Source organism: Colletes latitarsis, unplaced genomic scaffold (assembly GCF_051014445.1).
Source record: "Colletes latitarsis isolate SP2378_abdomen unplaced genomic scaffold, iyColLati1 scaffold0006, whole genome shotgun sequence".
In the NCBI taxonomy this organism is placed as follows: Eukaryota; Metazoa; Arthropoda; class Insecta; order Hymenoptera; family Colletidae; genus Colletes; species Colletes latitarsis.
In genome coordinates this window covers 14,951,313-15,023,401 of record NW_027488366.1, presented here as the reverse complement: position 1 = coordinate 15,023,401, position 72,089 = coordinate 14,951,313, and positions in this window count along the sequence as shown.

Sequence of the window (72,089 nt, the reverse complement as noted above, 5' to 3'; positions counted from 1 at the left end):
GGCCTGGGATTTGCCCTCATCAGGGTCACACTGTCGCAGTTTTAACATACCTGTTGAACGGATCCTGGGTTTTTTCTGGTTTGGTTCATGTAGTAATGTGGTACCACACTGAAACATTCAATTAAACCTGGTCTTGATAAATATTTTAGAGTATAACGCATGTTAGGTTTGGGTTAGGTCTAGGATTTGCCCTCATCAGGCTCATACTATCGCATATTTCTCATACTTCATGGCTAGATCCTGGGCTGTTTCTGGATTGTATCACGTAGTAATGTGGTACCACGCTGACACAGTCGATTAAACCTGGTTTCGATCAATATTTTAGAGGATAACGCAAGTTATGTCTGGGATAGGTCTGGGATTTGACCGCATCAGACTCATACTTAAGCATTCTTCACATACTTGTTGAACGGATCCTGGGTTTTTTCTGGTTTGGATCACGTAGTAATGTGGGACCACACTGAAGCAGTCAAGCATACCTGGTGTCGATCAATATTTTAGAGAATAATTCATGTTAGGTCTAGGTTAGGCCTGGGATTTGCTCTCATCAGGCTCATTCTTTCGCATATTTCTCATACTTGATGGCTAGCTGCTGGGCTTTTTCTGGATTGCATCACGCAGTAATGAAGTACAACACTGAAACAGTCAATTAAACCTGGTTTCCATCAATATCTTAGAGGACAACGCAAGTTAGGTCTGGGATATGTCTGGGATTTGCCCTCATCAGGCTCATACTTTCGCGTTTTTCACACACTTGTTGAACAGATCCTGGGTTTTTTCTGGTTTGGATCACGTAGTAGTGTGGTACCACGCTGAAACAGTCCATTAAACCTGTTTTGGATCAATATTTTAGAGGATAACGCATGTTAGGTCTAGGTTAGGTCTGGGATTTTCACTCATCGGACTCATACTATCGCATTCTTCACATACTTGTTGGACGGATCCTGGGTTTTTTCTGGTTTGGATCACGTAGTAATGTGGTACCATACTGAAACAGTCGATTAAACCTGGTTTCGATCAATATTTTAGAGGATAACGCAAGTTAGGTCTAGGTTAGGCCTGGGATTTTCACCCATCAGACTCATACTTTCGCATTCTTCACATACTTGTTGAACGGATCCTGGGTTTTTTCTGGTTTGGATCAGGTAGTAATGTGGGACCACACTGAAACAGTCAAGTAAACCTGTTTTCGATCAATATTTTAGAGAATAATTCATGTTAGGTCTAGGATAGGTCTGGGCTAAGCTCTCATCAGGCTCATTCTTTCGCATATTTCTCATACATGTTGAACAGATCCTGGGTTTTTTCGGGTTTGGATCACGTAGTAATGAAGTAGAACACTGAAACAGTCAATTAAACCTGGTTTCCATCAATATCTTAGAGGACAACGCAAGTTAGGTCTGGGATAGGTCTGGGATTTGCCCTCATCAGGCTCATACTTTCGCATATTTCTCATATTTCATGGCTAGATCCTGGGCTATTTCTGGATTGGATCACGTAGTAAAGTGGTATCACACTGAAACATTCAATGAAACCTGGTCTGGATAAATATTTTAGAGGATAACGCATCTCAGGTCTGGGTTAGGTCTAAGATTTGCCCTCATCAGGATCACAGTTTAGCGTTTTTCACATACTTGTTGAACAGATCCTGGGATTTTTCTGGGTTGGATCACGAAGTAGTGTGGTACCACACTGAAACAGTCCATTAAACCTGGTTTCGCTCAATATTTTAGAGGATAACGCATGTTAGCTCTAGGTTAGGTCTGGGATTTGCTCTCATCAGGCTCATTCTTTCGCATATTTCTCATACTTGATGGCTAGATCCTGGGCGTTTTCTGGATTGCATCACGTAGTAATGAAGTACAACACTGAAACAGTCAATTAAACCTGGTTTCGATCAATATTTTAGTGGATAACGCAAGTAAGGTCTGGGAGAGGTCTGGGATTTGCCCTCATCAGGCTCATACTTTCGCATATTTCTCATATTTCATGGCTAGATCCTGGGCTATTTCTGGATTGGATCACGTAGTAATGTAGTACCACACTGAAACAGTCAATGAAACCAGGTTTCCATCAATATTTTAGAGGACAACGCAAGTTAGGTCTAGGTAAGGCCTGAGATTTTCACTGAACAGACTCATACTTTCGCATTCTTCACATACTTGTTGAACGGATCCTGGGTTTTTTCTGGTTTTGATCACGTAGTAATGAGGTAGCACAATGAAACATTCAATTAAACCTGGTCTTGGTAAAAATTTTACAGAATAACGCATGTTAGGTCTGGGTTAGGTCTAGGATTTGCCCTCATCAGGCTCATACTTTCGCATATTTCTCATACTTCATGGCTAGATCCTGGGCTTTTTCTGGATTGTATCACGTAGTAATGTGGTACCACGTTGAAGCAGTCGATTAAACCTGGTTTCGATCAATATTTTAGAGGATAACGCAAGTTAAGTCTGGGATAGGTCTGGGATTTGACCTCATCAGACTCATACTTTCGCATTCTTCACATACTTGTTGAACGGATCCTGGGTTTTTTCTGGTTTGGATCACGTAGTAATGTGGGACCACACTGAAACAGTGGATTAAACCTGGTTTCGATCAATATTTTAGAGGATGACGCATGTTAGGTCTAGGTTAGGCCTGGGATTTTCCCTCATCAGACTCATACTTTCGCATTCTTCACATACTTGTTGTACGGATCCTGGGTTTTTTCTGGTTTCGATCAAGTAGTAATGTGGGGCCACACTGAAGCAGTCAAGTAAACCTGGTTTCGATCAATATTTTAGAGAATAATTCATGTTAGGTCTAGGTTAGGCCTGGGATTTTCCCTCATCAGACTCATACTTTCGCATTCTTCACATACTTGTTGTACGGATCCTGGGTTTTTTCTGGTTTCGATCAAGTAGTAATGTGGGGCCACACTGAAGCAGTCAAGTAAACCTGGTTTCGATCAATATTTTAGAGGATAACGCATGTTAGGTCTGGGTTAGGTCTAGGATTTGCTCTCATCAGGCTCATACTTTCGCATATTTCTCATACTTCATGGCTAGATCCTGGGCTGTTTCTGGATTGTATCACGCAGTAATGTGGTACCACGCTGAAACAGTCAATTAAACCTGGTTTCGATCAATATTTTAGAGGATAACGCAAGTTAGGTCTGGGATAGGTCTAGGATTTGCCCTCATCAGGCTCTTACTTTCGCATATTTCTCATACTTCATGGCTAGATCCTGGTCTATTTCTGGATTGGATCACGTAGTAAAGTGGTACCACACTGAAACAGTCCATGAAACCTGGTTTCGATCAATATTTCAGAGGATAACGCATGTTAGGTCTGGGTTAGGTCTAGGATTTGCCCTTATCTGGCTCATATTTTCGCATTTTTCGCATACTCGTTGGCCAGATCCGGGGCTTTTCTGGTTTGGATCACGTAGTAATGTCGTACCACACTGAAACAGTCAATTAAACCTGGTTTCGATCAATATTTTAGAGAATAATTCATGTTAGGTCTAGGTTAGGTCTGGGATTTGCTCTCATCAGGCTCATTCTTTCGCATATTTCTCATACTTGATGGCTAGATCCTGGGCTTTTTCTGGATTGCATCACGTAGTAATGAAGTACAACACTGAAACAGTCAATTAAACCTGGTTTCGATCAATATTTTAGTGGATAACGCAAGTAAGGTCTGGGAGAGGTCTGGGATTTGCCCTCATCAGGCTCATACTTTCGCGTTTTTCACATACTTGTTGAACTGATCCTGGGTTTTTTCTGGTTTGGATCACGTAGTAGTGTGGTACCACACTGAAGCAGTCCATTAAACCTGGTTTGGATCAATATTTTAGAGGATAACGTATGTTAGGTTTGGGTTAGGCCTGGGATTTGCGCTCAACAGGGTCATACTTTCGCAGTTTTAACATGCATGTTGACCTGATCGAGGGTTTTTCCTGCTTTGGATCACGTAGTAAAGTGGTACCACAACGAAAACAGTCAATTAAACCTGGTTTCGATCATTATTTTAGGTGATAACGCAAGTTAGGTCTGGGATTGGTTTGGGATTAGCCCTCATCAGACTCATACTTTCGCACACTTCACATACTCGTTGACAAGATCCTGGGTTTTTTCTGGTTTGGATCACGTATTAATATGGTACCACACTGAAACAGTCGATTAAACCTGGTTTCGATTAATATTTTTGAGGATAACGCATGTTAGGTCTGGGATAGGTCTGGGATTTGCCCTCATCAGGCTCATTGTTTCGCAGTTATAACATGCATGTTGACCTGATCGAGGGTTTTTTCTGCTTTGGATCAGGTAGTAAAGTGGTACCACACTAAAACAGGCAATTAAACCTGGTTTCGATCAATATTTTAGAGGATAACGAAAGTTATGTCTAGTTTAGGTCTGGGATTTGCCCTCATCAGACTCATACTTTCGCATACTTCACATACTTGTTGAACAGATCCTGGGTTTTTTCTGGTTTGGATCACGTAGTAATGTGGTACCACACTGAAACAGTCGATTAAACCTGGTTTCGATCAATATTTTTGAGGATAACGCATGTTAGGTCTAGGTTAGACCGAGGATTTTCACTCATCAGACTCATACTTTCGCATTCTTCACATACTTGTTGAAAGGATCCTGGGTTTTTACAGGTTTGGATCACGTAGTAATGTGGTACCACTCTGAAACAGTCAATTAAACCTGGTTTCGATCAATAGTTTAGAGAATAATTCATGTTAGGTCTAGGTTAGGTCTGGGATTTCCTCTCATCAGGCTCATTCTTTCGCATATTTCTCATAGTTGATGGCTAGATCCTGGGCTTTTTCTGGATTGCATCACGTAGTAATGTAGTACAACACTGAAACAGTCAATTAAACCTGGTTTCCATTAATATTTTAGAGGACAGCGCATGTTAGGTCTAGGTTAGGCCTGGGATATGCCCTCATCAGGGTCATACTTTCGCAGTTTTAACATACATGTTGACCTGATCGAGGGTTTTTTCTGCTTTGGATCACGTAGTAAAGTGGTACCACACTGAAGCAGTCCATTAAACCTGGTTTGGATCAATATTTTAGAGGATAACGCATGTTAGGTTTGGGTTAGGTCAAGGATTTGACCTCATCAGGCTCATACTTTCGCATATTTCTCATACTTCATGGCTAGATCCTGGGCTGTTTCTGGATTGTATCACGTAATAATGCGGTACCACGCTGAAACAGTCAATTAAACCTGGTTTCGATCAATATTTTAGAGAATAATTCATGTTAGGTCTATGTTAGGTCTGGCATTTGCTCTCATCTGGCTCATTCTTTCGCATATTTCTCATACTTGATGGCTAGATCCTGGGTTTTTTCTGGCTTGAATCACGTGGTAATGTGGTATCACACTGAAACAGTCCATGAAACCTGGTTTCGATCAATATTTCAGAGGATAACGCATGTTAGGTCTGGGTTAGGTCTAGGATTTGCCCTTATCTGGCTCATATTTTCGCATTTTTCGCATACTCGTTGACCTGATCGAGGGTTTTTTCTGCTTTGGATCACGTAGTAAAGTGGTACCACACTGAAGCAGTCCATTAAACCTGGTTTGGATCAATATTTTAGAGGATAACGCATGTTAGGTTTGGGTTAGGTCAAGGATTTGCCCTCATCAGGCTCATACTTTCGCATATTTCTCATACTTCATGGCTAGATCCTGGGCTATTTCTGGATTGGATCACGTAGTAATGTGGTACCACACTGAAACAGTCAAATAAACCTGGTTTCGATCAATATTTTAGAGAATAATTCATGTTAGGTCTATGTTAGGTCTGGCATTTGCTCTCATCTGGCTCATTCTTTCGCATATTTCTCATACTTGATGGCTAGATCCTGGGTTTTTTCTGGCTTGAATCACGTGGTAATGTGGTATCACACTGAAACAGTCCATGAAACCTGGTTTCGATCAATATTTCAGAGGATAACGCATGTTAGGTCTGGGTTAGGTCTAGGATTTGCCCTTATCTGGCTCATATTTTCGCATTTTTCGCATACTCGTTGGCCAGATCCGGGGCTTTTTCTGGTTTGGATCACGTAGTAATGTGGGACCACACTGAAACAATCAATTAAACCTGGTCATGATAAATATTTTAGAGGATAACGCATGTTAGGTCTGGGTTAGGTCTAGGATTTGCCCTCGTCAGGCTCATACTTTCGCATATTTCTCATACTTCATGGCTAGATCCTGGGCTATTTCTGGATTGGATCACGTAGTAATGTGGTACCACACTGAAACAGTCAAATAAACCTGGTTTCGATCAATATTTTAGAGGATAACGCAAGTTAGGTCTGGGATAGGTCTGGGATTTGCCCTCGTCAGGCTCATACTTTCGCGTTTCTCACATACTTGTTGAACTGATCCTGGGTTTTTTCTGGTTTGGATCACGTAGTAATGTGGGACCACACTGAAACAGTCGATTAAACCTGGTTTCGATCAATATTTTTGAGGACAACGCATGTTAGGTCTAGGTTAGGCCGGGGATTTTCACTCATCAGACTCATACTTTCGCATTCTTCACATACTTGTTGAACGGAGCCTGTGTTTTTACTGGTTTGGATCACGTAGTAATGTGGTACAACACTGAAACATTCAATTAAACCTGGTCTTGATAAATATTTTAGAGGATAACGCATGTTAGGTCTGAGTTAGGTCTAGGATTTGCCCCCGTCAGGCTCATACTTTCGCATATTTCTCATACTTCATGGCTGGATCCTGGGCTATTTCTGGATTGGATCACCTAGTAATGTGGTACCACACTGAAACAGTCAATTAAACCTGGTTTTGATCAATATTTTAGAGAATAATTCTTGTAAGGTCTAGGTTAGGTCTGGGATTTGCTCTCATCAGGCTCATTCTTTCGCATATTTCTCATACTTGATGGATAGATCCTGGGCTTTTTCTGGATTGCATCACGTAGTAATGAAGTACAACGCTGAAACAGTCGATTAAACCTGGTTTCGATCAATATTTTTGAGGACAACGCATGTTAGGTCTAGGTTAGGCCGGGGATTTTCACTCATCAGACTCATACTTTCGCATTCTTCACATACTTGTTGAACGGGTCTTGGGTTTTTTCTGGTGTGTGTCACGTAGTAATGTGTTACCACACTGAAACAATCAATTAAACCTGGTCTTGATAAATATTTTATAGGATAACGTAGATTTGGTCTGGGTTAGGTCTAGGATTTTCCCTCATCAGGCTCATTCTTTCGCATATTTCTCATACTTGATGGCTAGATCCTGGGCTTTTTCTGGATTGCATCACGTAGTAATGAAGTACAACACTGAAACAGTCAATTAAACCTGGTTTCTATCAATATTTCAAAGGACAAAGCATGTCAGGTCTAGGTTAGGCCTGGGATTTGCCCTCATCAGGGTCATACTTTCGCAGTTTTAACATACATGTTGACCTGATCGAGGGTTTTTTCTGCTTTGAATCACGTAGTAAAGTGGTACCACACTGATGCAGTCCATTAAACTTGGTTTGGATGAATATTTTAGAGGATAACGCATGTTAGGTTTGGGTTTGGTCTAGGATATGCCCTCATCAGGCTCATACTTTCGCATATTTCTCATACTTCATGGCTAGATCCTGGGCTGTTTCTGGATTGTATCGCGTAGTAATGTGGTACCACGCTGAAACAGTAAATTAAACCTGTTTTCGATCAATATTTTAGAGGATAACGCAAGTTAGGTCTGGGATAGGTCTGGGATTCGCCCTCATCAGGCTCATACTTTCGCGTTTTTCACATACTTGTTGAACTGATCCTGGGTTTTTTCTGGTTTGGATCACGTAGCAATGTGGTACCACACCGAAACAGTCGATTAAACCTGGTTTCGATCAATATTTTAGAGGATAACGCAAGTTAGGTCTGGGATAGGTCTGGGATTTGCCCTCATCAGGCTCATACTTTCGCGTTTTTCACATACTTGTTGTACAGATCGTGGGTTTGTTCTGGTTTGGGTCACGTAGTAATGTGGTACCACACTGAAACAGTCGATTAAACCAGGTTTCGATCAATATTTCAGAGGATAACGCATGTTAGGTCTGGGTTAGGTCTAGGATTTGCCCTTATCTGGCTCATATTTTCGCATTTTTCGCATACTCGTTGGCCAGATCCGGGGCTTTTTCTGGTTTGGATCACGTAGTAATGTGGTACCACACTGAAACAGTCAATTAAACCTGGTTTCGATCAATATTTTAGAGAATAATTCATGTTAGGTCTAGGTTAGGTCTGGGATTTGCTCTCATCAGGCTCATTCTTTCGCATATTTCTCATACTTGATGGCTAGATCCTGGGCTTTTTCTGGATTGCATCACGTAGTAATGAAGTACAACACTGAAACAGTCAATTAAACCTGGTTTCGATCAATATTTTAGTGGATAACGCAAGTAAGGTCTGGGAGAGGTCTGGGATTTGCCCTCATCAGGCTCATACTTTCGCACACTTCACATACTCGTTGAACAGATCCTGGGTTATTTTCTGGTTTGGATCACATAGTAATGTGGTACCACACTGAAACAGTCGATTAAACCAGGTTTCGATCAATATTTTTGAGGATAACGCATGTTAGGTCTAGGTTAGGCCTGGGATTTTCACTCATCAGACACATACCTTCGCATTCTTCACATACTTGTTGAACGGATCCTGGGTTTTTTCTGGTATGGATCACGTAGTAATGTGGGAACACACTGAAACATTCAATTAAACCTGGTGTTGATAAATGTTTTAGAGGATAACGCATGTTAGGTTTCGGTTAGGTCTAGGATTTGCCCTCATCAGGCTCATACTTTCGCATATTTCTCATACTTCATGGCTAGATCCTAGGCTTTTTCTGGATTGCATCCCGTAGTAATGAAGTACAACACTGAAACAGTCGATTAAACCAGGTTTCGATCAATATTTTTGAGGATAACGCAAGTTAGGTCTGTGATAGGTCTGGGATTTGCCCTCATCATGCTCATACTTTCGCGTTTTTCACATACCTGTTGAACAGATCCTGGGTTTTTTCCGGTTTGTGTCACGTAGTAGTGTGGTACCACACTGATACAGTCGATTAAACCTGGTTTCGTTCAATATTTTTGGGGATAACGCATGTTAGGTCTAGGTTAGGCCGTGGATTTTCACTCATCAGACTCATACTTTCGCATTCTTCACATACTTGTTGAACGGATCCTGGGTTTTTACTGGTTTGGTTCACGTAGTAATGTGGTACCACACTGAAACATTCAATTAAACCTGGTCTTGATAAATATTTTAGAGGATAACGCATGGTAGGTTTGGGTTAGGTCTAGGATTTGCCCTCATCAGGCTCATACTTTCGCATATTTCTCATTCTTCATGGCTAGATCCTGGGCTTTTTCTGGATTGCATCACGTAGTAATGAAGTACAACACTGAAACAGTCAATTTAACCTGGTTTCCATCAATATCTGAGAGGACAACGCAAGTTAGGTCTGGGATAGGTCTGGGATTTGCCCTCATCAGGCTCACACTTTCGCGTTTTTCACATACTTGTTGAACAGATCCTGGGTTTTTTCAGGTTTGGGTCAGGTAGTAGTGTGGTACCACACTGAAACAGTCGATTAAACCTGGTTTCGATCAATATTTTTGAGGATAACGCATGTTAGGTCTAGGTTAGGACGGGGATTTTCACTCATCAGACTCATACTTTCGCATTCTTCACATACTTGTTGAACGGATCCTGGGTTTTTACTGGTTTGGATCACGTAGTAATGTGGTACAACACTGAAACATTCAATGAAACCTGGTTTCGATCAATATTTTTGGGGATAACGCATGTTATGTCTAGGTTAGGACAGGGATTTTCACTCATCAGACTCATACTCTCGCGTTTTTCACATACTTGTTGAACAGATCCTGGGTTTTTTCAGGTTTGGGTCACGTAGTAGTGTGGTACCACACTGAAACAGTCGATTAAACCTGGTTTCGATCAATATTTTAGAGGATAACGCAAGTTAGGTCTGGGATAGGTCTGGGATTCGCCCTCATCAGGCTCATACTTTCGCGTTTTTCACGTACTTGTTAAACTGATCCTGGGTTTTTTCTGGTTTGTATCACGTAGCAGTGTGGTACCACACTGAGACAGTCGATTAAACCTGGTTTCGATCAATATTTTAGAGGATAACGCAAGTTTGGTCAGGGATAGGTCTGGGATTTGCCCTCATCAGGCTCATACTTTCGCGTTTTTCACATACTTGTTGAACAGATCCTGGGTTTTTTCTGGTTTGGGTCACGTAGTAATGTGGTACCACACTGAAACAGTCGATTAAACCAGGTTTCGATCAATAATTTTGAGGATAACGCATGTTAGGTCTAGGTTAGGCCTGGGATTTTCACTCATCAGACTCATACTTTCGCGTTCTTCACATACTTGTTGAACGGATCCTGAGTTTTTTTGGTTTGGATCACGTAGTAATGTGGGACCACACTGAAACAGTCAATTAAACCTGGTCATGATAAATATTTTAGAGGATAACGCATGTTAGGTCTGGGTTAGGTCTAGGATTTGCCCCCATCAGGCTCATACTTTCGCACATTTCTCATACTTCATGGCTGGATCCTGGGCTATTTCTGGATTGGATCACCTAGTAATGTGGTACCACACTGAAACAGTCAATGAAACCTGGTTTTGATCAATATTTTAGAGAATAATTCTTGAAAGGTCTAGGTTAGGTCTGGGATTTGCTCTCATCAGGCTCATTCTTTCGCATATTTCTCATACTTGATGGATAGATCCTGGGCTTTTTCTGGATTGCATCACGTAGTAATGAAGTACAACACTGAACCAGTCAATTAAGCCTGGTTTGCATCAATGTTTTAGAGGACAACGCATGTTAGGTCTGGGATAGGTCTGGGATTTGCCCTCATCAGGCTCATGCTTTCGCAGTTTTAACATACATGTTGACCTGATCGAGGGTTTTTTCTGCTTTGCATCACGTAGTAAAGTGGTACCACACTGAAGCAGTCCATTAAACCTGGTTTCGATCAATGTTTTAGAGGACAACGCATGTTAGGTCTGGGATAGGTCTGGGATTTGCCCTCATCAGGCTCATACTTTCGCATTCTTCACATACTTGTTGAGCAGATCCTGGGTGTTTTCTGGTTTGCATCACGTAGTAATGTGGGCCCACTCTGAAACAATCAATTAAACCTGGTCTTGATAAATATTTTACAGAATAATTCATGTTAGTTCTAGGTTAGGTCGGGGATTTGCTCTCATCAGGCTCATTCTTTCGCATTTTTCTCATACTTGATGGCTAGATCCTGGACTTTTTCTGGAGTGCACCACGTAGTAATGTGGTACCACACTGAAACAGGCAATTAAACCTGGTTTCCATCAATATTTTAGAGCACAACGCATGTTAGGTCTGGGATAGGCCTGGGATTTGCCCTCATCAGGGTCATGCTTTCGCAGTTTTAACATACATGTTGACCTGATCCAGGGTTTTTTCTGCTTTGCATCACGTAGTAAAGTGGTACCACACTGAAGCAGTCCATTAAACCTGGTTTGGATCAATATTTTAGAGGATAACGCATGTTAGGTTTGGGTTAGGTCTAGGATTTGCCCTCATCAGGCTCATACTTTCGCATATTTCTCACACTTCATGGCTAGATCCTGGGCTGTTTCTGGATTGTATCACGTAGTAATGCGGTACCACGCTGAAACAGTCAATTAAACCTGGTTTCGATCAATATTTTAGAGGATAACGCAGGTTAGGTCTGGGATAGGTCTGGGATTCGCCCTCATCAGGCTCATACCTTCGCGTTTTTCACGTACTTGTTGAACTGATCCTGGGTTTTTTCTGGTTTGGATCACGTAGCAATGTGGTACCACACTGAGACAGTCGATTAAACCTGGTTTCGATCAATATTTTAGAGGATAACGCAAGTTTGGTCAGGGATAGGTCTGGGATTTGCCCTCATCAGGCTCATACTTTCGCGTTTTTCACATACTTGTTGAACAGATCCTGGGTTTTTTCAGGTTTGGGTCACGTAGTAGTGTGGTACCACACCGAAACAGTCGATTAAACCTGGTTTCGATCAATATTTTTGAGGATAACGCATGTTAGGTCTAGGTTAGGCCGGGGATTTTCACTCATCAGACTCATACTTTCGCATTCTTCACATACTTGTTGAACGGATCCTGGGTTTTTACTGGTTTGGGTCACGTAGTAATGTGGTACAACACTGAAACATTCAACGAAACCTGGTTTCGATCAATATTTTTGGGGATAACGCATGTTAGGTCTAGGTTAGGCCGTGGATTTTCACTCATCAGACTCATACTTTCGCATTCTTCATATACTTGTTGAACGGCTCCTGTGTTTTTTCTGGTTTGGTTCACGTAGTAATGTGGTACCACACTGAAACATTCAATTAAACCTGGTTTCCGTCAATATTTTAGAGCACAACGCATGTTAGGTCTGGGATAGGCCTGGGATTTGCCCTCATCAGGGTCATGCTTTCGCAGTTTTAACATACATGTTTACCTGATCGAGGGTTTTTTCTGCTTTGCATCACGTAGTAAAGTGGTACCACACTGAAGCAGTCCATTAAACCTGGTTTGGATCAATATTTTAGAGGATAACGCATGTTAGGTTTGGGTTAGGTCTAGGATTTGCCCTCATCAGGCTCATACTATCGCATATTTCTCATACTTCATGGCTAGATCCTGGGCTGTTTCTGGATTGTATCACGTAGTAATGCGGTACCACGCTGAAACAGTCAATTAAACCCCGTTTCGATCAATATTTTAGAGGATAACGCAAGTTAGGTCTGGGATAGGTCTGGGATTTGCCCTCATCAGGCTCATACTTTCGCGTTTTTCACGTACTTGTTGAACTGATCCTGGGTTTTTTCTCGTTTGCATCACGTAGTAAAGTGGTACCACACTGAAGCAGTCCATTAAACCTGGTTTGGATCAATATTTTAGAGGATAACGCATGTTAGGTTTGGGTTAGGTCTAGGATTTTCCCTCATCGGGCTCATACTTTCGCATATTTCTCATACTTCATGGCTAGATCCTGGGCTGTTTCTGGATTGTATCACGTAGTAATGCGGTACCACACTGAAACAGTCAATTAAACCTGGTTTCGATCAATATTTTAGAGGATAACGCAAGTTAGGTCTGGGATAGGTCTGGGATTTGCCCTCATCAGGCTCATACTTTCGCGTTTTTCACGTACTTGTTGAACTGATCCTGGGTTTTTTCTGGTTTGGATCACGTAGTAATGTGGGACCACACTGAAACAGTCAATTAAACCTGGTCATGATAAATATTTTAGAGGATAACGCATGTTAGGTCTGGGTTAGGTCTAGGCTTTGCCCTCGTCAGGCTCATACTTTCGCATGTTTCTCATACTTCATGGCTAGATCCTGGGCTATTTCTGGATTGGACACGTAGTAATGTGGTACCACGCTGAAATAGTCAATTAAAACTGGTTTCGATCAATATTTTAAAGGATAACGCAAGTTAGGTCTGGGATAGGTCTGGGATTTGCCCTCACCAGGCTCATACTTTCGCGTTTTTCACATACTTGTTGAACAGATCCTGGGTTTTTTCTGGTTTGGTTCATGTAGTAATGTGGTACCACACTGAAACAGTCGATTAAACCAGGTTTCGATCAATATTTTTGAGGATAACGCATGTTAGGTCTAGGTTAGGCCTGGGATTTTCACTCATCAGACACATGCTTTCGTATTCTTCACATACTTGTTGAACGGATCCTGGGTTTTTTCTGGTTTGGATCACGTAGCAATGTGGTGCCACACTGAGACTGTCGATTAAACCTGGTTTCGATCAATATTTTAGAGGATAACGCAAGTTTGGTCTGGGATAGGTCTGGGATTTGCCCTCATCAGGCTCATACTTTCGCGTTTTTCACATACTTGTTGAACAGACCCTGGGTTTTTTCTGGTTTGGGTCACGTAGTAATGTGGTACCACACTGAAACAGTCGATTAAACCAGGTCTCGATCAATAATTTTGAGGATAACGCATGTTAGGTCTAGGTTAGGCCTGGGATTTTCACTCATCAGACTCATACTTTCGCGTTCTTCACATACTTGTTGAACGGATCCTGGGTTTTTTCTGGTTTGGATCACGTAGTAATGTGGGACCACACTGAAACAGTCAATTAAACCTGGTCATGATAAATATTTTAGAGGATAACGCATGTTAGGTCAGGGTTAGGTCGAGGCTTTGCCCTCGTCAGGCTCATACTTTCGCATGTTTCTCATACTTCATGGCTAGATCCTGGGCTATTTCTGGATTGGACACATAGTAATGTGGTACCACACTGAAACAGTCAATTAAACCTGGTTTCGATCAATATTTTAGAGGATAACGCAAGTTAGGTCTGGGATAGGTCTGGGATTTGCCCTCATCAGGCCCATACTTTCGCGTTTTTCACATACTTGTTGAACAGATCCTGGGTTTTTTCTGGTTTGGGTCATGTAGTAATGTGGTACCACACTGAAAGAGTCGATTAAACCAGGTTTCGATCAATATTTTTGAGGATAACGCATGTTAGGTCTAGGTTAGGCCTGGGATTTTCACTCATCAGACACATGCTTTCGTATTCTTCACATACTTGTTGAACGGATCCTGGGTTTTCTCGTGTTTGGATCACATAGTAATGTGGGACCACACTGAAACAGTCAATTAAACCTGGTTTCGACCAATATTTTAGAGAATAATTCATGTCAGTTCTAGGTTAGGTCTGGGATTTGCTCTCATCAGGCTCATTCTTTCGCATATTTCTCATACTTGATGGCTAGTTCCTGGGCTATTTCTGGATTGCATCACGTAGTAATGAAGTGCAACAATGAAACAGTCAATTAAACCTGGTTTCCATCAATATCTTAGAGAACAACGCAAGTTAGGTCTGGGATAGGTCTGGGATTTGCCCTCATCAGGCTCATACTTTCGCGTTTTTCACATACTTGTTGAACAGATCCTGGGTTTTTTCAGGTTTGGGTCACGTAGTAATGTGGTACCACACTGAAACAGTCGATTAAACCAGGTTTCGATGAATATTTTTGAGGATAACGCATGTTAGGTCTAGGTTAGGTCTGGGATTTTCACTCATCAGACTCATACATTCGCATTCTTCACATACTTGTTGAACGGATTCTGGGTTTTTTTCTGGTTTGGATCACGTAGCAATGTGGTACCACACTGAAACAGTCCATTAAACCCGGTTTCGATCAATATTTTAGAGGATAACGCAAGTTAGGTCTGGGATAGGTCTGGGATTCGCCCTCATCAGGCTCATACATTCGCATGTTTCTCATACTTGATGGCTAGATCTTGGGTTTTTTCCGGTTTGGGTCACGTAGTAGTGTGGTACCACACTGATACAGTCGATTAAACCTGGTTTCGAACAATATTTTTTAGGATAACGCATGATAGGTCTAGGTTAGGCCGGGGATTTTCACTCTTCAGACTCATACTTTCGCAATCTTCACATACTTGTTGAACGGATCCTGGGTTTTTACTGGTTTGGATCACGTAGTAATGTGGTACCACACTGAAACATTCAATTAAACCTGGTCTTGATAAATATTTTAGAGGATAACGCATGTTAGGTCTGGGATAGGTCTGGGATTTGCCCTCATCAGGGTCATTCTTTCGCATTATTCTCATACTTCATGGCTAGATCCTGGACTTTTTCTGGATTGCACCACGTAGTAATGTGGTACCACACTGAAACAGTCAATTAAACCTGGTTTCCATCAATATTTTAGAGCACAACGCAAGTTAGGTCTGGGATAGGTCTGGGATTCGCCCTCATCAGGCTCATACTTTCGCGTTTTTCACGTACTTGTTGAACTGATCCTGGGTTTTTTCTGGTTTGCATCATGTAGTATAGTGGTACCACACTGAAGCAGTCCATTAAACCTGGTTTGGATCAATATTTTAGAGGACAACGCATGTTAGGTTTGGGTTAGGTCTAGGATTTTCCCTCATCAGGCTCATACCTTCGCATATTTCTCACACTTCATGGCTAGATCCTGGGCTTTTTCTGGATTGCATCACGTAGTAATGAAGTACAACACTGAAACAGTCAATTTAACCTGGTTTCCATCAATATCTGAGAGGACAACGCAAGTTAGGTCTGGGATAGGTCTGGGATTTGCCCTCATCAGGCTCATACTTTCGCGTTTTTCACATACTTGTTGAACAGATCCTGGGTTTTTTCAGGTTTGGGTCACGTAGTAATGTGGTACCACACTGAAACAGTCGATTAAACCTGGTTTCGATCAATATTTTTCAGGACAACGCATGTTAGGTCTAGGTTAGGCCGGGGATTTTCACTCATCAGACTCATACTTTCGCATTCTTCACATACTTGTTGAACGGATCCTGTGTTTTTACTGGTTTGGATCACGTAGTAATGTGGTACAACACTGAAACATACAATTAAACCTGGTCTTGATAAATATTTTAGAGGATAGCGCATGTTAGGTCTGGGTTAGGTCTAGGATTTGCCCCCATCAGGCTCATACTTTCGCATATTTCTCATACTTCATGGCTGGATCCAGGGCTATTTCTGGATTGGATCACCTAGTAATGTGGTACCACACTGAAACAGTCAATTAAACCTGGTTTCGATCAATATTTTAGAGGATAAGGCAAGTTAGGTCTGGGATAGGTCTGGGATTTGCCCTCATCAGGCTCATACTTTCGCGTTTTTCACATACTTGTTGAACAGATCCTGGGTTTTTTCTGGTTTGTGTCATGTAGTAATGTGGTACCACACTGAAACAGTCGATTAAACCAGGTTTCGATCAATATTTTTGAGGATAACGCATGTTAGGTCTAGGTTAGGCCTGGGATTTTCACTCATCAGACACATGCTTTCGTATTCTTCACATACTTGTAGAACGGATCCTGGGTTTTTTCTGGTTTGGATCACGTAGCAATGTGGTACCACACTGAGACAGTCGATTAAACCTGGTTTCGATCAATATTTTAGAGGATAACGCAAGTTTGGTCTGGGATAGGTCTGGGATTTTCACTCATCAGACACATGCTTTCGTATTCTTCACATACTTGTTGAACGGATCCTGGGTTTTTTCTGGTTTGGATCACGTAGTAATGTGGGACCACACTGAAACAGTCAATTAAACCTGGTTTCGACCAATATTTTAGAGAATAATTCATGTTAGTTCTAGGTTAGGTCTGGGATTTGCTCTCATCAGGCTCATTCTTTCGCATATTTCTCATACTTGATGGCTAGATCCTGGGCTATTTCTGGATTGCTTCACGTAGTAATGAAGTGCAACAATGAAACAGTCAATTAAACCTGGTTTCCATCAATATCTTAGAGGACATCGCAAGTTAGGTCTGGGATAGGTCTGGGATTTGCCCTCATCAGGCTCATACTTTCGCCTTTTTCACATACTTGTTGAACAGATCCTGGGTTTTTTCTGGTTTGAATCACGTAGTAGTGTGGCACCACACGGAAACAGTCCATCAAACCTGATTTGGATCAATATTTTAGAGGATAACGTATGTTAGGTCTAGGTTAGGTCTGGGATTTTCACTCATCAGACTCATACTTTCGCATTCTTCACATACTTGTTGAACGGATCCTGGGTTTTTTTCTGGTTTGGATCACGTAGTAATGTGGAACCACACTGAAACAATCAATTAAACATGGTCTTGATAAATATTTTAGAGGATAACGCATGTTAGGTCTGGGATGGGTCTGGGATTTGCCCCCATCGGACTCATACTTTCGCACACTTCACATACTCGTTGAACAGATCCTGGGTTATTTTCTGGTTTGGATCACATAGTAATGTGGTACCACACTGAAACATTCGATTAAACCAGGTTTCGATGAATATTTTTGAGGATAACGCATGTTAGGTCTAGGTTAGGTGTGGGATTTTCACTCATCAGACTCATACCTTCGCATGCTTCACATACCTGTTGAACGGATCCTGGGTTTTTACTAGTTTGGATGACGTAGTAATGAAGTGCAACACTGAAACAGTCAATTAAACCTGGTTTCCATCAATATTTTAGAGGACAACGCATGTTAGGTCTAGGTTAGGCCTGGGATTTGCCCACATCAGGGTCATACTTTCGCAGTTTTAACATATATGTTGACCTTATCGAGGGTTTTTTCTGCTTTGGATCACGCAGTAAAGTGGTACCAAACTGAAACGGTCCATTAAACCTGGCTTGGATCAATATTTTAGAGGATAACGCATGTTAGGTCTAGGTTAGCCCTGGGATTTTCACTCATCAGACTCATACTTTAGCATTCTTCACATACTTGTTGAACAGATACAGGGTTTTTTCTGGTTTGGTTCACGTAGTAATGTGGTACCACACTGAAACATTCAATTAAACCTAGTCTTGATAAATATTTTAGAGGATAACGCATGGTAGGTTTGGGTTAGGTCTTGGATTTGCCCTCATCAGGCTCATACTTTCGCATATTTCTCATACTTCATGGCTAGACCCTGGGCTGTTTCTGGATTGTATCACGTAGTAATGTGGTACCACGCTGAAACAATCAATTAAACCTGATTTCGATCAATATTTTAGTGGATAACGCAAGTTAGGTCTGGGATAGGTCTGGGATTCGCCCTCATCAGGCTCATACTTTCGCATATTTCTCATACTTGATGGCTAGATCCTGGGTTTTTTCCGGTTTGGGTCACGTAGTAGTGTGGTACCACACTGAAACAGTCGATTAAACCTGGTTTCGAACAATATTTTTTAGGATAACGCATGTTAGGTCTAGGTTAGCCCTGGGATTTTCACTCATACTTTAGCATTCTTCACATACATGTTGAACAGATACAGGGTTTTTTCTGGTTTGGTTCACGTAGTAATGTGGTACCACACTGAAACATTCAATTAAACCTGGTCTTGATAAATATTTTAGAGGATAACGCATGTTAGCTCTGGGATAGTTCTGGGATTTGCCCTCATCAGACTCATACTTTCGCACACTTCACATACTCGTTGAACAGATCCTGGGTTATTTTCTGGTTTGGATCACATAGTAATGTGGTACCACACTGAAACAGACGATTAAACCAGATTTCGATCAATATTTTTGAGGATAACGCATGTTAGGTCTAGGTTAGGCCGGGGTTTTTCACTCATCACACTCATACTTTCGCATTCTTCACATAGTTGTTGAACGGATCCTGGGTTTTTACTGGTTTGGATCACGTAGTAACGAAGTGCAACACTGAAACAGTCAATTAAACCTGGTTTCCATCAATATTTTAGAGAATAATTCATGTTAGGTCTAGGTTAGGTCTGGGATTTGCTCTCATCAGGCTCATTCTTTCGCATATTTCTCATACTTGATGGCTAGATCCTGGGCTTTTTCTGGATTGCATCACGTAGTAATGAAGTACAACACTGAAACAGTCGATTAAACCTGGTTTCCATCAATATCTTAGAGGACAACGCAAGTTAGGTCTTGGGTAGGTCTGGGATTTGCCCTCATCAGGCTCATACTTTCGCGTTTTTCACATACTTGTTGAACAGATCCTGGGTTTTTTCCGGTTTGGGTCACGTAGTAGTGTGGTACCACACTGAAACAGTCCATTAAACCTGGTTTGGATCAATATTTTAGAGGATAACGCATGTTAGGTCTAGGTTAGGTCTGGGATTTTCACTCATCAGACTCATACTTTCGCATTCTTCAGATACTTTTTGAACGGATCCTGGGTTTTTACTGGTTTGGATCACGTAGTAATGTGGTACCACACTGAAACATTCAATTAAACCTGGTCTTGATAAATATTTTAGAGGATGACGCATGTTAGGTCTGGGTTAGGTCTAGGATTTGCCTCCATCAGGCTCATACTTTCGCATATTTCTCATACTTCATGGCTGGATCCTGGGCTATTTCTGGATTGGGTCACGTAGTAATGTGGTACCTCCCTGAAACAATCAATTAAACCTGGTCATGATAAGTATTTTAGAGAATAATTCATGTTAGGTCTAGGTTAGGTCTGGGATTTGCTCTCATCAGACTCATACTTTCGCATTCTTCACATACTTTTTGAACGGATCCTGGGTTTTCTCTGGTTTGGATCACGTAGTAATGTGGGACCACACTGAAACAATCAATTAAACCTGGTATTGATAATTATTTTAGAGGATAACGCATGTTAGGTCTGGGATAGGTCTGGGATTTGCCCTCATCAGACTCATACTTTCGCACACTTCACATACTCGTTGAACAGATCCTGGGTTATTTTCTGGTTTGGATCACATAGTAATGTGGTACCACACTGAAACAGTCGAATAAACCAGGTTTCGAGGATAACGCATGTTAGGTCTAGGTTAGGCCGGGGTTTTTCACACATCAGACTCATACTTTCGCATTCCTCACATACTTGTTGTACGGATCCTGGGTTTTAACTGGTTTGGATTACGTAGTAATGTGGTACCACACTGAAACATTCAATTAAACCTGGTCTTGATAAATATTTTAGAGGATGACGCATGTTAGGTCTGGGTTAGGTCTAGGATTTGCCCCCATCAGGCTAATACTTTCGCATATTTCTCATACTTTATGGCTGGATCCTGGGCTATTTCTGGATTGGATCACGTAGTAATGTGGTACCACACTGAAATTGTCAATTAAACCTGGTTTTGATCAATATTTTAGAGAATAATTCGTGTTATGTCTAGGTTAGGTCTGGGATTTGCTCTCATCAGGCTCATTCTTTCGCATATTTCCCATACTTGATGGCTAGATCCTGGGCTTTTTCTGGATTGCATCACGTAGTAATGAAGTACAAAACTGAAACAGTCAATTAAACCTGGTTTCCATCAATATCATAGAGGACAACGCAAGTTAGGTCAGGGATAGGTCTGGGATTTGCCCTCAACAGGCTCACACTTTCGCGTTTTTCACACACTTGTTGAACAGATCCTGGGTTTTTTCCGGTTTGGGGCACGTAGTAGTGTGGTACCACACTGAAACAGTCGATTAAACCTGGTTTCGATCAATAGTTTTGAGGATAACGCATGTTAGGTCTAGGTTAGGCCGGGGATTTTCACTCATCAGACTCATACTTTCGCATTCTTCACATACTTGTTGAACGGATCCTGGGTTTTTTCTGGTTTGGATCACGTAGTAATGTGGGACCACACTGAAGCAGTCAATTACACCTGGTTTCGATCAATGTTTTGGAGAATATTTCATGTTAGGTCTAGGTTAGGTCTGGGATTTGCTCTCATCAGGCTCATTCTTTCGCATATTTCTCATACTTGATGGCTAGATCCTGGGCTTTTTCTGGATTGCATCACGTAGTAATGAAGTACAACACTGAAACAGTCAATTAAACCTGCTTTCCATCAATATCTTAGAGGACAACGCAAGTTAGGGCTGGGAGAGGTCTGGGACTTGCTCTCATCAGGCTCATACTTTCGCGTTTTTCACATACTTGTTGAACAGATCCTGGGTTTTTTCTGGTTTGGATCACGTAGTAATGTGGGACCACACTGAAACAATCAATTAAACCTGGTCATGATAAATATTTTAGAGGATAACGCATGTTAGGTCTAGGTTAGGTCTGGGATTTTCACTCATCAGACTCATACTTTCGCATTCTTCACATACTTTCTGAACGGATCCTGGGTTTTTTCTGGTTTGGATCACGTAGTAATGTGGGATCACACTGAAACAACCAATTAAACCTGGTATTGATAAATATTTTAGAGGATAACGCATGTTAGGTCTGGGATAGGTCTGGGATTTGCCCTCATCAGACTCATACTTTCGCACACTCCAGATACTCGTTGAACAGATCCTGGGTTATTTTCTGGTTTGGATCACATAGTAATGTGGTACCTCACTGAAGCAGTCGATTAAACCTGGTTTCGATCAATGTTTTGCAGAATATTTCACGTTAGGTCTAGGTTAGGTCTGGGATTTGCTCTCAGCAGGCTCTTTCTTTCGCATATTTCTCATACTTCATGACTAGATCCTGGGCTGTTTCTGGATTGTATCACGTAGTAATGTGGTACCACGCTGAAACAGTCAATTAAAACTGGTTTCGATCAATATTTTAGAGGATAACGCATGTTAGGTCTAGGTTAGGCCTGGGATTTTCACTCATCAGACTCATACTTTCGCGTTCCTCACATGCTTGTTGAACAGATCCTGGGTTTTTTCTGGTTTGGATCACGTAGTAGTGTGGCACCACACGGAAACAGTCCATCAAACCTGGTTTCGATCAATATTTTTGAGGATAACGCATGTTAGGTCTAGGTTAGGCCTGGGATTTTCACTCATCAGACACATGCTTTCGTATTCTTCACATACTTGTTGAACGGATCCTGGGTTTTTTCTGGTTTGGATCACGTAGTAATGTGGGACCACACTGAAACAGTCAATTAAACCTGGTTTCGACCAATATTTTGAAGAATAATTCATGTTAGTTCTAGGTTAGGTCTGGGATTTGCTCTCATCAGGCTCATTCTTTCGCATATTTCTCATACTTGATGGCTAGATCCTGGGCTATTTCTGGATTGCTTCACGTAGTAATGAAGTGCAACAATGAAACAGTCAATTAAACCTGGTTTCCATCAATATCTTAGAGGACAACGCAAGTTAGGTCTGGGATAGGTCTGGGATTTGCCCTCATCAGGCTCATACTTTCGCCTTTTTCACATACTTGTTGAACAGATCCTGGGTTTTTTCTGGTTTGAATCACGTAGTAGTGTGGCACCACACGGAAACAGTCCATCAAACCTGATTTGGATCAATATTTTAGAGGATAACGTATGTTAGGTCTAGGTTAGGTCTGGGATTTTCACTCATCAGACTCATACTTTCGCATTCTTCACATACTTGTTGAACGGATCCTGGGTTTTTTTCTGGTTTGGATCACGTAGTAATGTGGAACCACACTGAAACAATCAATTAAACATGGTCTTGATAAATATTTTAGAGGATAACGCATGTTAGGTCTGGGATGGGTCTGGGATTTGCCCCCATCGGACTCATACTTTCGCACACTTCACATACTCGTTGAACAGATCCTGGGTTATTTTCTGGTTTGGATCACATAGTAATGTGGTACCACACTGAAACATTCGATTAAACCTGGTCTTGATAAATATTTTAGAGGACAACGCATGTTAGGTCTAGGTTAGGCCTGGGATTTGCCCACATCAGGGTCATACTTTCGCAGTTTTAACATATATGTTGACCTGATCGAGGGTTTTTTCTGCTTTGGATCACGCAGTAAAGTGGTACCAAACTGAAACAGTCCATTAAACCTGGCTTGGATCAATATTTTAGAGGATAACGCATGTTAGGTCTAGGTTAGCCCTGGGATTTTCACTCATCAGACTCATACTTTAGCATTCTTCACATACTTGTTGATCAGTTACAGGGTTTTTTCTGGTTTGGTTCACGTAGTAATGTGGTACCACACTGAAACATTCAATTAAACCTGGTCTTGATAAATATTTTAGAGGATAACGCATGTTAGCTCTGGGATAGTTCTGGGATTTGCCCTCATCAGACTCATACTATCGCACACTTCACATACTCGTTGAACAGATCCTGGGTTATTTTCTGGTTTGGATCACATAGTAATGTGGTACCACACTGAAACAGACGATTAAACCAGATTTCGTTCAATATTTTTGAGGATAACGCATGTTAGGTCTAGGTTAGGCCGGGGTTTTTCACTCATCACACTCATACTTTCGCATTCTTCACATAGTTGTTGAACGGATCCTGGGTTTTTAATGGTTTGGATCACGTAGTAACGAAGTGCAACACTGAAACAGTCAATTAAACCTGGTTTCGATCAATATTTTAGAGAATAATTCATGTTAGGTCTAGGTTAGGTCTGGGATTTGCTCTCATCAGGCTCATTCTTTCGCATATTTCTCATACTTGATGGCTAGATCCTGGGCTTTTTCTGGATTGCATCACGTAGTAATGAAGTACAACACTGAAACAGTCGATTAAACCTGGTTTCCATCAATATCTTAGAGGACAACGCAAGTTAGGTCTGGGATAGGTCTGGGATTTGCCCTCATCAGGCTCATACTTTCGCCTTTTTCACATACTTGTTGAACAGATCCTGGGTTTTTTCTGGTTTGAATCACGTAGTAGTGTGGCACCACACGGAAACAGTCCATCAAACCTGATTTGGATCAATATTTTAGAGGATAACGTATGTTAGGTCTAGGTTAGGTCTGGGATTTTCACTCATCAAACTCATACTTTCGCATTCTTCACATACTTGTTGAACGGATCCTGGGTTTTTTTCTGGTTTGGATCACGTAGTAATGTGGAACCACTCTGAAACAATCAATTAAACATGGTCTTGATAAATATTTTAGAGGATAACGCATGTTAGGTCTGGGATGGGTCTGGGATTTGCCCCCATCGGACTCATACTTTCGCACACTTCACATACTCGTTGAACAGATCCTGGGTTATTTTCTGGTTTGGATCACATAGTAATGTGGTACCACACTGAAACATTCGATTAAACCAGGTTTCGATGAATATTTTTGAGGATAACTCATGTTAGGTCTAGGTTAGGTCTGGGATTTTCACTCATCAGACTCATACTTTCGCATGCTTCACATACCTGTTGAACGGATCCTGGGTTTTTACTAGTTTGGATGACGTAGTAATGAAGTGCAACACTGAAACAGTCAATTAAACCTGGTCTTGATAAATATTTTAGAGGACAACGCATGTTAGGTCTAGGTTAGGCCTGGGATTTGCCCACATCAGGGTCATACTTTCGCAGTTTTAACATATATGTTGACCTGATCGAGGGTTTTTTCTGCTTTGGATCACGCAGTAAAGTGGTACCAAACTGAAACAGTCCATTAAACCTGGCTTGGATCAATATTTTAGAGGATAACGCATGTTAGGTCTAGGTTAGCCCTGGGATTTTCACTCATCAGACTCATACTTTAGCATTCTTCACATACTTGTTGATCAGATACAGGGTTTTTTCTGGTTTGGTTCACGTAGTAATGTGGTACCACACTGAAACATTCAATTAAACCTGGTCTTGATGAATATTTTAGAGGATAACGCATGTTAGCTCTGGGATAGTTCTGGGATTTGCCCTCATCAGACTCATACTTTCGCACACTTCACATACTCGTTGAACAGATCCTGGGTTATTTTCTGGTTTGGATCACATAGTAATGTGGTACCACACTGAAACAGACGATTAAACCAGATTTCATTCAATATTTTTGAGGATAACGCATGTTAGGTCTAGGTTAGGCCGGGGTTTTTCACTCATCACACTCATACTTTCGCATTCTTCACATAGTTGTTGAACGGATCCTGGGTTTTTACTGGTTTGGATCACGTAGTAACGAAGTGCAACACTGAAACAGTCAATTAAACCTGGTTTCGATCAATATTTTAGAGAATAATTCATGTTAGGTCTAGGTTAGGTCTGGGATTTGCTCTCATCAGGCTCATACTTTCGCGTTTTTCACATACTTGTTGAACAGATCCTGGGTTTTTTCCGGTTTGGGTCACGTAGTAGTGTGGTACCACACTGAAACAGTCCACTAAACCTGGTTTGGATCAATATTTTAGAGGATAACGCAAGTTAGGTCTGGGATAGGTCTGGGATTCGCCCTCATCAGGCACATACATTCGCATATTTCTCATACTTGATGGCTAGATCCTGGGTTTTTTCCGGTTTGGGTCACGTAGTAGTGTGGTACCACACTGATACAATCAATTAAACCTGGTTTTGATAAATATTTTAGAGAACAACGCATGTTAGGTCAGGCTTAGGTCTAGGATTTGTCCTCATCAGGCTCATACTTTCGCATATTTCCCATACTTCATGGCTAGATCCTGGGCTGTTTCTGGATTGCATCACGTAGTAATGAAGTACAACACTGAAACAGTCAATTAAACCTGGTCTTGATAAATATTTTAGAGGATAACGCATGTTAGGTCTGGGATAGGTCTGGGATTTGCCCTCATCAGACTCATACTCTCGCACACTTCACATACTCGTTGAACAGATCCTGGGTTATTTTCTGGTTTGGATCACATAGTAATGTGGTACCACACTGAAACAGTCCACTAAACCTGGTTTGGATCAATATTCTAGAGGATAACGCATGTTAGGTCTAGGTTAGGCCTCGGATTTGGCCTCATCAGGGTCATACTTTCGCAGTTTTAACATACATGTTGACCTAATCGAGGGTTTTTTCTACTTTGGATCACGTAGTAAAGTGGTACCACACTAAAACAGTCAATTCAACCTGGTTTCGATTAATATTTTAGAGGATAACGCAATTTATGTCTGGGATAGGTCTGGGATTTGCCCTCATCAGGCTCATACTTTCGCGTTTTTCACATACTTGTTGAACGGGTCTTGGGTTTTTTTCTGGTGTGGATCACGTAGTAATGTGGTACCACACTGAAACAATCAATTAAACCTGGTCTTGATAAATATTTTAGAGGCTAACGCATAGTAGGTTTGGGTTAGGTCTAGGATTTGCCCACATCAGGCTCATACTTTCGCATATTTCTCATACTTCATGGCTAGATCCTGGGCTTTTTCTGGATTGGATCACGTAGTAATGAAGTACAACACTGGAACAGTCAATTTAACCTGGTTTCCATCAATATCTGAGAGGACAACGCAAGTTAGGTCTGGGATAGGTCTGGGATTTGCCCTCATCAAGCTCACACTTTCGCGTTTTTCACATACTTGTTGAACAGATCCTGGGTTTTTTCAGGTTTGGGTCACGTAGTAGTGTGGTACCACACTGAAACAGTCGATTAAACCTGGTTTCGATCAATATTTTTGAGGATAACGCATGTTAGGTCTAGGTTAAGCCGGGGATTTTCACTCATCAGACTCATACTTTCGCATTCTTCACATACTTGTTGAACGGATCCTGGGTTTTTACTGGTTTGGATCACGTAGTAATGTGGTACAACACTGAAACATTCAATTAAACCTGATTTCGATCAATATTTTTAGGGATAACGCATGTTAGGTCTGAGTTAGGTCTAGGATTTGCCCCCGTCAGGCTCATACTTTCGCATATTTCTCATACTTCATGGCTGGATCCTGGGCTATTTCTGGATTGGATCACCTAGTAATGTGGTACCACACTGAAACAGTCAATTAAACCTGGTTTTGATCAATATTTTAGAGAATAATTCTTGTAAGGTCTAGGTTAGGTCTGGGATTTGCTCTCATCAGGCTCATTCTTTCGCATATTTCTCATACTTGATGGATAGATCCTGGGCTTTTTCTGGATTGCATCACGTAGCAATGAAGTACAACGCTGAAACAGTCAATTAAACCTGGTTTCCATCAATGTCTTAGAGGACAACGCATGTTAGGTCTGGGATAGGTCTGGGATTCGCCCTTATCAGGCTCATACTTTCGCGTTTCTCACATACTTGTTGAACGGGTCTTGGGTTTTTTCTGGTGTGTATCACGTAGTAATGTGTTACCACACTGAAACAATCAATTAAACCTGGTCTTGATAAATATTTTATAGGATAACGTAGATTTGGTCTGGGTTAGGTCTAGGATTTGCCCTCATCAGGCTCATACTTTCGCATATTTCTCATACTTCATGGCTGGATCCTGGGCTATTTCTGGATTGGATCACGTAGTAATGTGGTACCACACTGAAACAGTCAATTAAACCTGGTTTCGATCAATATTTTAGAGAATAATTCATGTTAGGTCTAGGTTAGGTCTGGGATTTGCTCTCATCGGGCTCATTCTTTCGCATATTTCTCATACTTGATGACTTGATCCTGGGCTTTTTCTGGATTGCATCACGTAGTAATGAAGTACAACACTGAAACAGTCAATTAAACCTGGTTTCTATCAATATTTCAAAGGACAAAGCATGTCAGGTCTAGGTTAGGCCTGGGATTTGCCCTCATCAGGGTCATACTTTCGCAGTTTTAACATACATGTTGACCTGACCGAGGGTTTTTTCTGCTTTGAATCACGTAGTAAAGTGGTACCACACTGAAGCAGTCCATTAAACTTGGTTTGGATGAATATTTTAGAGGATAACGCATGTTAGGTTTGGGTTTGGTCTAGGATATGCCCTCATCAGGCTCATACTTTCGCATATTTCTCATACTTCATGGCTTGATCCTGGGCTGTTTCTGGATTGTATCGCGTAGTAATGTGGTACCACGCTGAAACAGTAAATTAAACCTGGTCTTGATAAATATTTTAGAGGACACCGCATGTTAGGTCTAGGTTAGGCCTGGGATTTGCCCACATCAGGGTCATACTTTCGCAGTTTTAACATATATGTTGACCTGATCGAGGGTTTTTTCTGCTTTGGATCACGCAGTAAAGTGGTACCAAACTGAAACAGTCCATTAAACCTGGCTTGGATCAATATTTTAGAGGATAACGCATGTTAGGTCTAGGTTAGCCCTGGGATTTTCACTCATCAGACTCATACTTTAGCATTCTTCACATACTTGTTGATCAGATACAGGGTTTTTTCTGGTTTGGTTCACGTAGTAATGTGGTACCACACTGAAACATTCAATTAAACCTGGTCTTGATAAATATTTTAGAGGATAACGCATGTTAGCTCTGGGATAGTTCTGGGATTTGCCCTCATCAGACTCATACTTTCGCACACTTCACATACTCGTTGAACAGATCCTGGGTTATTTTCTGGTTTGGATCACATAGTAATGTGGTACCACACTGAAACAGACGATTAAACCAGATTTCATTCAATATTTTTGAGGATAACGCATGTTAGGTCTAGGTTAGGCCGGGGTTTTTCACTCATCACACTCATACTTTCGCATTCTTCACATAGTTGTTGAACGGATCCTGGGTTTTTACTGGTTTGGATCACGTAGTAACGAAGTGCAACACTGAAACAGTCAATTAAACCTGGTTTCGATCAATATTTTAGAGAATAATTCATGTTAGGTCTAGGTTAGGTCTGGGATTTGCTCTCATCAGGCTCATACTTTCGCGTTTTTCACATACTTGTTGAACAGATCCTGGGTTTTTTCCGGTTTGGGTCACGTAGTAGTGTGGTACCACACTGAAACAGTCCACTAAACCTGTTTTGGATCAATATTTTAGAGGATAACGCAAGTTAGGTCTGGGATAGGTCTGGGATTCGCCCTCATCAGGCTCATACATTCGCATATTTCTCATACTTGATGGCTAGATCCTGGGCTTTTTCTGGATTGCATCACGTAGTAATGAAGTACAACACTGAAACAGTCGATTAAACCTGGTTTCCATCAATATCTTAGAGGACAACGCAAGTTAGGTCTTGGATAGGTCTGGGATTTGCCCTCATCAGGCTCATACTTTCGCGTTTTTCACATACTTGTTGAACAGATCCTGGGTTTTTTCCGGTTTGGGTCACGTAGTAGTGTGGTACCACACTGAAACAGTCCACTAAACCTGGTTTGGATCAATATTTTAGAGGATAACGCAAGTTAGGTCTGGGATAGGTCTGGGATTCGCCCTCATCAGGCACATACATTCGCATATTTCTCATACTTGATGGCTAGATCCTGGGTTTTTTCCGGTTTGGGTCACGTAGTAGTGTGGTACCACACTGATACAATCAATTAAACCTGGTTTTGATAAATATTTTAGAGAACAACGCATGTTAGGTCAGGCTTAGGTCTAGGATTTGTCCTCATCAGGCTCATACTTTCGCATATTTCCCATACTTCATGGCTAGATCCTGGGCTGTTTCTGGATTGCATCACGTAGTAATGAAGTACAACACTGAAACAGTCAATTAAACCTGGTCTTGATAAATATTTTAGAGGATAACGCATGTTAGGTCTGGGATAGGTCTGGGATTTGCCCTCATCAGACTCATACTCTCGCACACTTCACATACTCGTTGAACAGATCCTGGGTTATTTTCTGGTTTGGATCACATAGTAATGTGGTACCACACTGAAACAGTCCACTAAACCTGGTTTGGATCAATATTCTAGAGGATAACGCATGTTAGGTCTAGGTTAGGCCTCGGATTTGGCCTCATCAGGGTCATACTTTCGCAGTTTTAACATACATGTTGACCTAATCGAGGGTTTTTTCTACTTTGGATCACGTAGTAAAGTGGTACCACACTAAAACAGTCAATTCAACCTGGTTTCGATTAATATTTTAGAGGATAACGCAATTTATGTCTGGGATAGGTCTGGGATTTGCCCTCATCAGGCTCATACTTTCGCGTTTTTCACATACTTGTTGAACGGGTCTTGGGTTTTTTTCTGGTGTGGATCACGTAGTAATGTGGTACCACACTGAAACAATCAATTAAACCTGGTCTTGATAAATATTTTAGAGGCTAACGCATGGTAGGTTTGGGTTAGGTCTAGGATTTGCCCACATCAGGCTCATACTTTCGCATATTTCTCATACTTCATGGCTAGATCCTGGGCTTTTTCTGGATTGGATCACGTAGTAATGAAGTACAACACTGGAACAGTCAATTTAACCTGGTTTCCATCAATATCTGAGAGGACAACGCAAGTTAGGTCTGGGATAGGTCTGGGATTTGCCCTCATCAAGCTCACACTTTCGCGTTTTTCACATACTTGTTGAACAGATCCTGGGTTTTTTCAGGTTTGGGTCACGTAGTAGTGTGGTACCACACTGAAACAGTCGATTAAACCTGGTTTCGATCAATATTTTTGAGGATAACGCATGTTAGGTCTAGGTTAAGCCGGGGATTTTCACTCATCAGACTCATACTTTCGCATTCTTCACATACTTGTTGAACGGATCCTGGGTTTTTACTGGTTTGGATCACGTAGTAATGTGGTACAACACTGAAACATTCAATTAAACCTGGTTTCGATCAATATTTTTGGGGATAACGCATGTTAGGTCTGAGTTAGGTCTAGGATTTGCCCCCGTCAGGCTCATACTTTCGCATATTTCTCATACTTCATGGCTGGATCCTGGGCTATTTCTGGATTGGATGACCTAGTAATGTGGTACCACACTGAAACAGTCAATTAAACCTGGTTTTGATCAATATTTTAGAGAATAATTCTTGTAAGGTCTAGGTTAGGTCTGGGATTTGCTCTCATCAGGCTCATTCTTTCGCATATTTCTCATACTTGATGGATAGATCCTGGGCTTTTTCTGGATTGCATCACGTAGCAATGAAGTACAACGCTGAAACAGTCAATTAAACCTGGTTTCCATCAATGTCTTAGAGGACAACGCATGTTAGGTCTGGGATAGGTCTGGGATTCGCCCTTATCAGGCTCATACTTTCGCGTTTCTCACATACTTGTTGAACGGGTCTTGGGTTTTTTCTGGTGTGTATCACGTAGTAATGTGTTACCACACTGAAACAATCAATTAAACCTGGTCTTGATAAATATTTTATAGGATAACGTAGATTTGGTCTGGGTTAGGTCTAGGATTTGCCCTCATCAGGCTCATACTTTCGCATATTTCTCATACTTCATGGCTGGATCCTGGGCTATTTCTGGATTGGATCACGTAGTAATGTGGTACCACACTGAAACAGTCAATTAAACCTGGTTTCGATCAATATTTTAGAGAATAATTCATGTTAGGTCTAGGTTAGGTCTGGGATTTGCTCTCATCGGGCTCATTCTTTCGCATATTTCTCATACTTGATGACTTGATCCTGGGCTTTTTCTGGATTGCATCACGTAGTAATGAAGTACAACACTGAAACAGTCAATTAAACCTGGTTTCTATCAATATTTCAAAGGACAAAGCATGTCAGGTCTAGGTTAGGCCTGGGATTTGCCCTCATCAGGGTCATACTTTCGCAGTTTTAACATACATGTTGACCTGACCGAGGGTTTTTTCTGCTTTGAATCACGTAGTAAAGTGGTACCACACTGAAGCAGTCCATTAAACTTGGTTTGGATGAATATTTTAGAGGATAACGCATGTTAGGTTTGGGTTTGGTCTAGGATATGCCCTCATCAGGCTCATACTTTCGCATATTTCTCATACTTCATGGCTTGATCCTGGGCTGTTTCTGGATTGTATCGCGTAGTAATGTGGTACCACGCTGAAACAGTAAATTAAACCTGGTCTTGATAAATATTTTAGAGGACAACGCATGTTAGGTCTAGGTTAGGCCTGGGATTTGCCCACATCAGGGTCATACTTTCGCAGTTTTAACATATATGTTGACCTGATCGAGGGTTTTTTCTGCTTTGGATCACGCAGTAAAGTGGTACCAAACTGAAACAGTCCATTAAACCTGGCTTGGATCAATATTTTAGAGGATAACGCATGTTAGGTCTAGGTTAGCCCTGGGATTTTCACTCATCAGACTCATACTTTAGCATTCTTCACATACTTGTTGATCAGATACAGGGTTTTTTCTGGTTTGGTTCACGTAGTAATGTGGTACCACACTGAAACATTCAATTAAACCTGGTCTTGATAAATATTTTAGAGGATAACGCATGTTAGCTCTGGGATAGTTCTGGGATTTGCCCTCATCAGACTCATACTTTCGCACACTTCACATACTCGTTGAACAGATCCTGGGTTATTTTCTGGTTTGGATCACATAGTAATGTGGTACCACACTGAAACAGACGATTAAACCAGATTTCATTCAATATTTTAAAGGATAACGCATGTTAGGTCTAGGTTAGGCCGGGGTTTTTCACTCATCACACTCATACTTTCGCATTCTTCACATAGTTGTTGAACGGATCCTGGGTTTTTACTGGTTTGGATCACGTAGTAACGAAGTGCAACACTGAAACAGTCAATTAAACCTGGTTTCGATCAATATTTTAGAGAATAATTCATGTTAGGTCTAGGTTAGGTCTGGGATTTGCTCTCATCAGGCTCATACTTTCGCGTTTTTCACATACTTGTTGAACAGATCCTGGGTTTTTTCCGGTTTGGGTCACGTAGTAGTGTGGTACCACACTGAAACAGTCCACTAAACCTGTTTTGGATCAATATTTTAGAGGATAACGCAAGTTAGGTCTGGGATAGGTCTGGGATTCGCCCTCATCAGGCTCATACATTCGCATATTTCTCATACTTGATGGCTAGATCCTGGGCTTTTTCTGGATTGCATCACGTAGTAATGAAGTACAACACTGAAACAGTCGATTAAACCTGGTTTCCATCAATATCTTAGAGGACAACGCAAGTTAGGTCTTGGATAGGTCTGGGATTTGCCCTCATCAGGCTCATACTTTCGCGTTTTTCACATACTTGTTGAACAGATCCTGGGTTTTTTCCGGTTTGGGTCACGTAGTAGTGTGGTACCACACTGAAACAGTCCACTAAACCTGGTTTGGATCAATATTTTAGAGGATAACGCAAGTTAGGTCTGGGATAGGTCTGGGATTCGCCCTCATCAGGCACATACATTCGCATATTTCTCATACTTGATGGCAAGATCCTGGGTTTTTTCCGGTTTGGGTCACGTAGTAGTGTGGTACCACACTGATACAATCAATTAAACCTGGTTTTGATAAATATTTTAGAGAACAACGCATATTAGGTCAGGCTTAGGTCTAGGATTTGTCCTCATCAGGCTCATACTTTCGCATATTTCCCATACTTCATGGCTAGATCCTGGGCTGTTTCTGGATTGCATCACGTAGTAATGAAGTACAACACTGAAACAGTCAATTAAACCTGGTCTTGATAAATATTTTAGAGGATAACGCATGTTAGGTCTGGGATAGGTCTGGGATTTGCCCTCATCAGACTCATACTTTCGCACACTTCACATACTCGTTGAACAGATCCTGGGTTATTTTCTGGTTTGGATCACATAGTAATGTGGTACCACACTGAAACAGTCCACTAAACCTGGTTTGGATCAATATTCTAGAGGATAACGCATGTTAGGTCTAGGTTAGGCCTCGGATTTGGCCTCATCAGGGTCATACTTTCGCAGTTTTAACATACATGTTGACCTAATCGAGGGTTTTTTCTACTTTGGATCACGTAGTAAAGTGGTACCACACTAAAACAGTCAATTCAACCTGGTTTCGATTAATATTTTAGAGGATAACGCAATTTATGTCTGGGATAGGTCTGGGATTTGCCCTCATCAGGCTCATACTTTCGCGTTTTTCACATACTTGTTGAACGGGTCTTGGGTTTTTTTCTGGTGTGGATCACGTAGTAATGTGGTACCACACTGAAACAATCAATTAAACCTGGTCTTGATAAATATTTTATAGGATAACGCATGTTAGGTCTGGGTTAGGTCTAGGATTTGCCCTCATCAGGCTCATACTTTCGCATATCTCTCATACTTCATGGTTGGATCCTGGGCAATATCTGGATTGGATCACGTAGTAATGTGGTACCACACTGAAACAGTCAATTAAACCTGGTTTCGATCAATATTTTAGAGAATAATTCATGTTAGGTCTAGGTTAGGTCTGGGATTTGCTCTCATCAGGCTCATTCTTTCGCATATTTCTCATACTTGATGGCTAGATCCTGGGCTTTTTCTGGATTGCATCACGTAGTAATGAAGTACAACACTGAAACAGTCAATTAAACCTGGTTGCGATCAATATTTTAGAGGATAACGCAAGTTAGGTCTGGGACAGGTCTGGGATTTGCCCTCATCAGGCTCATACTTTCGCGTTTTTCACATACTTGTTGAACTGATCCTGGGTTTTTTCTGGTTTGGATCACGTAGTAGTGTGGTACCACACTGAAAAAGTCCATTAAACCTGGTTTGGATCAATATTTTAGAGGATAACGTATGTTAGGTTTGGGTTAGGCCTGGGATTTGCGCTCATCAGGGTCATACTTTCGCAGTTTTAACATGCATGTTGACCTGATCGAGGGTTTTTCCTGCTTTGGATCACGTAGTAAAGTGGTACCACAACGAAAACAGTCAATTAAACCTGGTTTCGATCATTATTTTAGAGGATAACGCAAGTTAGGTCTGGGATTGGTTTGGGATTAGCCCTCATCAGACTCATACTTTCGCACACTTCACATACTCGTTGACAAGATCCTGGGTTTTTTCTGGTTTGGATCACGTATTAATATGGTACCACACTGAAACAGTCGATTAAACCTGGTTCCGATTAATATTTTTGAGGATAGCGCATGTTAGGTCTGGGATAGGTCTGGGATTTGCCCTCATCAGGCTCATTCTTTCGCAGTTATAACATGCATGTTGACCTGATCGAGGGTTTTTTCTGCTTTGGATCACGTAGTAAAGTGGTACCACACTAAAACAGTCAATTAAACCTGGTTTCGATCAATATTTTAGAGGATAACGAAAGTTATGTCTAGTTTAGGTCTGGGATTAGCCCTTATCAGACTCATACTTTCGCATACTTCACATACTTGTTGAACAGATCCTGGGTTTTTTTCTGGTTTGGATCACGTAGTAATGTGGTACCACACTGAAACTGTCCATTAAACCTGGTTTCGATTAATATTTTTGAGGATAACGCATGTTAGGTCTAGGTTAGGCCGAGGATTTTCACTCATCAGACTCATACTTTCGCATTCTTCACATACTTGTTGAAAGGATCCTGGGTTTTTACTGGTTTGGATCACGTAGTAATGTGGTACCACACTGAAACAGTCAATTAAACCTGGTTTCGATCAATAGTTTAGAGAATAATTCATGTTAGGTCTAGGTTACGTCTGGGATTTGCTCTCATCAGGCTCATTCTTTCGCATATTTCTCATAGTTGATGGCTAGATCCTGGGCTTTTTCTGGATTGCATCACGTAGTAATGTAGTACAACACTGAAACAGACAATTAAACCTGGTTTCCATCAATATTTTAGAGGACAACGCATGTTAGATCTAGGTTAGGCCTGGGATATGCCCTCATCAGGGTCATACTTTCGCAGTTTTAACATACATGTTGACCTGATCGAGGGTTTTTACTGCTTTGGATCACGTAGTAAAGTGGTACCACACTGAAGCAGTCCATTAAACCTGGTTTGGATCAATATTTTAGAGGATAACGCATGTTAGGTTTGGGTTAGGTCAAGGATTTGCCCTCATCAGGCTCATACTTTCGCATATTTCTCATACTTCATGGCTAGATCCTGGGCTGTTTCTGGATTGTATCACGTAGTAATGCGGTACCACGCTGAAACAGTCAATTAAACCTGGTTTCGATCAATATTTTAGAGGATAACGCAAGTTAGGTCTGGGATAGGTCTGGGATTCGTCCTCATCAGGCTCATTCATTCGCGTTTTTCACATACTCGTTGAACTGATCCTGGGTTTTTTCTGGTTTGGATCACGTTGCAATGTGGTACCACACTGAAACAGTCGATTAAACCTGGTTTCGATCAATATTTTAGAGGATAACGCATGTTAGGTCTAGGTTAGGCCTGGGATTTTCACTCATCAGACTCATACTTTCGCATTATTCACATACTTGTTGAACGGCTCCTGTGTTTTTTCTGGTTTGGTTCACGTAGTAATGTGGTACCACACTGAAACATTAAATTAAACCTGGTCTTGATAAATATTTTAGAGGCTAACGCATGGTAGGTTTGGGTTAGGTCTAGGATTTGCCCACATCAGGCTCATACTTTCGCATATTTCTCATACTTCATGGCTAGATCCTGGGCTTTTTCTGGATTGGATCACGTAGTAATGAAGTACAACACTGGAACAGTCAATTTAACCTGGTTTCCATCAATATCTGAGAGGACAACGCAAGTTAGGTCTGGGATAGGTCTGGGATTTGCCCTCATCAAGCTCACACTTTCGCGTTTTTCACATACTTGTTGAACAGATCCTGGGTTTTTTCAGGTTTGGGTCACGTAGTAGTGTGGTACCACACTGAAACAGTCGATTAAACCTGGTTTCGATCCATATTTTTGAGGATAACGCATGTTAGGTCTAGGTTAAGCCGGGGATTTTCACTCATCAGACTCATACTTTCGCATTCTTCACATACTTGTTGAACGGATCCTGGGTTTTTACTGGTTTGGATCACGTAGTAACGAAGTGCAACACTGAAACAGTCAATTAAACCTGGTTTCGATCAATATTTTAGAGAATAATTCATGTTAGGTCTAGGTTAGGTCTGGGATTTGCTCTCATCAGGCTCATACTTTCGCGTTTTTCACATACTTGTTGAACAGATCCTGGGTTTTTTCCGGTTTGGGTCACGTAGTAGTGTGGTACCACACTGAAACAGTCCACTAAACCTGTTTTGGATCAATATTTTAGAGGATAACGCAAGTTAGGTCTGGGATAGGTCTGGGATTCGCCCTCATCAGGCTCATACATTCGCATATTTCTCATACTTGATGGCTAGATCCTGGGCTTTTTCTGGATTGCATCACGTAGTAATGAAGTACAACACTGAAACAGTCAATTAAACCTGGTTTCTATCAATATTTCAAAGGACAAAGCATGTCAGGTCTAGGTTAGGCCTGGGATTTGCCCTCATCAGGGTCATACTTTCGCAGTTTTAACATACATGTTGACCTGACCGAGGGTTTTTTCTGCTTTGAATCACGTAGTAAAGTGGTACCACACTGAAGCAGTCCATTAAACTTGGTTTGGATGAATATTTTAGAGGATAACGCATGTTAGGTTTGGGTTTGGTCTAGGATATGCCCTCATCAGGCTCATACTTTCGCATATTTCTCATACTTCATGGCTTGATCCTGGGCTGTTTCTGGATTGTATCGCGTAGTAATGTGGTACCACGCTGAAACAGTAAATTAAACCTGGTCTTGATAAATATTTTAGAGGACAACGCATGTTAGGTCTAGGTTAGGCCTGGGATTTGCCCACATCAGGGTCATACTTTCGCAGTTTTAACATATATGTTGACCTGATCGAGGGTTTTTTCTGCTTTGGATCACGCAGTAAAGTGGTACCAAACTGAAACAGTCCATTAAACCTGGCTTGGATCAATATTTTAGAGGATAACGCATGTTAGGTCTAGGTTAGCCCTGGGATTTTCACTCATCAGACTCATACTTTAGCATTCTTCACATACTTGTTGATCAGATACAGGGTTTTTTCTGGTTTGGTTCACGTAGTAATGTGGTACCACACTGAAACATTCAATTAAACCTGGTCTTGATAAATATTTTAGAGGATAACGCATGTTAGCTCTGGGATAGTTCTGGGATTTGCCCTCATCAGACTCATACTTTCGCACACTTCACATACTCGTTGAACAGATCCTGGGTTATTTTCTGGTTTGGATCACATAGTAATGTGGTACCACACTGAAACAGACGATTAAACCAGATTTCATTCAATATTTTTGAGGATAACGCATGTTAGGTCTAGGTTAGGCCGGGGTTTTTCACTCATCACACTCATACTTTCGCATTCTTCACATAGTTGTTGAACGGATCCTGGGTTTTTACTGGTTTGGATCACGTAGTAACGAAGTGCAACACTGAAACAGTCAATTAAACCTGGTTTCGATCAATATTTTAGAGAATAATTCATGTTAGGTCTAGGTTAGGTCTGGGATTTGCTCTCATCAGGCTCATACTTTCGCGTTTTTCACATACTTGTTGAACAGATCCTGGGTTTTTTCCGGTTTGGGTCACGTAGTAGTGTGGTACCACACTGAAACAGTCCACTAAACCTGTTTTGGATCAATATTTTAGAGGATAACGCAAGTTAGGTCTGGGATAGGTCTGGGATTCGCCCTCATCAGGCTCATACATTCGCATATTTCTCATACTTGATGGCTAGATCCTGGGCTTTTTCTGGATTGCATCACGTAGTAATGAAGTACAACACTGAAACAGTCGATTAAACCTGGTTTCCATCAATATCTTAGAGGACAACGCAAGTTAGGTCTTGGATAGGTCTGGGATTTGCCCTCATCAGGCTCATACTTTCGCGTTTTTCACATACTTGTTGAACAGATCCTGGGTTTTTTCCGGTTTGGGTCACGTAGTAGTGTGGTACCACACTGAAACAGTCCACTAAACCTGGTTTGGATCAATATTTTAGAGGATAACGCAAGTTAGGTCTGGGATAGGTCTGGGATTCGCCCTCATCAGGCACATACATTCGCATATTTCTCATACTTGATGGCTAGATCCTGGGTTTTTTCCGGTTTGGGTCACGTAGTAGTGTGGTACCACACTGATACAATCAATTAAACCTGGTTTTGATAAATATTTTAGAGAACAACGCATGTTAGGTCAGGCTTAGGTCTAGGATTTGTCCTCATCAGGCTCATACTTTCGCATATTTCCCATACTTCATGGCTAGATCCTGGGCTGTTTCTGGATTGCATCACGTAGTAATGAAGTACAACACTGAAACAGTCAATTAAACCTGGTCTTGATAAATATTTTAGAGGATAACGCATGTTAGGTCTGGGATAGGTCTGGGATTTGCCCTCATCAGACTCATACTCTCGCACACTTCACATACTCGTTGAACAGATCCTGGGTTATTTTCTGGTTTGGATCACATAGTAATGTGGTACCACACTGAAACAGTCCACTAAACCTGGTTTGGATCAATATTCTAGAGGATAACGCATGTTAGGTCTAGGTTAGGCCTCGGATTTGGCCTCATCAGGGTCATACTTTCGCAGTTTTAACATACATGTTGACCTAATCGAGGGTTTTTTCTACTTTGGATCACGTAGTAAAGTGGTACCACACTAAAACAGTCAATTCAACCTGGTTTCGATTAATATTTTAGAGGATAACGCAATTTATGTCTGGGATAGGTCTGGGATTTGCCCTCATCAGGCTCATACTTTCGCGTTTTTCACATACTTGTTGAACGGGTCTTGGGTTTTTTTCTGGTGTGGATCACGTAGTAATGTGGTACCACACTGAAACAATCAATTAAACCTGGTCTTGATAAATATTTTAGAGGCTAACGCATGGTAGGTTTGGGTTAGGTCTAGGATTTGCCCACATCAGGCTCATACTTTCGCATATTTCTCATACTTCATGGCTAGATCCTGGGCTTTTTCTGGATTGGATCACGTAGTAATGAAGTACAACACTGGAACAGTCAATTTAACCTGGTTTCCATCAATATCTGAGAGGACAACGCAAGTTAGGTCTGGGATAGGTCTGGGATTTGCCCTCATCAAGCTCACACTTTCGCGTTTTTCACATACTTGTTGAACAGATCCTGGGTTTTTTCAGGTTTGGGTCACGTAGTAGTGTGGTACCACACTGAAACAGTCGATTAAACCTGGTTTCGATCAATATTTTTGAGGATAACGCATGTTAGGTCTAGGTTAAGCCGGGGATTTTCACTCATCAGACTCATACTTTCGCATTCTTCACATACTTGTTGAACGGATCCTGGGTTTTTACTGGTTTGGATCACGTAGTAATGTGGTACAACACTGAAACATTCAATTAAACCTGGTTTCGATCAATATTTTTGGGGATAACGCATGTTAGGTCTGAGTTAGGTCTAGGATTTGCCCCCGTCAGGCTCATACTTTCGCATATTTCTCATACTTCATGGCTGGATCCTGGGCTATTTCTGGATTGGATCACCTAGTAATGTGGTACCACACTGAAACAGTCAATTAAACCTGGTTTTGATCAATATTTTAGAGAATAATTCTTGTAAGGTCTAGGTTAGGTCTGGGATTTGCTCTCATCAGGCTCATTCTTTCGCATATTTCTCATACTTGATGGATAGATCCTGGGCTTTTTCTGGATTGCATCACGTAGCAATGAAGTACAACGCTGAAACAGTCAATTAAACCTGGTTTCCATCAATGTCTTAGAGGACAACGCATGTTAGGTCTGGGATAGGTCTGGGATTCGCCCTTATCAGGCTCATACTTTCGCGTTTCTCACATACTTGTTGAACGGGTCTTGGGTTTTTTCTGGTGTGTATCACGTAGTAATGTGTTACCACACTGAAACAATCAATTAAACCTGGTCTTGATAAATATTTTATAGGATAACGTAGATTTGGTCTGGGTTAGGTCTAGGATTTGCCCTCATCAGGCTCATACTTTCGCATATTTCTCATACTTCATGGCTGGATCCTGGGCTATTTCTGGATTGGATCACGTAGTAATGTGGTACCACACTGAAACAGTCAATTAAACCTGGTTTCGATCAATATTTTAGAGAATAATTCATGTTAGGTCTAGGTTAGGTCTGGGATTTGCTCTCATCGGGCTCATTCTTTCGCATATTTCTCATACTTGATGACTTGATCCTGGGCTTTTTCTGGATTGCATCACGTAGTAATGAAGTACAACACTGAAACAGTCAATTAAACCTGGTTTCTATCAATATTTCAAAGGACAAAGCATGTCAGGTCTAGGTTAGGCCTGGGATTTGCCCTCATCAGGGTCATACTTTCGCAGTTTTAACATACATGTTGACCTGACCGAGGGTTTTTTCTGCTTTGAATCACGTAGTAAAGTGGTACCACACTGAAGCAGTCCATTAAACTTGGTTTGGATGAATATTTTAGAGGATAACGCATGTTAGGTTTGGGTTTGGTCTAGGATATGCCCTCATCAGGCTCATACTTTCGCATATTTCTCATACTTCATGGCTTGATCCTGGGCTGTTTCTGGATTGTATCGCGTAGTAATGTGGTACCACGCTGAAACAGTAAATTAAACCTGGTCTTGATAAATATTTTAGAGGACAACGCATGTTAGGTCTAGGTTAGGCCTGGGATTTGCCCACATCAGGGTCATACTTTCGCAGTTTTAACATATATGTTGACCTGATCGAGGGTTTTTTCTGCTTTGGATCACGCAGTAAAGTGGTACCAAACTGAAACAGTCCATTAAACCTGGCTTGGATCAATATTTTAGAGGATAACGCATGTTAGGTCTAGGTTAGCCCTGGGATTTTCACTCATCAGACTCATACTTTAGCATTCTTCACATACTTGTTGATCAGATACAGGGTTTTTTCTGGTTTGGTTCACGTAGTAATGTGGTACCACACTGAAACATTCAATTAAACCTGGTCTTGATAAATATTTTAGAGGATAACGCATGTTAGCTCTGGGATAGTTCTGGGATTTGCCCTCATCAGACTCATACTTTCGCACACTTCACATACTCGTTGAACAGATCCTGGGTTATTTTCTGGTTTGGATCACATAGTAATGTGGTACCACACTGAAACAGACGATTAAACCAGATTTCATTCAATATTTTTGAGGATAACGCATGTTAGGTCTAGGTTAGGCCGGGGTTTTTCACTCATCACACTCATACTTTCGCATTCTTCACATAGTTGTTGAACGGATCCTGGGTTTTTACTGGTTTGGATCACGTAGTAACGAAGTGCAACACTGAAACAGTCAATTAAACCTGGTTTCGATCAATATTTTAGAGAATAATTCATGTTAGGTCTAGGTTAGGTCTGGGATTTGCTCTCATCAGGCTCATACTTTCGCGTTTTTCACATACTTGTTGAACAGATCCTGGGTTTTTTCCGGTTTGGGTCACGTAGTAGTGTGGTACCACACTGAAACAGTCCACTAAACCTGTTTTGGATCAATATTTTAGAGGATAACGCAAGTTAGGTCTGGGATAGGTCTGGGATTCGCCCTCATCAGGCTCATACATTCGCATATTTCTCATACTTGATGGCTAGATCCTGGGCTTTTTCTGGATTGCATCACGTAGTAATGAAGTACAACACTGAAACAGTCGATTAAACCTGGTTTCCATCAATATCTTAGAGGACAACGCAAGTTAGGTCTTGGATAGGTCTGGGATTTGCCCTCATCAGGCTCATACTTTCGCGTTTTTCACATACTTGTTGAACAGATCCTGGGTTTTTTCCGGTTTGGGTCACGTAGTAGTGTGGTACCACACTGAAACAGTCCACTAAACCTGGTTTGGATCAATATTTTAGAGGATAACGCAAGTTAGGTCTGGGATAGGTCTGGGATTCGCCCTCATCAGGCACATACATTCGCATATTTCTCATACTTGATGGCTAGATCCTGGGTTTTTTCCGGTTTGGGTCACGTAGTAGTGTGGTACCACACTGATACAATCAATTAAACCTGGTTTTGATAAATATTTTAGAGAACAACGCATGTTAGGTCAGGCTTAGGTCTAGGATTTGTCCTCATCAGGCTCATACTTTCGCATATTTCCCATACTTCATGGCTAGATCCTGGGCTGTTTCTGGATTGCATCACGTAGTAATGAAGTACAACACTGAAACAGTCAATTAAACCTGGTCTTGATAAATATTTTAGAGGATAACGCATGTTAGGTCTGGGATAGGTCTGGGATTTGCCCTCATCAGACTCATACTTTCGCACACTTCACATACTCGTTGAACAGATCCTGGGTTATTTTCTGGTTTGGATCACATAGTAATGTGGTACCACACTGAAACAGTCCACTAAACCTGGTTTGGATCAATATTCTAGAGGATAACGCATGTTAGGTCTAGGTTAGGCCTCGGATTTGGCCTCATCAGGGTCATACTTTCGCAGTTTTAACATACATGTTGACCTAATCGAGGGTTTTTTCTACTTTGGATCACGTAGTAAAGTGGTACCACACTAAAACAGTCAATTCAACCTGGTTTCGATTAATATTTTAGAGGATAACGCAATTTATGTCTGGGATAGGTCTGGGATTTGCCCTCATCAGGCTCATACTTTCGCGTTTTTCACATACTTGTTGAACGGGTCTTGGGTTTTTTTCTGGTGTGGATCACGTAGTAATGTGGTACCACACTGAAACAATCAATTAAACCTGGTCTTGATAAATATTTTATAGGATAACGCATGTTAGGTCTGGGTTAGGTCTAGGATTTGCCCTCATCAGGCTCATACTTTCGCATATCTCTCATACTTCATGGTTGGATCCTGGGCAATATCTGGATTGGATCACGTAGTAATGTGGTACCACACTGAAACAGTCAATTAAACCTGGTTTCGATCAATATTTTAGAGAATAATTCATGTTAGGTCTAGGTTAGGTCTGGGATTTGCTCTCATCAGGCTCATTCTTTCGCATATTTCTCATACTTGATGGCTAGATCCTGGGCTTTTTCTGGATTGCATCACGTAGTAATGAAGTACAACACTGAAACAGTCAATTAAACCTGGTTGCGATCAATATTTTAGAGGATAACGCAAGTTAGGTCTGGGACAGGTCTGGGATTTGCCCTCATCAGGCTCATACTTTCGCGTTTTTCACATACTTGTTGAACTGATCCTGGGTTTTTTCTGGTTTGGATCACGTAGTAGTGTGGTACCACACTGAAAAAGTCCATTAAACCTGGTTTGGATCAATATTTTAGAGGATAACGTATGTTAGGTTTGGGTTAGGCCTGGGATTTGCGCTCATCAGGGTCATACTTTCGCAGTTTTAACATGCATGTTGACCTGATCGAGGGTTTTTCCTGCTTTGGATCACGTAGTAAAGTGGTACCACAACGAAAACAGTCAATTAAACCTGGTTTCGATCATTATTTTAGAGGATAACGCAAGTTAGGTCTGGGATTGGTTTGGGATTAGCCCTCATCAGACTCATACTTTCGCACACTTCACATACTCGTTGACAAGATCCTGGGTTTTTTCTGGTTTGGATCACGTATTAATATGGTACCACACTGAAACAGTCGATTAAACCTGGTTCCGATTAATATTTTTGAGGATAGCGCATGTTAGGTCTGGGATAGGTCTGGGATTTGCCCTCATCAGGCTCATTCTTTCGCAGTTTTAACATACATGTTGACCTAATCGAGGGTTTTTTCTACTTTGGATCACGTAGTAAAGTGGTACCACACTAAAACAGTCAATTCAACCTGGTTTCGATTAATATTTTAGAGGATAACGCAATTTATGTCTGGGATAGGTCTGGGATTTGCCCTCATCAGGCTCATACTTTCGCGTTTTTCACATACTTGTTGAACGGGTCTTGGGTTTTTTTCTGGTGTGGATCACGTAGTAATGTGGTACCACACTGAAACAATCAATTAAACCTGGTCTTGATAAATATTTTAGAGGCTAACGCATGGTAGGTTTGGGTTAGGTCTAGGATTTGCCCACATCAGGCTCATACTTTCGCATATTTCTCATACTTCATGGCTAGATCCTGGGCTTTTTCTGGATTGGATCACGTAGTAATGAAGTACAACACTGGAACAGTCAATTTAACCTGGTTTCCATCAATATCTGAGAGGACAACGCAAGTTAGGTCTGGGATAGGTCTGGGATTTGCCCTCATCAAGCTCACACTTTCGCGTTTTTCACATACTTGTTGAACAGATCCTGGGTTTTTTCAGGTTTGGGTCACGTAGTAGTGTGGTACCACACTGAAACAGTCGATTAAACCTGGTTTCGATCAATATTTTTGAGGATAACGCATGTTAGGTCTAGGTTAAGCCGGGGATTTTCACTCATCAGACTCATACTTTCGCATTCTTCACATACTTGTTGAACGGATCCTGGGTTTTTACTGGTTTGGATCACGTAGTAATGTGGTACAACACTGAAACATTCAATTAAACCTGGTTTCGATCAATATTTTTGGGGATAACGCATGTTAGGTCTGAGTTAGGTCTAGGATTTGCCCCCGTCAGGCTCATACTTTCGCATATTTCTCATACTTCATGGCTGGATCCTGGGCTATTTCTGGATTGGATCACCTAGTAATGTGGTACCACACTGAAACAGTCAATTAAACCTGGTTTTGATCAATATTTTAGAGAATAATTCTTGTAAGGTCTAGGTTAGGTCTGGGATTTGCTCTCATCAGGCTCATTCTTTCGCATATTTCTCATACTTGATGGATAGATCCTGGGCTTTTTCTGGATTGCATCACGTAGCAATGAAGTACAACGCTGAAACAGTCAATTAAACCTGGTTTCCATCAATGTCTTAGAGGACAACGCATGTTAGGTCTGGGATAGGTCTGGGATTCGCCCTTATCAGGCTCATACTTTCGCGTTTCTCACATACTTGTTGAACGGGTCTTGGGTTTTTTCTGGTGTGTATCACGTAGTAATGTGTTACCACACTGAAACAATCAATTAAACCTGGTCTTGATAAATATTTTATAGGATAACGTAGATTTGGTCTGGGTTAGGTCTAGGATTTGCCCTCATCAGGCTCATACTTTCGCATATTTCTCATACTTCATGGCTGGATCCTGGGCTATTTCTGGATTGGATCACGTAGTAATGTGGTACCACACTGAAACAGTCAATTAAACCTGGTTTCGATCAATATTTTAGAGAATAATTCATGTTAGGTCTAGGTTAGGTCTGGGATTTGCTCTCATCGGGCTCATTCTTTCGCATATTTCTCATACTTGATGACTTGATCCTGGGCTTTTTCTGGATTGCATCACGTAGTAATGAAGTACAACACTGAAACAGTCAATTAAACCTGGTTTCTATCAATATTTCAAAGGACAAAGCATGTCAGGTCTAGGTTAGGCCTGGGATTTGCCCTCATCAGGGTCATACTTTCGCAGTTTTAACATACATGTTGACCTGACCGAGGGTTTTTTCTGCTTTGAATCACGTAGTAAAGTGGTACCACACTGAAGCAGTCCATTAAACTTGGTTTGGATGAATATTTTAGAGGATAACGCATGTTAGGTTTGGGTTTGGTCTAGGATATGCCCTCATCAGGCTCATACTTTCGCATATTTCTCATACTTCATGGCTTGATCCTGGGCTGTTTCTGGATTGTATCGCGTAGTAATGTGGTACCACGCTGAAACAGTAAATTAAACCTGGTCTTGATAAATATTTTAGAGGACAACGCATGTTAGGTCTAGGTTAGGCCTGGGATTTGCCCACATCAGGGTCATACTTTCGCAGTTTTAACATATATGTTGACCTGATCGAGGGTTTTTTCTGCTTTGGATCACGCAGTAAAGTGGTACCAAACTGAAACAGTCCATTAAACCTGGCTTGGATCAATATTTTAGAGGATAACGCATGTTAGGTCTAGGTTAGCCCTGGGATTTTCACTCATCAGACTCATACTTTAGCATTCTTCACATACTTGTTGATCAGATACAGGGTTTTTTCTGGTTTGGTTCACGTAGTAATGTGGTACCACACTGAAACATTCAATTAAACCTGGTCTTGATAAATATTTTAGAGGATAACGCATGTTAGCTCTGGGATAGTTCTGGGATTTGCCCTCATCAGACTCATACTTTCGCACACTTCACATACTCGTTGAACAGATCCTGGGTTATTTTCTGGTTTGGATCACATAGTAATGTGGTACCACACTGAAACAGACGATTAAACCAGATTTCATTCAATATTTTTGAGGATAACGCATGTTAGGTCTAGGTTAGGCCGGGGTTTTTCACTCATCACACTCATACTTTCGCATTCTTCACATAGTTGTTGAACGGATCCTGGGTTTTTACTGGTTTGGATCACGTAGTAACGAAGTGCAACACTGAAACAGTCAATTAAACCTGGTTTCGATCAATATTTTAGAGAATAATTCATGTTAGGTCTAGGTTAGGTCTGGGATTTGCTCTCATCAGGCTCATACTTTCGCGTTTTTCACATACTTGTTGAACAGATCCTGGGTTTTTTCCGGTTTGGGTCACGTAGTAGTGTGCTACCACACTGAAACAGTCCACTAAACCTGTTTTGGATCAATATTTTAGAGGATAACGCAAGTTAGGTCTGGGATAGGTCTGGGATTCGCCCTCATCAGGCTCATACATTCGCATATTTCTCATACTTGATGGCTAGATCCTGGGCTTTTTCTGGATTGCATCACGTAGTAATGAAGTACAACACTGAAACAGTCGATTAAACCTGGTTTCCATCAATATCTTAGAGGACAACGCAAGTTAGGTCTTGGATAGGTCTGGGATTTGCCCTCATCAGGCTCATACTTTCGCGTTTTTCACATACTTGTTGAACAGATCCTGGGTTTTTTCCGGTTTGGGTCACGTAGTAGTGTGGTACCACACTGAAACAGTCCACTAAACCTGGTTTGGATCAATATTTTAGAGGATAACGCAAGTTAGGTCTGGGATAGGTCTGGGATTCGCCCTCATCAGGCACATACATTCGCATATTTCTCATACTTGATGGCTAGATCCTGGGTTTTTTCCGGTTTGGGTCACGTAGTAGTGTGGTACCACACTGATACAATCAATTAAACCTGGTTTTGATAAATATTTTAGAGAACAACGCATGTTAGGTCAGGCTTAGGTCTAGGATTTGTCCTCATCAGGCTCATACTTTCGCATATTTCCCATACTTCATGGCTAGATCCTGGGCTGTTTCTGGATTGCATCACGTAGTAATGAAGTACAACACTGAAACAGTCAATTAAACCTGGTCTTGATAAATATTTTAGAGGATAACGCATGTTAGGTCTGGGATAGGTCTGGGATTTGCCCTCATCAGACTCATACTTTCGCACACTTCACATACTCGTTGAACAGATCCTGGGTTATTTTCTGGTTTGGATCACATAGTAATGTGGTACCACACTGAAACAGTCCACTAAACCTGGTTTGGATCAATATTCTAGAGGATAACGCATGTTAGGTCTAGGTTAGGCCTCGGATTTGGCCTCATCAGGGTCATACTTTCGCAGTTTTAACATACATGTTGACCTAATCGAGGGTTTTTTCTACTTTGGATCACGTAGTAAAGTGGTACCACACTAAAACAGTCAATTCAACCTGGTTTCGATTAATATTTTAGAGGATAACGCAATTTATGTCTGGGATAGGTCTGGGATTTGCCCTCATCAGGCTCATACTTTCGCGTTTTTCACATACTTGTTGAACGGGTCTTGGGTTTTTTTCTGGTGTGGATCACGTAGTAATGTGGTACCACACTGAAACAATCAATTAAACCTGGTCTTGATAAATATTTTATAGGATAACGCATGTTAGGTCTGGGTTAGGTCTAGGATTTGCCCTCATCAGGCTCATACTTTCGCATATCTCTCATACTTCATGGTTGGATCCTGGGCAATATCTGGATTGGATCACGTAGTAATGTGGTACCACACTGAAACAGTCAATTAAACCTGGTTTCGATCAATATTTTAGAGAATAATTCATGTTAGGTCTAGGTTAGGTCTGGGATTTGCTCTCATCAGGCTCATTCTTTCGCATATTTCTCATACTTGATGGCTAGATCCTGGGCTTTTTCTGGATTGCATCACGTAGTAATGAAGTACAACACTGAAACAGTCAATTAAACCTGGTTGCGATCAATATTTTAGAGGATAACGCAAGTTAGGTCTGGGACAGGTCTGGGATTTGCCCTCATCAGGCTCATACTTTCGCGTTTTTCACATACTTGTTGAACTGATCCTGGGTTTTTTCTGGTTTGGATCACGTAGTAGTGTGGTACCACACTGAAAAAGTCCATTAAACCTGGTTTGGATCAATATTTTAGAGGATAACGTATGTTAGGTTTGGGTTAGGCCTGGGATTTGCGCTCATCAGGGTCATACTTTCGCAGTTTTAACATGCATGTTGACCTGATCGAGGGTTTTTCCTGCTTTGGATCACGTAGTAAAGTGGTACCACAACGAAAACAGTCAATTAAACCTGGTTTCGATCATTATTTTAGAGGATAACGCAAGTTAGGTCTGGGATTGGTTTGGGATTAGCCCTCATCAGACTCATACTTTCGCACACTTCACATACTCGTTGACAAGATCCTGGGTTTTTTCTGGTTTGGATCACGTATTAATATGGTACCACACTGAAACAGTCGATTAAACCTGGTTCCGATTAATATTTTTGAGGATAGCGCATGTTAGGTCTGGGATAGGTCTGGGATTTGCCCTCATCAGGCTCATTCTTTCGCAGTTATAACATGCATGTTGACCTGATCGAGGGTTTTTTCTGCTTTGGATCACGTAGTAAAGTGGTACCACACTAAAACAGTCAATTAAACCTGGTTTCGATCAATATTTTAGAGGATAACGAAAGTTATGTCTAGTTTAGGTCTGGGATTAGCCCTTATCAGACTCATACTTTCGCATACTTCACATACTTGTTGAACAGATCCTGGGTTTTTTTCTGGTTTGGATCACGTAGTAATGTGGTACCACACTGAAACTGTCCATTAAACCTGGTTTCGATTAATATTTTTGAGGATAACGCATGTTAGGTCTAGGTTAGGCCGAGGATTTTCACTCATCAGACTCATACTTTCGCATTCTTCACATACTTGTTGAAAGGATCCTGGGTTTTTACTGGTTTGGATCACGTAGTAATGTGGTACCACACTGAAACAGTCAATTAAACCTGGTTTCGATCAATAGTTTAGAGAATAATTCATGTTAGGTCTAGGTTACGTCTGGGATTTGCTCTCATCAGGCTCATTCTTTCGCATATTTCTCATAGTTGATGGCTAGATCCTGGGCTTTTTCTGGATTGCATCACGTAGTAATGTAGTACAACACTGAAACAGACAATTAAACCTGGTTTCCATCAATATTTTAGAGGACAACGCATGTTAGATCTAGGTTAGGCCTGGGATATGCCCTCATCAGGGTCATACTTTCGCAGTTTTAACATACATGTTGACCTGATCGAGGGTTTTTACTGCTTTGGATCACGTAGTAAAGTGGTACCACACTGAAGCAGTCCATTAAACCTGGTTTGGATCAATATTTTAGAGGATAAAGCATGTTAGGTTTGGGTTAGGTCAAGGATTTGCCCTCATCAGGCTCATACTTTCGCATATTTCTCATACTTCATGGCTAGATCCTGGGCTGTTTCTGGATTGTATCACGTAGTAATGCGGTACCACGCTGAAACAGTCAATTAAACCTGGTTTCGATCAATATTTTAGAGGATAACGCAAGTTAGGTCTGGGATAGGTCTGGGATTCGTCCTCATCAGGCTCATTCATTCGCGTTTTTCACATACTCGTTGAACTGATCCTGGGTTTTTTCTGGTTTGGATCACGTTGCAATGTGGTACCACACTGAAACAGTCGATTAAACCTGGTTTCGATCAATATTTTAGAGGATAACGCATGTTAGGTCTAGGTTAGGCCTGGGATTTTCACTCATCAGACTCATACTTTCGCATTATTCACATACTTGTTGAACGGCTCCTGTGTTTTTTCTGGTTTGGTTCACGTAGTAATGTGGTACCACACTGAAACATTAAATTAAACCTGGTCTTGATAAATATTTTAGAGGCTAACGCATGGTAGGTTTGGGTTAGGTCTAGGATTTGCCCACATCAGGCTCATACTTTCGCATATTTCTCATACTTCATGGCTAGATCCTGGGCTTTTTCTGGATTGGATCACGTAGTAATGAAGTACAACACTGGAACAGTCAATTTAACCTGGTTTCCATCAATATCTGAGAGGACAACGCAAGTTAGGTCTGGGATAGGTCTGGGATTTGCCCTCATCAAGCTCACACTTTCGCGTTTTTCACATACTTGTTGAACAGATCCTGGGTTTTTTCAGGTTTGGGTCACGTAGTAGTGTGGTACCACACTGAAACAGTCGATTAAACCTGGTTTCGATCAATATTTTTGAGGATAACGCATGTTAGGTCTAGGTTAAGCCGGGGATTTTCACTCATCAGACTCATACTTTCGCATTCTTCACATACTTGTTGAACGGATCCTGGGTTTTTACTGGTTTGGATCACGTAGTAATGTGGTACAACACTGAAACATTCAATTAAACCTGGTTTCGATCAATATTTTTGGGGATAACGCATGTTAGGTCTGAGTTAGGTCTAGGATTTGCCCCCGTCAGGCTCATACTTTCGCATATTTCTCATACTTCATGGCTGGATCCTGGGCTATTTCTGGATTGGATCACCTAGTAATGTGGTACCACACTGAAACAGTCAATTAAACCTGGTTTTGATCAATATTTTAGAGAATAATTCTTGTAAGGTCTAGGTTAGGTCTGGGATTTGCTCTCATCAGGCTCATTCTTTCGCATATTTCTCATACTTGATGGATAGATCCTGGGCTTTTTCTGGATTGCATCACGTAGCAATGAAGTACAACGCTGAAACAGTCAATTAAACCTGGTTTCCATCAATGTCTTAGAGGACAACGCATGTTAGGTCTGGGATAGGTCTGGGATTCGCCCTTATCAGGCTCATACTTTCGCGTTTCTCACATACTTGTTGAACGGGTCTTGGGTTTTTTCTGGTGTGTATCACGTAGTAATGTGTTACCACACTGAAACAATCAATTAAACCTGGTCTTGATAAATATTTTATAGGATAACGTAGATTTGGTCTGGGTTAGGTCTAGGATTTGCCCTCATCAGGCTCATACTTTCGCATATTTCTCATACTTCATGGCTGGATCCTGGGCTATTTCTGGATTGGATCACGTAGTAATGTGGTACCACACTGAAACAGTCAATTAAACCTGGTTTCGATCAATATTTTAGAGAATAATTCATGTTAGGTCTAGGTTAGGTCTGGGATTTGCTCTCATCGGGCTCATTCTTTCGCATATTTCTCATACTTGATGACTTGATCCTGGGCTTTTTCTGGATTGCATCACGTAGTAATGAAGTACAACACTGAAACAGTCAATTAAACCTGGTTTCTATCAATATTTCAAAGGACAAAGCATGTCAGGTCTAGGTTAGGCCTGGGATTTGCCCTCATCAGGGTCATACTTTCGCAGTTTTAACATACATGTTGACCTGACCGAGGGTTTTTTCTGCTTTGAATCACGTAGTAAAGTGGTACCACACTGAAGCAGTCCATTAAACTTGGTTTGGATGAATATTTTAGAGGATAACGCATGTTAGGTTTGGGTTTGGTCTAGGATATGCCCTCATCAGGCTCATACTTTCGCATATTTCTCATACTTCATGGCTTGATCCTGGGCTGTTTCTGGATTGTATCGCGTAGTAATGTGGTACCACGCTGAAACAGTAAATTAAACCTGGTTTCGATCAATATTTTAGAGGATAACGCAAGTTAGGTCTGGGATAGGTCTGGGATTCGCCCTCATCAGGCTCATACTTTCGCGTTTTTCACATACTTGTTGAACTGATCCTGCGTTATTTTCTGGTTTGGATCACATAGTAATGTGGTACCACACTGAAACAGTCGATTAAACCAGGTTTCGATCAATATTTTTGAGGATAACGCATGTTAGGTCTAGGTTAGGCCTGGGATTATCACTCATCAGACACATACCTTCGCATTCTTCACATACATGTTGAACGGATCCTGGGTTTTTTCTGGTATGGATCACGTAGTAATGTGGGAACACACTGAAACATTCAATTAAACCTGGTCTTGATAAATATTTTAGAGGATAACGCATGTTAGGTTTCGGTTAGGTCTAGGATTTGCCCTCATCAGGCTCATACTTTCGCATATTTCTCATACTTCATGGCTAGATCCTAGGCTTTTTCTGGATTGCATCACGTAGTAATGAAGTACAACACTGAAACAGTCGATTAAACCAGGTTTCGATGAATATTTTTGAGGATAACGCAAGTTAGGTCTGTGATTGGTCTGGGATTTGCCCTCATCATGCTCATACTTTCGCGTTTTTCACATACCTGTTGAACAGATCCTGGGTTTTTTCCGGTTTGTGTCACGTAGTAGTGTGGTACCACACTGATACAGTCGATTAAACCTGGTCTCGATCAATATTTTTGGGGATAACGCATGTTAGGTCTAGGTTAGGCCGTGGATTTTCACTCATCAGACTCATACTTTCGCATTCTTCACATACTTGTTGAACGGCTCCTGTTTTTTTTCTGGCTTGGTTCACGTAGTAATGTGGTACCACACTGAAACATTCAATTAAACCTGGTCTTGATAAATATTTTAGAGGATAACGCATGGTAGGTTTGGGTTAGGTCTAGGATTTGCCCTCATCAGGCTCATACTTTCGCATATTTCTCATACTTCATGGCTAGATCCTGGGCTTTTTCTGGATTGCATCACGTAGTAATGAAGTACAACACTGAAACAGTCAATTTAACCTGGTTTCCATCAATATCTGAGAGGACAACGCAAGTTAGGTCAAGGATAGGTCTGGGATTAGCCCTCATCAGGCTCACACTTTCGCAGTTTTAACATACATGTTGACCTGATCGAGGGTTTTTTCTACTTTGGATACGTAGTAAAGTGGTACCACACTAAAACAGTCAATTCAACCTGGTTTCGATTAATATTTTAGAGGATAACGCAATTTATGTCTGGGATAGGTCTGGGATTTGCCCTCATCAGGCTCATACTTTCGCGTTTTTCACATACTTGTTGAACGGGTCTTGGGTTTTTTTCTGGTGTGGATCACGTAGTAATGTGGTACCACACTGAAACAATCAATTAAACCTGGTCTTGATAAATATTTTATAGGATAACGCATGTTAGGTCTGGGTTGGGTCTAGGATTTGCCCTCATCAGGCTCATACTTTCGCATATCTCTCATACTTCATGGTTGGATCCTGGGCAATTTCTGGATTGGATCACGTAGTAATGTGGTACCACACTGAAACAGTCGATTAAACCTGGTTTCGATCAATATTTTAGAGAATAATTCATGTTAGGTCTGGGATTTGCTCTCATCTGGCTCATTCTTTCGCATATTTCTCATACTTGATGGCTAGATCCTGGGTTTTTTCTGGCTTGAATCACGTGGTAATGTGGTATCACACTGAAACAGTCGATTAAACCAGGTTTCGATCAATATTTTTGAGGATAACGCATGTTAGGTCTAGGTTAGGCCTGGGATTTTCACTCATCAGACTCATACTTTCGCATTCTTCACATACTTGTTGAACTGATCCTGGGTTTTTTCTGGTTTGGATCACGTAGTAGTGTGGTACCACACTGAAACAGTCCATTAAACCTGGTTTGGATCAATATATTAGAGGATAACGTGTGTTAGGTTTGGGTTAGGCCTGGGATTTGCGCTCATCAGGGTCATACTTTCGCAGTTTTAAGATGCATGTTGACCTGATCGAGGGTTTTTCTGCTTTGGATCACGTAGTAAAGTGGTACCACAACGAAAACAGTCAATTAAACCTGGTTTCGATCATTATTTTAGAGGATAACGCAAGTTAGGTCTAGGATTGGTTTGGAATTAGCCCTCATCAGACTCATACTTTCGCACACTTCACATACTCGTTGACAAGATCCTGGGTTTTTTCTGGTTTGGATCACGTATTAATATGGTACCACACTGAAACAGTCGATTAAACCTGGTTTCGATTAATATTTTTGAGGATAACGCATGTTAGGTCTGGGATAGGTCAAGGATTTGACCTCATCAGGCTCATACTTTCGCATATTTCTCATACTTCATGGCTAGATCCTGGGCTGTTTCTGGATTGTATCACGTAATAATGCGGTACCACGCTGAAACAGTCAATTAAACCTGGTTTCGATCAATATTTTAGAGAATAATTCATGTTAGGTCTAGGTTAGGTCTGGGATTTGCTCTCATCTGGCTCATTCTTTCGCATATTTCTCATACTTGATGGCTAGATCCTGGGTTTTTTCTGGCTTGAATCACGTGGTAATGTGGTATCACACTGAAACAGTCCATGAAACCTGGTTTCGATCAATATTTCAGAGGATAACGCATGTTAGGTCTGGGTTAGGTCTAGGATTTGCCCTTATCTGGCTCATATTTTCGCATTTCTCGCATACTCGTTGGCCAGATCCGGGGCTTTTTCTGGTTTGGATCACGTAGTAATGTGGGACCACACTGAAACAGTCGATTAAACCTGGTTTCGATCAATATTTTTGAGGACAACGCATGTTAGGTCTAGGTTAGGCCGGGGATTTTCACTCATCAGACTCATACTTTCGCATTCTTCACATACTTGTTGAACGGAGCCTGTGTTTTTACTGGTTTGGATCACGTAGTAATGTGGTACAACACTGAAACATTCAATTAAACCTGGTCTTGATAAATATTTTAGAGGATAACGCATGTTAGGTCTGAGTTAGGTCTAGGATTTGCCCCCGTCAGGCTCATACTTTCGCATATTTCTCATACTTCATGGCTGGATCCTGGGCTATTTCTGGATTGGATCACCTAGTAATGTGGTACCACACTGAAACAGTCAATTAAACCTGGTTTTGATCAATATTTTAGAGAATAATTCTTGTAAGGTCTAGGTTAGGTCTGGGATTTGCTCTCATCAGGCTCATTCTTTCGCATATTTCTCATACTTGATGGATAGATCCTGGGCTTTTTCTGGATTGCATCACGTAGTAATGAAGTACAACGCTGAAACAGTCGATTAAACCTGGTTTCGATCAATATTTTTGAGGACAACGCATGTTAGGTCTAGGTTAGGCCGGGGATTTTCACTCATTAGACTCATACTTTCGCATTCTTCACATACTTGTTGAACGGGTCTTGGGTTTTTTCTGGTGTGCATCACGTAGTAATGAAGTACAACACTGAAACAGTCAATTAAACCTGGTTTCTATCAATATTTCAAAGGACAAACAATGTCAGGTCTAGGTTAGGCCTGGGATTTGCCCTCATCAGGGACATACTTTCGCAGTTTTAACATACATGTTGACCTGATCGAGGGTTTTTTCTGCTTTGAATCACGTAGTAAAGTGGTACCACACTGATGCAGTCCATTAAACTTGGTTTGGATGAATATTTTAGAGGATAACGCATGTTAGGTTTGGGTTTGGTCTAGGATATGCCCTCATCAGGCTCAAACTTTCGCATATTTCTCATACTTCATGGCTAGATCCTGGGCTGTTTCTGGATTGTATCGCGTAGTAATGTGGTACCACGCTGAAACAGTAAATTAAACCTGTTTTCGATCAATATTTTAGAGGATAACGCAAGTTAGGTCTGGGATAGGTCTGGGATTCGCCCTCATCAGGCTCATACTTTCGCGTTTTTCACATACTTGTTGAACTGATCCTGGGTTTTTTCTGGTTTGGATCACGTAGCAATGTGGTACCACACCGAAACAGTCGATTAAACCTGGTTTCGATCAATATTTTAGAGGATAACGCAAGTTAGGTCTGGGATAGGTCTGGGATTTGCCCTCATCAGGCTCATACTTTCGCGTTTTTCACATACTTGTTGTACAGATCGTGGGCTTTTTCTGGTTTGGATCACGTAGTAATGTGGTACCACACTGAAACAGTCAATTAAACCTGGTTTCGATCAATATTTTAGAGAATAATTCATGTTAGGTCTAGGCTAGGTCTGGGATTTGCTCTCATCAGGCTCATTCTTTCGCATATTTCTCATACTTGATGGCTAGATCCTGGGCTTTTTCTGGATTGCATCACGTAGTAATGAAGTACAACAGTGAAACAGTCAATTAATCCTGGTTTCCATCAATATCTTAGAGGACAACGCAAGTTAGGTCTGGGATAGGTCTGTGATTTGCCCTCATCAGGCTCATACTTTCGCACACTTCACATACTCGTTGAACAGATCCTGGGTTATTTTCTGGTTTGGATCACATAGTAATGTGGTACCACACTGAAACAGTCGATTAAACCAGGTTTCGATCAATATTTTTGAGGATAACGCATGTTAGGTCTAGGTTAGGCCTGGGATTTTCACTCATCAGACACATACCTTCGCATTCTTCACATACTTGTTGAACGGATCCTGGGTTTTTTCTGGTATGGATCACGTAGTAATGTGGGAACACACTGAAACATTCAATTAAACCTGGTCTTGATAAATGTTTTAGAGGATAACGCATGTTAGGTTTCGGTTAGGTCTAGGATTTGCCCTCATCAGGCTCATACTTTCGCATATTTCTCATACTTCATGGCTAGATCCTGGGCTTTTTCTGGATTGCATCACGTAGTAATGAAGTACAACACTGAAACAGTCAATTTAACCTGGTTTCCATCAATATCTGAGAGGACAACGCAAGTTAGGTCTGGGATAGGTCTGGGATTTGCCCTCATCATGCTCATACTTTCGCGTTTTTCACATACTTGTTGAACAGATCCTGGGTTTTTTCAGGTTTGGGTCACGTAGTAGTGTGGTACCACACTGAAACAGTCGATTAAACCTGGTTTCGATCAATATTTTAGAGGATAACGCAAGTTAGGTCTGGGATAGGTCTGGGATTCGCCCTCATCAGGCTCATACTTTCGCGTTTTTCACGTACTTGTTGAACTGATCCTGGGTTTTTTCTGGTTTGTATCACGTAGCAATGTGGTACCACACTGAGACAGTCGATTAAACCTGGTTTCGATCAATATTTTAGAGGATAACGCAAGTTTAGTCAGGGATAGGTCTGGGATTTGCCCTCATCAGGCTCATACTTTCGCGTTTTTCACATACTTGTTGAACAGATCCTGGGTTTTTTCTGGTTTGGGTCACGTAGTAATGTGGTACCACACTGAAACAGTCGATTAAACCAGGTTTCGATCAATAATTTTGAGGATAACGCATGTTAGGTCTAGGTTAGGCCTGGGATTTTCACTCATCAGACTCATACTTTCGCGTTCTTCACATACTTGTTGAACGGATCCTGAGTTTTTTTGGTTCGGATCACGTAGTAATGTGGGACCACACTGAAACAGTCAATTAAACCTGGTCATGATAAATATTTTAGAGGATAACGCATGTTAGGTCTGGGTTAGGTCTAGGATTTGCCCCCATCAGGCTCATACTTTCGCACATTTCTCATACTTCATGGCTGGATCCTGGGCTATTTCTGGATTGGATCACCTAGTAATGTGGTACCACACTGAAACAGTCAATGAAACCTGGCTTTAATCAATATTTTAGAGAATAATTCTTGAAAGGTCTAGGTTAGGTCTGGGATTTGCTCTCATCAGGCTCATTCTTTCGCATATTTCTCATACTTGATGGATAGATCCTGGGCTTTTTCTGGATTGCATCACGTAGTAATGAAGTACAACACTGAACCAGTCAATTAAACCTGGTTTGCATCAATGTTTTAGAGGACAACGCATGTTAGGTCTGGGATAGGTCTGGGATTTGCCCTCATCAGGCTCATACTTTCGCGTTTTTCACATACTTGTTGAGCAGATCCTGGGTTTTTTCTGCTTTGCATCACGTAGTAAAGTGGAACCACACTGAAGCAGTCCATTAAACCTGGTTTGGATCAATATTTTAGAGGATAACGCATGTTAGGTTTGGGTTAGGTCTAGGATTTGCCCTCATCAGGCTCATACTTTCGCATATTTCTCATACTTCATGGCTAGATCCTGGGCTGTTTCTGGATTGTATCACGTAGTAATGCGGTACCACGCTGAAACAATCAATTAAACCTGGTTTCGATCAATGTTTTAGAGGACAACGCATGTTAGGTCTGGGATAGGTCTGGGATTTGCCCTCATCAGGCTCATACTTTCGCATTCTTCACATACTTGTTGAGCAGATCCTGGGTGTTTTCTGGTTTGCATCACGTAGTAATGTGGTACCACGCTGAAACAGTCAATTAAACCTCGTTTCGATCAATATTTTAGAGGATAACGCAAGTTAGGTCTGGGATAGTTCTGGGATTCGCCCACATCAGGCTCATACTTTCGCGTTTTTCACGTACTTGTTGAACAGATCCTGGGTTTTTTCTGGTTTGGGTCATGTAGTAATGTGGTACCACACTGAAGCAGTCCATTAAACCTGGTTTGGATCAATATTTTAGAGGATAACGCATGTTAGGTTTGGGTTAGGTCTAGGATTTGCCCTCATCAGGCTCATACTTTCGCATATTTCTCATACTTCATGGCTAGATCCTGGGCTGTTTCTGGATTGTATCACGTAGTAATGCTGTACCACGCTGAAACAGTCAATTAAACCTGGTTTCGATCAATATTTTAGAGGATAACGCAAGTTAGGTCTGGGATTCGCCCTCATCAGGCTCATACTTTCGCGTTTTTCACGTACTTGTTGAACTGATCCTGGGTTTTTTCTGGTTTGTATCACGTAGCAATGTGGTACCACACTGAGACAGTCGATTAAACCTGGTTTCGATCAATATTTTAGAGGATAACGCAAGTTTGGTCAGGGATAGGTCTGGGATTTGCCCTCATCAGGCTCATACTTTCGCGTTCTTCACGTACTTGTTGAACTGATCCTGGGTTTTTTCTGGTTTGTATCACGTTGCAATGTGGTACCACGCTGAAACAGTCAATTAAACCTCGTTTCGATCAATATTTTAGAGGATAACGCAAGTTAGGTCTGGGATAGGTCTGGGATTCGCCCACATCAGGCTCATACTTTCGCGTTCTTCACATACTTGTTGAACGAATCCTGGGTTATTACTGGTTTGGATCACGTAGTAATCTGGTACAACACTGAAACATTCAACGAAACCTGGTTTCGATCAATATTTTTGGGGATAACGCATGTTAGGTCTAGGTTAGGCCGTGGATTTTCACTCATCAGACTCATACTTTCGCATTCTTCATATACTTGTTGAACGGCTCCTGTGTTTTTTCTGGTTTGGTTCACGTAGTAATGTGGTACCACACTGAAACATTCAATTAAACCTGGTTTCCGTCAATATTTTAGAGCACAACGCATGTTAGGTCTGGGATAGGCCTGGGATTTGCCCTCATCAGGGTCATGCTTTCGCAGTTTTAACATACATGTTGACCTGATCGAGGGTTTTTTCTGCTTTGCATCACGTAGTAAAGTGGTACCACACTGAAGCAGTCCATTAAACCTGGTTTGGATCAATATTTTAGAGGATAACGCATGTTAGGTTTGGGTTAGGTCTAGGATTTGCCCTCATCAGGCTCATACTTTCGCATATTTCTCATACTTCATGGCTAGATCCTGGGCTGTTTCTGGATTGTATCACGTAGTAATGCGGTACCACGCTGAAACAGTCAATTAAACCTCGTTTCGATCAATATTTTAGAGGATAACGCAAGTTTGGTCAGGGATAGGCCTGGGATTTGCCCTCATCAGGGTCATACTTTCGCGTTTTTCACGTACTTGTTAAACTGATCCTGGGTTTTTTCTCGTTTGCATCACGTAGTAAAGTGGTACCACACTGAAGCAGTCCATTAAACCTGGTTTGGATCAATATTTTAGAGGATAACGCATGTTAGGTTTGGGTTAGGTCTAGGATTTTCCCTCATCAGGCTCATACTTTCGCATATTTCTCATACTTCATGGCTAGATCCTGGGCTGTTTCTGGATTGTATCACGTAGTAATGCGGTACCACACTGAAACAGTCAATTAAACCTGGTTTCGGTCAATATTTTAGAGGATAACGCAAGTTAGGTCTGGGATAGGTCTGGGATTTGCCCTCATCAGGCTCATACTTTCGCGTTTTTCACGTACTTGTTGAACTGATCCTGGGTTTTTTCTGGTTTGGATCACGTAGTAATGTGGGACCACAACGAAACAGTCAATTAAACCTGGTCATGATAAATATTTTAGAGGATAACGCATGTTAGGTCTGGGTTAGGTCTAGGCTTTGCCCTCGTCAGGCTCATACTTTCGCATGTTTCTCATACTTCATGGCTAGATCCTGGGCTATTTCTGGATTGGACACGTAGTAATGTGGTACCACGCTGAAATAGTCAATTAAAACTGGTTTCGATCAATATTTTAAAGGATAACGCAAGTTAGGTCTGGGATAGGTCTGGGATTTGCCCTCACCAGGCTCATACTTTCGCGTTTTTCACATACTTGTTGAACAGATCCTGGGTTTTTTCTGGTTTGGGTCATGTAGTAATGTGGTACCACACTGAAACAGTCGATTAAACCAGGTTTCGATCAATATTTTTGAGGATAACGCATGTTAGGTCTAGGTTAGGCCTGGGATTTTCACTCATCAGACACATGCTTTCGTATTCTTCACATACTTGTTGAACGGATCCTGGGTTTTTTCTGGTTTGGATCACGTAGCAATGTGGTGCCACACTGAGACAGTCGATTAAACCTGGTTTCGATCAATATTTTAGAGGATAACGCAAGTTTGGTCTGGGATAGGTCTGGGATTTGCCCTCATCAGGCTCATACTTTCGCGTTTTTCATATACTTGTTGAACAGATCCTGGGTTTTTTCTGGTTTGGGTCACGTAGTAATGTGGTAGCACACTGAAACAGTCGATTAAACCAGGTCTCGATCAATAATTTTGAGGATAACGCATGTTAGGTCTAGGTTAGGCCTGGGATTTTCACTCATCAGACTCATACTTTCGCGTTCTTCACATACTTGTTGAACGGATCCTGGGTTTTTTCTGGTTTGGATCACGTAGTAATGTGGGACCACACTGAAACAGTCAATTAAACCTGGTTTCGACCAATATTTTAGAGAATAATTCATGTTAGTTCTAGGTTAGGTCTGGGATTTGCTCTCATCAGGCTCATTCTTTCGCATATTTCTCATACTTGATGGCTAGATCCTGGGCTATTTCTGGATTGCTTCACGTAGTAATGAAGTGCAACAATGAAACAGTCAATTAAACCTGGTTTCCATCAATATCTTAGAGGACATCGCAAGTTAGGTCTGGGATAGGTCTGGGATTTGCCCTCATCAGGCTCATACTTTCGCCTTTTTCACATACTTGTTGAACAGATCCTGGGTTTTTTCTGGTTTGAATCACGTAGTAGTGTGGCACCACACGGAAACAGTCCATCAAACCTGATTTGGATCAATATTTTAGAAGATAACGTATGTTAGGTCTAGGTTAGGTCTGGGATTTTCACTCATCAGACTCATACTTTCGCATTCTTCACATACTTGTTGAACGGATCCTGGGTTTTTTTCTGGTTTGGATCACGTAGTAATGTGGAACCACACTGAAACAATCAATTAAACATGGTCTTGATAAATATTTTAGAGGATAACGCATGTTAGGTCTGGGATGGGTCTGGGATTTGCCCCCATCGGACTCATACTTTCGCACACTTCACATACTCGTTGAACAGATCCTGGGTTATTTTCTGGTTTGGATCACATAATAATGTGGTACCACACTGAAACATTCGATTAAACCAGGTTTCGATGAATATTTTTGAGGATAACGCATGTTAGGTCTAGGTTAGGTCTGGGATTTTCACTCATCAGACTCATACCTTCGCATGCTTCACATACCTGTTGAACGGATCCTGGGTTTTTACTAGTTTGGATGACGTAGTAATGAAGTGCAACACTGAAACAGTCAATTAAACCTGGTTTCCATCAATATTTTAGAGGACAACGCATGTTAGGTCTCGGTTAGGCCTGGGATTTGCCCACATCAGGGTCATACTTTCGCAGTTATAACATATATGTTGACCTTGTCGAGGGTTTTTTCTGCTTTGGATCACGCAGTAAAGTGGTACCAAACTGAAACAGTCCATTAAACCTGGCTTGGATCAATATTTTAGAGGATAACGCATGTTAGGTCTAGGTTAGCCCTGGGATTTTCACTCATCAGACTCATACTTTAGCATTCTTCACATACTTGTTGAACAGATACAGGGTTTTTTCTGGTTTGGTTCACGTAGTAATGTGGTACCACACTGAAACATTCAATTAAACCTGGTCTTATAAATATTTTAGAGGATAACGCATGGTAGGTTTGGGTTAGGTCTTGGATTTGCCCTCATCAGGCTCATACTTTCGCATATTTCTCATACTTCATGGCTAGACCCTGGGCTGTTTCTGGATTGTATCACGTAGTAATGTGGTACCACGCTGAAACAATCAATTAAACCTGATTTCGATCAGTATTTTAGTGGATAACGCAAGTTAGGTCTGGGATAGGTCTGGGATTCGCCCTCATCAGGCTCATACTTTCGCATATTTCTCATACTTGATGGCTAGATCCTGGGTTTTTTCCGGTTTGGGTCACGTAGTAGTGTGGTACCACACTGAAACAGTCGATTAAACCTGGTTTCGAACAATATTTTTTAGGATAACGTATGTTAGGTCTAGGTTAGCCCTGGGATTTTCACTCATACTTTAGCATTCTTCACATACTTGTTGAACAGATACAGGGTTTTTTCTGGTTTGGTTCACGTAGTAATGTGGTACCACACAGAAACATTCAATTAAACCTGGTCTTGATAAATATTTTAGAGGATAACGCATGTTAGCTCTGGGATAGTTCTGGGATTTGCCCTCATCAGACTCATACTTTCGCACACTTCACATACTCGTTGAAGAGATCCTGGGTTATTTTCTGGTTTGGATCACATAGTAATGTGGTACCACACTGAAACGGACGATTAAACCAGATTTCGATCAATATTTTTGAGGATAACGCATGTTAGGTCTAGGTTAGGCCGGGGTATTTCACTCATCACACTCATACTTTCGCATTCTTCACATAGTTGTTGAACGGATCCTGGGTTTTTACTGGTTTGGATCACGTAGTAACGAAGTGCAACACTGAAACAGTCAATTAAACCTGGTTTCCATCAATATTTTAGAGAATAATTCATGTTAGGTCTAGGTTAGGTCTGGGATTTGCTCTCATCAGGCTCATTCTTTCGCATATTTCTCATACTTGATGGCTAGATCCTGGGCTTTTTCTGGATTGCATCACGTAGTAATGAAGTACAACACTGAAACAGTCGATTAAACCTGGTTTCCATCAATATCTTAGAGGACAACGCAAGTTAGGTCTTGGATAGGTCTGGGATTTGCCCTCATCAGGCTCATACTTTCGCGTTTTTCACATACTTGTTGAACAGATCCTGGGTTTTTTCCGGTTTGGGTCACGTAGTAGTGTGGTACCACACTGAAACAGTCCACTAAACCTGGTTTGGATCAATATTTTAGAGGATAACGCAAGTTAGGTCTGGGATAGGTCTGGGATTCGCCCTCATCAGGCTCATACATTCGCATATTTCTCATACTTGATGGCTAGATCCTGGGTTTTTTCCGGTTTGGGTCACGTAGTAGTGTGGTACCACACTGATACAATCAATTAAACCTGGTTTTGATAAATATTTTAGAGAACAACGCATGTTAGGTCAGGCTTAGGTCTAGGATTTGTCCTCATCAGGCTCATACTTTCGCATATTTCTCATACTTCATGGCTAGATCCTGGGCTGTTTCTGGATTGCATCACGTAGTAATGAAGTACAACACTGAAACAGTCAATTAAACCTGGTCTTGATAAATATTTTAGAGGATAACGCATGTTAGGTCTGGGATAGGTCTGGGATTTGCCCTCATCAGACTCATACTTTCGCGTTCTTCACATACTTGTTGAACGAATCCTGGGTTATTACTGGTTTGGATCACGTAGTAATCTGGTACAACACTGAAACATTCAACGAAACCTGGTTTCGATCAATATTTTAGAGGATAACGCATGTTAGGTTTGGGTTAGGTCTAGGATTTGCCCTCATCAGGCTCATACTTTCGCATATTTCTCATACTTCATGGCTAGATCCTGGGCTGTTTCTGGATTGTATCACGTAGTAATGCGGTACCACGCTGAAACAGTCAATTAAACCTCGTTTCGATCAATATTTTAGAGGATAACGCAAGTTTGGTCAGGGATAGGCCTGGGATTTGCCCTCATCAGGGTCATACTTTCGCGTTTTTCACGTACTTGTTAAACTGATCCTGGGTTTTTTCTCGTTTGCATCACGTAGTAAAGTGGTACCACACTGAAGCAGTCCATTAAACCTGGTTTGGATCAATATTTTAGAGGATAACGCATGTTAGGTTTGGGTTAGGTCTAGGATTTTCCCTCATCAGGCTCATACTTTCGCATATTTCTCATACTTCATGGCTAGATCCTGGGCTGTTTCTGGATTGTATCACGTAGTAATGCGGTACCACACTGAAACAGTCAATTAAACCTGGTTTCGGTCAATATTTTAGAGGATAACGCAAGTTAGGTCTGGGATAGGTCTGGGATTTGCCCTCATCAGGCTCATACTTTCGCGTTTTTCACGTACTTGTTGAACTGATCCTGGGTTTTTTCTGGTTTGGATCACGTAGTAATGTGGGACCACAACGAAACAGTCAATTAAACCTGGTCATGATAAATATTTTAGAGGATAACGCATGTTAGGTCTGGGTTAGGTCTAGGCTTTGCCCTCGTCAGGCTCATACTTTCGCATGTTTCTCATACTTCATGGCTAGATCCTGGGCTATTTCTGGATTGGACACGTAGTAATGTGGTACCACGCTGAAATAGTCAATTAAAACTGGTTTCGATCAATATTTTAAAGGATAACGCAAGTTAGGTCTGGGATAGGTCTGGGATTTGCCCTCACCAGGCTCATACTTTCGCGTTTTTCACATACTTGTTGAACAGATCCTGGGTTTTTTCTGGTTTGGGTCATGTAGTAATGTGGTACCACACTGAAACAGTCGATTAAACCAGGTTTCGATCAATATTTTTGAGGATAACGCATGTTAGGTCTAGGTTAGGCCTGGGATTTTCACTCATCAGACACATGCTTTCGTATTCTTCACATACTTGTTGAACGGATCCTGGGTTTTTTCTGGTTTGGATCACGTAGCAATGTGGTGCCACACTGAGACAGTCGATTAAACCTGGTTTCGATCAATATTTTAGAGGATAACGCAAGTTTGGTCTGGGATAGGTCTGGGATTTGCCCTCATCAGGCTCATACTTTCGCGTTTTTCACATACTTGTTGAACAGATCCTGGGTTTTTTCTGGTTTGGGTCACGTAGTAATGTGGTAGCACACTGAAACAGTCGATTAAACCAGGTCTCGATCAATAATTTTGAGGATAACGCATGTTAGGTCTAGGTTAGGCCTGGGATTTTCACTCATCAGACTCATACTTTCGCGTTCTTCACATACTTGTTGAACGGATCCTGGGTTTTTTCTGGTTTGGATCACGTAGTAATGTGGGACCACACTGAAACAGTCAATTAAACCTGGTTTCGATCAATATTTTAGAGGATAACGCAAGTTAGGTCTGGGATAGGTCTGGGATTTGCCCTCATCAGGCCCATACTTTCGCGTTTTTCACATACTTGTTGAACAGATCCTGGGTTTTTTCCGGTTTGGGTCACGTAGTAATGTGGTACCACACGGAAACAGTCCATCAAACCTGGTTTCGATCAATATTTTTGAGGATAACGCATGTTAGGTCTAGGTTAGGCCTGGGATTTTCACTCATCAGACACATGCTTTCGTATTCTTCACATACTTGTTGAACGGATCCTGGGTTTTTTCTGGTTTGGATCACGTAGTAATGTGGGACCACACTGAAACAGTCAATTAAACCTGGTTTCGACCAATATTTTAGAGAATAATTCATGTTAGTTCTAGGTTAGGTCTGGGATTTGCTCTCATCAGGCTCATTCTTTCGCATATTTCTCATACTTGATGGCTAGATCCTGGGCTATTTCTGGATTGCTTCACGTAGTAATGAAGTGCAACAATGAAACAGTCAATTAAACCTGGTTTCCATCAATATCTTAGAGGACATCGCAAGTTAGGTCTGGGATAGGTCTGGGATTTGCCCTCATCAGGCTCATACTTTCGCCTTTTTCACATACTTGTTGAACAGATCCTGGGTTTTTTCTGGTTTGAATCACGTAGTAGTGTGGCACCACACGGAAACAGTCCATCAAACCTGATTTGGATCAATATTTTAGAAGATAACGTATGTTAGGTCTAGGTTAGGTCTGGGATTTTCACTCATCAGACTCATACTTTCGCATTCTTCACATACTTGTTGAACGGATCCTGGGTTTTTTTCTGGTTTGGATCACGTAGTAATGTGGAACCACACTGAAACAATCAATTAAACATGGTCTTGATAAATATTTTAGAGGATAACGCATGTTAGGTCTGGGATGGGTCTGGGATTTGCCCCCATCGGACTCATACTTTCGCACACTTCACATACTCGTTGAACAGATCCTGGGTTATTTTCTGGTTTGGATCACATAATAATGTGGTACCACACTGAAACATTCGATTAAACCAGGTTTCGATGAATATTTTTGAGGATAACGCATGTTAGGTCTAGGTTAGGTCTGGGATTTTCACTCATCAGACTCATACCTTCGCATGCTTCACATACCTGTTGAACGGATCCTGGGTTTTTACTAGTTTGGATGACGTAGTAATGAAGTGCAACACTGAAACAGTCAATTAAACCTGGTTTCCATCAATATTTTAGAGGACAACGCATGTTAGGTCTAGGTTAGGCCTGGGATTTGCCCACATCAGGGTCATACTTTCGCAGTTATAACATATATGTTGACCTTGTCGAGGGTTTTTTCTGCTTTGGATCACGCAGTAAAGTGGTACCAAACTGAAACAGTCCATTAAACCTGGCTTGGATCAATATTTTAGAGGATAACGCATGTTAGGTCTAGGTTAGCCCTGGGATTTTCACTCATCAGACTCATACTTTAGCATTCTTCACATACTTGTTGAACAGATACAGGGTTTTTTCTGGTTTGGTTCACGTAGTAATGTGGTACCACACTGAAACATTCAATTAAACCTGGTCTTATAAATATTTTAGAGGATAACGCATGGTAGGTTTGGGTTAGGTCTTGGATTTGCCCTCATCAGGCTCATACTTTCGCATATTTCTCATACTTCATGGCTAGACCCTGGGCTGTTTCTGGATTGTATCACGTAGTAATGTGGTACCACGCTGAAACAATCAATTAAACCTGATTTCGATCAGTATTTTAGTGGATAACGCAAGTTAGGTCTGGGATAGGTCTGGGATTCGCCCTCATCAGGCTCATACTTTCGCATATTTCTCATACTTGATGGCTAGATGCTGGGTTTTTTCCGGTTTGGGTCACGTAGTAGTGTGGTACCACACTGAAACAGTCGATTAAACCTGGTTTCGAACAATATTTTTTAGGATAACGTATGTTAGGTCTAGGTTAGCCCTGGGATTTTCACTCATACTTTAGCATTCTTCACATACTTGTTGAACAGATACAGGGTTTTTTCTGGTTTGGTTCACGTAGTAATGTGGTACCACACAGAAACATTCAATTAAACCTGGTCTTGATAAATATTTTAGAGGATAACGCATGTTAGCTCTGGGATAGTTCTGGGATTTGCCCTCATCAGACTCATACTTTCGCACACTTCACATACTCGTTGAAGAGATCCTGGGTTATTTTCTGGTTTGGATCACATAGTAATGTGGTACCACACTGAAACGGACGATTAAACCAGATTTCGATCAATAGTTTTGAGGATAACGCATGTTAGGTCTAGGTTAGGCCGGGGTATTTCACTCATCACACTCATACTTTCGCATTCTTCACATAGTTGTTGAACGGATCCTGGGTTTTTACTGGTTTGGATCACGTAGTAACGAAGTGCAACACTGAAACAGTCAATTAAACCTGGTTTCCATCAATATTTTAGAGAATAATTCATGTTAGGTCTAGGTTAGGTCTGGGATTTGCTCTCATCAGGCTCATTCTTTCGCATATTTCTCATACTTGATGGCTATATCCTGGGCTTTTTCTGGATTGCATCACGTAGTAATGAAGTACAACACTGAAACAGTCGATTAAACCTGGTTTCCATCAATATCTTAGAGGACAACGCAAGTTAGGTCTTGGATAGGTCTGGGATTTGCCCTCATCAGGCTCATACTTTCGCGTTTTTCACATACTTGTTGAACTGATCCTGGGTTTTTTCTGGTTTGTATCACGTAGCAATGTGGTACCACACTGAGACAGTCGATTAAACCTGGTTTCGATCAATATTTTAGAGGATAACGCAAGTTTAGTCAGGGATAGGTCTGGGATTTGCCCTCATCAGGCTCATACTTTCGCGTTTTTCACATACTTGTTGAACAGATCCTGGGTTTTTTCTGGTTTGGGTCACGTAGTAATGTGGTACCACACTGAAACAGTCGATTAAACCAGGTTTCGATCAATAATTTTGAGGATAACGCATGTTAGGTCTAGGTTAGGCCTGGGATTTTCACTCATCAGACTCATACTTTCGCGTTCTTCACATACTTGTTGAACGGATCCTGAGTTTTTTTGGTTCGGATCACGTAGTAATGTGGGACCACACTGAAACAGTCAATTAAACCTGGTCATGATAAATATTTTAGAGGATAACGCATGTTAGGTCTGGGTTAGGTCTAGGATTTGCCCCCATCAGGCTCATACTTTCGCACATTTCTCATACTTCATGGCTGGATCCTGGGCTATTTCTGGATTGGATCACCTAGTAATGTGGTACCACACTGAAACAGTCAATGAAACCTGGCTTTAATCAATATTTTAGAGAATAATTCTTGAAAGGTCTAGGTTAGGTCTGGGATTTGCTCTCATCAGGCTCATTCTTTCGCATATTTCTCATACTTGATGGATAGATCCTGGGCTTTTTCTGGATTGCATCACGTAGTAATGAAGTACAACACTGAACCAGTCAATTAAACCTGGTTTGCATCAATGTTTTAGAGGACAACGCATGTTAGGTCTGGGATAGGTCTGGGATTTGCCCTCATCAGGCTCATACTTTCGCGTTTTTCACATACTTGTTGAGCAGATCCTGGGTTTTTTCTGCTTTGCATCACGTAGTAAAGTGGAACCACACTGAAGCAGTCCATTAAACCTGGTTTGGATCAATATTTTAGAGGATAACGCATGTTAGGTTTGGGTTAGGTCTAGGATTTGCCCTCATCAGGCTCATACTTTCGCATATTTCTCATACTTCATGGCTAGATCCTGGGCTGTTTCTGGATTGTATCACGTAGTAATGCGGTACCACGCTGAAACAATCAATTAAACCTGGTTTCGATCAATGTTTTAGAGGACAACGCATGTTAGGTCTGGGATAGGTCTGGGATTTGCCCTCATCAGGCTCATACTTTCGCATTCTTCACATACTTGTTGAGCAGATCCTGGGTGTTTTCTGGTTTGCATCACGTAGTAATGTGGTACCACGCTGAAACAGTCAATTAAACCTCGTTTCGATCAATATTTTAGAGGATAACGCAAGTTAGGTCTGGGATAGTTCTGGGATTCGCCCACATCAGGCTCATACTTTCGCGTTTTTCACGTACTTGTTGAACAGATCCTGGGTTTTTTCTGGTTTGGGTCATGTAGTAATGTGGTACCACACTGAAGCAGTCCATTAAACCTGGTTTGGATCAATATTTTAGAGGATAACGCATGTTAGGTTTGGGTTAGGTCTAGGATTTGCCCTCATCAGGCTCATACTTTCGCATATTTCTCATACTTCATGGCTAGATCCTGGGCTGTTTCTGGATTGTATCACGTAGTAATGCTGTACCACGCTGAAACAGTCAATTAAACCTGGTTTCGATCAATATTTTAGAGGATAACGCAAGTTAGGTCTGGGATTCGCCCTCATCAGGCTCATACTTTCGCGTTTTTCACGTACTTGTTGAACTGATCCTGGGTTTTTTCTGGTTTGTATCACGTAGCAATGTGGTACCACACTGAGACAGTCGATTAAACCTGGTTTCGATCAATATTTTAGAGGATAACGCAAGTTTGGTCAGGGATAGGTCTGGGATTTGCCCTCATCAGGCTCATACTTTCGCGTTCTTCACGTACTTGTTGAACTGATCCTGGGTTTTTTCTGGTTTGTATCACGTTGCAATGTGGTACCACGCTGAAACAGTCAATTAAACCTCGTTTCGATCAATATTTTAGAGGATAACGCAAGTTAGGTCTGGGATAGGTCTGGGATTCGCCCACATCAGGCTCATACTTTCGCGTTCTTCACATACTTGTTGAACGAATCCTGGGTTATTACTGGTTTGGATCACGTAGTAATCTGGTACAACACTGAAACATTCAACGAAACCTGGTTTCGATCAATATTTTTGGGGATAACGCATGTTAGGTCTAGGTTAGGCCGTGGATTTTCACTCATCAGACTCATACTTTCGCATTCTTCATATACTTGTTGAACGGCTCCTGTGTTTTTTCTGGTTTGGTTCACGTAGTAATGTGGTACCACACTGAAACATTCAATTAAACCTGGTTTCCGTCAATATTTTAGAGCACAACGCATGTTAGGTCTGGGATAGGCCTGGGATTTGCCCTCATCAGGGTCATGCTTTCGCAGTTTTAACATACATGTTGACCTGATCGAGGGTTTTTTCTGCTTTGCATCACGTAGTAAAGTGGTACCACACTGAAGCAGTCCATTAAACCTGGTTTGGATCAATA